This window comes from Haematobia irritans, chromosome 3 (assembly GCF_050003625.1).
Source record: "Haematobia irritans isolate KBUSLIRL chromosome 3, ASM5000362v1, whole genome shotgun sequence".
NCBI lineage: Eukaryota > Metazoa > Arthropoda > Insecta > Diptera > Muscidae > Haematobia > Haematobia irritans.
Window position 1 is genome coordinate 162033788 of NC_134399.1, and position 72089 is coordinate 162105876.

General features: G+C 33.5%; 1 protein-coding gene across 1 annotated transcript; it reads left to right on the forward strand.

Moving 5' to 3' along the window:
* Positions 1-39358: 39358 nt before the first annotated feature.
* On the forward strand, positions 39359-44584 carry LOC142231257 (uncharacterized). The gene has a single exon (XM_075301874.1). It carries the CDS (start codon positions 39359-39361, stop codon positions 44582-44584), a length of 5226 nt encoding a protein of 1741 aa, XP_075157989.1.
* The last annotated feature ends 27505 nt before the right edge of the window (positions 44585-72089 follow it).

Below are 72089 nucleotides of genomic sequence, written 5' to 3' on the forward strand. Positions count from 1 at the left end.
TGTATAATACATACATATCAAATCCATACCGATAAAAACTATCAGCCCAAGAATTCATATCGGGAGATCGGTCTATATGGGGGCAACACCAAAACATACACACCATATTCGGCCCACAATTTTTTTATCATAAAATATCTCTAGATTTGCAATTTCAGACAAATCGAATAAAACGATGGTTTCTAGAAGCCCAAGACTCCAAATCGTGAGATTCCATGGTGTTTATAGGCCATACACCAAAAAAACGTACAAAATTCCTCCTTGTCCCGCACTCACGGTTGCCATTCGTGATAAATATACTCTACCAAATTTGAAGAAAATTTTACCAAAATTCTACCAAATATAAAAAATCAATTTTTTTAAATTCATCATATTCAGTTCGTCCTCAAGTTCTTGCATATTTCGTTTTATTAACTTGTTTTAAAAAATAATACAGTTATACTGACATGTCGTTCGTAACCTTCGTAAATATTAGTAATTTCTTGTACCCATAAGATGAAATGGAACGACCGAAAAAGGGACATCAATAAACTAATAGCATCTCCATCATCCATATTATTTATTGTTTCAGTTACTGGGGTGGAACACAAAGAGACTGTATACCAAATCGGTATCCATAATAGTGGTTTGCTTAAATATCTGTTCCGGCACACTTTTTTTTTCACTCATATGTTCCGATTTGGCAAATAATGCAATGAGTTCTTGGGGGCTTTTTGGAGCGTTTGGCACTATTTTCTCCTTAACTGTCTTAGCATTTTCTTATAGACCACGAGATCTGCACTGTCTTTCTAGTTACGGCATTTTGAATTAAATACCGTACGTATTTAGTTAACCAAAATTGGGGATCAAACTACTTCATTTAGAACAGTTTTTGATTTGTATTCCGACATTCATTTTCCCCATATAATATTGGGCATTTTGCCTATTTTTTGGGACATATGACCGCGATGAGGGAGACATAAAGCCTAAACTGAAATTGGGCTATGTGACCGCACCAATGGAGGTCATAATGCTCAAAAACCATTTTGGGCGATATGTCCGTTGGGGGAAATGTCCCGTCGCCGTATTAATATCCCTTGAATTGTAGATGTGTCGAATTTTAAAAGTTTTAATGATTAAGCTTCTTCCAACAAGTGAAAGTTACTACTTCTTTAAAAAGGGATAACATAACTTACAACACGAAAATATTGGATTTATTGAAATTTTTGTCAAAATTTTATTACTGTTGAAAATTTTTTCAAAATTTTTTCGTTCATTTAAATCCTGAAAATCACGTTAAAATCTAAAAATAATGAGCAGAAGTCTACATTAGCGGATATTCAGCATCCGATACAAAGGCAAAACAGCTAAAATAACTGACGACGATATTCTAGGTATTATGATGAAGATATGATTCTAGATAAATGTTGTGATAGGATTTGTGTTATGTTTGTGTGAGAGTATGTGGAGTATTCGAAGGATGTTGGGATTAGTCTCACTAAGTTTTTAGCTCTTCAAAAAGACAATTACCAATGGAGAAGGATTTTTATGCAGAAGGATTTCTATAGGCTTAAAATATCATGTAATGAAACTCTTATAATGCAGAGCTATCACATTGATGTTCTTCTACTTCTATTAGGATAAACTTTTTTTACAGGTTGTATCATGAAATGTCAAAAATAAAATTGTAACAAACATACTTGAATGTCTAGAGTTAAAATATAAAGCGTATATATTTCACAACAAGGGAAGGGAAGAACTGTGTTTATCGATGGTATGATGAATTCAATCGTAGTTGTAGTTCACTCCAAGACGAATATTGTTAAGGTCGCCCAAACTGATATTGCAAGATCGTCATGTGACCTATAGTGAGATTGAGAGAACATTCTGCATTAGTTCGACCATCATCGGCTCAACCAACAGTAATCAAAACATCGATTTGATGGGTTCTCCGCCATACAGTCCTCATTTGACATCAAATGACTTTTTTATTTCTGTAGGATAACATTTTTCGACACTTGAAGAAGCCGTTGCTATGTTCATATGGCATATATTGGGGACACGTTAAGTAGAGTGGCAAAATTGTTCCAGCACGTTTTTAACGGGATATACATGGGTATACATTCCGGATCGTTGGGAAATTCTGGATCGATCTAGCGATGGCGGAACGTCTGAGGGGCAAATTTCATCCGATCGGGTTGAAATTTGTTACTTGGTGTAAGTATGGCCTCTAACAACCATACAAACATTGGTCGATATCAGTCAATAATTATATATAGCTCCCATATAAACCGATCCGATGCAAATTTCATACGATACGGTTGAAATCTGGTACGTGTTAAAGTGATAAATATCGGTCCTTAATTACCCAGCAAAAAAATTTGGAAGTTGTTCTAAACGCATAACTTTAAAAGCACTTCCAGAAATGTCCTCCCAAAGATGTTCTTTATTTTAACTATGCAGGAAGTTCTTTAAATTCAAACTTTCTTAAATTCGCTTTTTTCATATTTTAATGGGTAATTTTAACTTTTTATACCCTCCACCATAGGATGGGGGTATATTAACTTTGTCATTCCGTTTGTAACACATCGAAATATTGCTCTAAGACCCCATAAAGTATATATATTCTGGGTCGTGGTGAAATTCTGAGTCGATCTAAGCATGTCCGTCCGTCCGTCCGTCTGTCCGTCTGTCCGGCTGTCCGTCCGTCTGTGGAAATCACGCTAACTTCCGAACGAAACTAGCTATCGACTTGAAACTTGGCACAAGTAGTTGTTATTGATGTAGGTCGGATGGTATTGAAAATGGGCCATATCGGCCCACGTTTACGTATAGCCCCCATATAAACCGATCCCCAAATTTGGCTTGGGGAGCCTTCCGGAGCAGCAAAATTAATCCGATCCGGTTGAAATTTGGTACGTGGTCTAAGTATACGGTCTCTAACAACCATGCAAAAATTGGTCCATATCGGTCCATAATTATATATAGCCCCCATATAAACCGATCCCCAGATTTGACCTCCGGAGCCTCTTGGAGGGGCAAAACTCATCCGATCCGGTTGAAATTTGGTACCTGATGTTAGTATACGGTCTCTAACAACCATGCAAAAATTGGTCCATATCGGTCCATAAATATATATAGCTCCCATATAAACCGATCCCCAGATTTGACCTCCGGAGCCTCTTAGAGGAGCAAACTTCATCCTACCCGATTGAAATTTGGTACGTGGTGTTAGTATATGGTCTCTAACAACCATGCAAAAACTGGTCCATATCGGTCCATAATTATATATAGCTCCCATATAAACCGATCCCCAGATTTGACCTCCGGAGCCTCTTGGAGGGGCAAAATTCATCCGATCCGTTTGAAATTGGGTACCTGATGTTAGTATACGGCCTCTAACAAGCATGCAAAAATTGGTCCATATCGGTCCATAATTATATATAGCTCCCATATAAACCGATCCCCAGATTTGAACTCTGGAGCCTCTTGGATGAGCAAAATTCATCCGATCCAATTGAAATTTAGTGCGTGGTGTTAGTATATAGTCTCTAACAACCATGCAAAAATTGGTCCATATCGGTCCATAATTATATATAGCTCCCATATAAACCGATCCCCAGATTTGACCTCCGGAGCCTCTTGGAGGAGCAAAAGTCATCCGATGCGGTTGAAATTTGGTACATTTCGTTAGTATATGGCCTCTAACAGCCATGTAAAAATTGTCAAATTTTATTACTATAGAAAGTTTTGTCAAAATTTCATTTCTATAGAAAGTTTTGTAAAAAGTTTATTTCTATAGCAATGTTTGTCAACATTTTATTTCCATAGAAAATTTTGTCAAAATTTTATTTCTATAGAAAATTTTGTAAAAAATTTATTTCTATCGAAAATTTTGTCAACATTTTATTTCTATAGACAATTTTGTCAACATTTTTTTCTATAGAACATTTTGTCAACATTTTATTTCTATAGAAAATTTTGTCAACATTTTATTTCTATAGAAAATTTTGTCAAAATTTTATTTCTATAGAAAATTTTGTCAAACTGAATTATATACGTATTTAATCGTCCTTTTTTGTTTGTTTAATATATACCCCTTATGGACTAACTTACAATTTAGAAGACAGTGTTAAAAAGTTTTACGATACCTTGCCATCGGCAAGTGTTATCGCAACCCAAGTAATTCGATTGTGGATGACAGCCTTTAGTAGAAGTTCCTACGCAATCCATGGTGGAGGGTACATAAGATTCGGCCTGGCCGAACTTACGGCCGTATATACTTGTTTTTGTTTCACATAGGTTAAAAACAGAGCAAGAATTAATAAAGTGGTACGAATTACTAAAATTTTGTCGACAAAAATGCTAAATCCATTCCAAAAAAAAATGCGAATTTTTTAAAATTTTTTAGTTCAAACGTTTCAGACAAGCGTTAGAAATCATTAAAAGTCACAAAAAAGTATAAAAATTGTATATTTGGAAACATTTTAGAAAATTTTTCAAGTCACATCGAAAACACTGAATTCGGATCGCACCTTAAGAAGTGATGCAAATTAAGTGAAACGGCTACTGAAATTGTGGACATCCGTCCTATGACAAGCCCATGTTAAATTCATCGCTTCTGGGCCAATATTGCACCACTTCCGGATCCAAAGAGAACATTTTCACTACTTTTTCGGCGACGCTTTTTATACCCTGCTCCACACTGTGGAACAGGGTATTATAAGTTAGTGCATATGTTTGCTACACCCAGAAGGAGACGAGATAGACACATGGTGTCTTTGGCAAAAATGCTCAGGGTGGGCTCTTGAGTCGATATAGTGATGTCCGTCTGTCAGTCTGTCCGTGAACACATTTTTGTAATCAAAGTATAGGACGCAGTTTTAGTCCAATCGACTTCAAATTTGCCACAAGTATGTGTTTTGGCTCAGAATAGATCCCTATTGATTTTGGAAGAAATCGGTTCAGATTTGGATATAGCTCCCACATATATATTTCGCCCTATATGAACTTATATGGTCCCAGAAGCCAGAGTTTTACCCTAATTTACTTAAAGTTTTGCACAAGAAGAACAATTAGTACTATAGTCAAGTGTGCCTAATTTTATTGAAATCGGTTCAGATTTAGATATAGCTCCCATATATATCTTTCGCCCGATATGGACTAATACGGTCCCAGAAGCCAGAGTTTAACTCCAATTTGGTTGAAATTTTGCACAGGGAGTAGAATTAGCACTCTAGCTATGCGTGCCAAATTTGGTTGAAAGCGGTTCAGATTTAGATATAGCTCCCATATATAGCTTTCGCCCGATTTACACTCATACGACCACAGAGGCAAATTTTTTGCTCCGATTTAGTTGAAAGTTTGCACAGGGAGTGGAATTAGCATTGTAGCTATGCGTGCAAAATTTGGTTGAACTCGGTTCAGATTTAGATATAGCTCCAATATATAGCTTTCGGCCGATTTACACTCATATGACCACAAAGGCCAATTTTTTGGTCCGATTTAGTTGAAATTTTGCACAGGGAGTAGAATTAGCATTGTTGCTATGAGTGCCAAATTTGGTTGAAATCGGTGCAGATTTAGATATAGCTCCCATATATATGTTTTTCTGATTTCGACAAAAATGGTCAAAATACCAACATTTTCCTTGTAAACTCGCCACTGCTTAGTCGAAAAGTTGTAAAAATGACTAATTTTCCTGAATTTCTAATACATATATATCGAGCGATAAATCATAAAAAAACCTTTGCGAAGTTTCCTTAAAATTGCTTCAGATTTAAATGTTTCCCATATTTTTTTAAACTAAAATTGTGTTCCACCCTAGTGCATTAGCTAAAAAAAAAACTGTAAAAGTCTATCAAATTCTGTCCAAATCGAGTGAATTTTAAATGTATGTATTTGGGACAAACCTTTATATATAGCCCCCCAACACATTTGACGGATGTGATATGGTATCGAAATTTTAGATCTACAAAGTGGTGCAGGGTATAATATAGTCGGCCCCGCCCGAATTTAGACTTTCCTAACTTGTTTTAATTGGTATATGTAGTCCCCATATAAAAAGGTCTCTTTCGAAGATTGGCTATATCGGTGTTTCGATGTAGCTCATTATAGATCGATTTGAGGGCATGGAAGCCGCAATTTTCATTCATATACGTATCGTTGCATGTTTTGATATGAACTGATTTCTTGAAAGCATGGAAGCCAAAATTTTCATACGATTTTATAGAAATTTGAAATCAATTGTTATATTAGGCCTTTTGTTATGAAACCTATTTGTTTGTATCGGCCCACGTTTTTATATGACCCCCATAACGACGTTTCTTCCGATTTGACTTTTTGATTCCCTTCTTCTTGGAGTTCCGAACACGGTTGCCACAGTTGGTAGAATTCTTCCAAAAATAGTAGATTATTTACTGTTAGGTAGATTGGTAGAATTCTTGATGTTTGGTTGATTTTGCAAAATATTCCTATCTAACTAAGAATTACACACAAAGAAAATTTCATTAAAATTGAGCCAATGAAAATTTTTCATTGATATAACGAAACATTTTCATTAATACAATGAAAATATTCGTTAATAGTACGAAACGTTACGTTGAGTAACAGAAAATTCGTCATAATAACGAAACATTTAATTGTATTAACGAATTTGTTTCGTTGGCTCACTTTTAATGACACATTTCGTTAATATAACGAAACTTTTTCTATCAGTGTACTTCACAAAATGTATATAGAACTAAATACTTGGACAAAATTTTCAATAGAAATAGAATTTTAACAAAAATTTCTATGAAAATAAAATATTATATAAAACTAACATTTTGACAATTATTTCTATAAAAAAATTGACAAGATATTCTATAAAAATCAAATTACAAAAAAATGCTATAAAAATAAAATCTTGACAAAAATTTCTATAAAAATAAAATGTTGACAAAGATTTCTATAAAAATAAAATTTTGACAAAATTTCGTACATAAATACAATTTTGACAAAATTTTCCATAGAACCAAAAATTTGGACAAAAATTTCTACTAAATAAAATTTAGAAAAAAATTTTCTATATAAATATATTATCTATACAGAAAATTTTTGAATAAATTGTCTATAGAAATAAAATGTAATGTAGGAATAAAATGTTGACACAATTTTCTATAGGAATAGAAGTCTGACAAAATTTTTCTATAGGAACAAAATGTTAACATTTTCGATAGAAATACAATTTTGACAAAATTTCTTACAGAAAAAAATACAAAATTTTCAATAGAAACAAAATTCTGACAAAATTTTCTATAGAAATAAAATTTTACTATATTTTTGTATAAAGTTTTTAGAAATAAAATATTTGTAGAAATAAAATATTTACAGACATATAATGTTGACAAAATTTTCCATGAAATAAAGTTTTAACAAGATTTTTCTATAGAAATAGAATTTTCACAACATTTTCTATAGAAATAAAATTTTGATAAAATTTTCTAAAGAAATGAAATTTTGATAAAATTTACTACAGGAATAAAATTTTTACAAAATTTTCCATAGAAATAAAATTTTTGACAAAATTTGTTATAGAAATAAAATTTAGACAAAATTTTCTATAGTAGTAAAATTTTTACAAAATTTTCGGCAGAAAAAAATGTTAACATTTTCGATAGAAATATAAATTTGACAAAATTTCTTACAGAAAAAAAATTACAAAATTTTCAATAGAAACAAAATTGTGAAAAAATTTTCTATAGAAATAATTTTTTTCTGTATTTTTGTATAAAGTTTTTAGGAATAAAATGTTTGTAGAAATAAAATGTTTATAGAAATAAAATGTTAACAAAATATTCTATAGAAATACAATTTTAACAAGATTTTTCTATAGAAATATAATTTTGTCAACATTTTCTATAGAAATAAAATTTTGCTAAAATTTTCTACAGAAATAAAATTTTGATAAAATTTACTACAGGAATAAAATTTTTACAAAATTTTCCATAGAAATAAAATTTTTGACAAAATTTGTTATAGAAATAAAATTTTGACAACATTTTCTATAGAAATAAAATTTTGATAAAATTTTCTACAGAAATAAAATTTTGATTATATTTACTACAAGAACAAAATTTTTGCAAAATTTTCCATAGAAATAAAATTTTTGACAAAACTTGTTATAGATATAAAATTTTGACAACATTTTCCATAGAAATAAAATTTTGATAAAATTTTCTACAGAAATAAAATTTTGATAAAATTTACTACAGGAATAAAATTTTTACAAAATTTTCCATAGAAATAAAATTTTTGACAAAACTTGTTATAGAAATAAAATTTTGACAACATTTTCTATAGAAATAAAATTTTGATAAAATTTTCTACAGAAATAAAATTTTGATTATATTTACTACAAGAATAAAATTTTTACAAAATTTTCCATTGAAATAAAATTTTTCACAAAATTTGTTATAGAAAAAACATTTTGACAAAATTTTCTATAGGAGTAAAATTTTGACAAAATTTTTTATAGAACTAAAAATTTGCACAAAATTTTCCATAGAACCAAAAATTTGGACAAAATTTTCTATATTAATAAAATTTAGTCAAATTTTCTATATAAATACAATGTTGAAAAAATTGTCTACAAAAATAAAATGTAATGTAGGAATAAAATTTTTACAAAATTTTCCATAGAAATAAAATTTTGACAAAATTTGTTAAAGAAATAAAATTTTGACAAAATTTTCTACATAAGTAAAGTTTTGACAACATTTTCTATAGAAATACAATTTTGACAAAATTTTCTGTAGAAATAATTTTTTTTTTTCAGAAATAAAATTTTATAAAATATTTTTTTACAACTAAATTTTTGTAAAATAAGATTTTTATTGTTTAGTAGTTTTTTGATCAAAATTTTTCCAAATTTTGGTAGATAATTTTAGGCTCGGGTGGCAACCGTGGTTCCAAAAGGATAGTCCATCCAAAAATATTGCATTCTAAAGGGCTTTGCTTCAATAAATTTAACAAACATACCTTTCCTCTTTTGGTTAAGCTACTCTTGTAGTTTAGACAACGTATGATATTTAAACTGAAATCAAAACATTAATAAGGAAATTATTATATTTGATTATTGATGGTGGGAATGTAAAAAATTAGTCCGATATGAACTTATTGAACGATATGTGGTTTCAGCAGGACGGTGCCACTTGCCACACAGCTAACGAAACAATGGCTTTTTTGCGCAACAAATTCAATGGCCGTGTTATCTCACGTAATGGCGATGTAAATTGGCCGCCAAGATAATGTGATTTGACATCGTTGGACCTTTTTCTTTGGCGTTATTTGAAAGAAAAGGTGTATAATTCAAGGTGTATAATTCAAGAGCTGAAGGATGAGATAATTCGGCACATTAATGGCATAGAACCTCCATTATGCCTCAGCGTCATCGAAAATTTGGACCATCGGTGTGCCACCGAGGTCGCGGCGCCCATTTGGCCGATATTTTGTTCCATACATAATTGAGTAATAGCAATATATCATAATAGAATAAAATTACAATAATTTCCTAAATAGTTTGTGTTTTATTCAAAATCAACATGGGCCCTTGAAATTTTAACCACCCTTTACTTATTTAATTTATAAATACATATACTAACAAGTAAATACGGCCGTAAGTTCGGCCAAGCCGAAGCTTATGTACCCTCCACCATGGATTGCGTAGAAACTTCTACGAAAGACTGTCATCCACAAATTTCAACTCACATGGTTGTTAAATATCATATACTACCACCACGTACCAAATTTCAACCAGATCGGATGAATTTTGCTTCTCCAAAAGGCACCGGAGGTCAAATCTGGGGATCGGTTTATATGGGAGTTATATATTATAATGGACTGATAGGAATCAATTCCTACATGATTGTTGGATACCCTATACTAATATCACGTACCAAATTTCAACCGAATGGGAAGAATTTTGCTCTTCCAAGGTGCTCCGGTGGTCAAATCTGGGGTTCGGTTTATATGGGGCTTATATATAATTATGGACCCATATCGACCAATTTTTGCATGGGTGTTTGAGGCCATATATTAACATCACGTACCAATTTTCAACTGAATCAGATGAATTTTGGTCTTCCAAGAGGCTCCGGATGTCAAATCTGGTGATCGGTTTATTTGGGGGCTATATATAATTATGGACCGATATGGACCAATTTTTGCATGGTTGTTAGAGACCATATACTAACACCATGTACAAAATTTCAGCCAGATCGGAAGAAATTTGCTTCTCTTAGAGACTCCACAAGCCAAATCGGGGGATCGGTTTATATGGGGGCTATATATAATTATGGACCGATATGGACCGATTTTTGCATGGTTGTTAGAGACTATATACTAACACCATATACCAAATTTCAGCCAGATCGGATGAAAATTGTTTCTCTTAGAGGCTCCGCAAGCTACATCGGGGGATCGGTTTATATGGGGGCTATATATAATTATAGACCGATATGGACCAATTTTTGCATGGTTGTTAGAGTCCATATACTAACACCATGTACCAAATTTCAGCCGGATCGGATGAAATTTGCTTTTCTTAGAGTAATCGCAAGCCAAATTTGGGAGTCCGTTTATATGGGGGCTATACGTAAAAGTGGACCGATATGAACCAATTTTTGCATGGTTGTTAGAGACCATATACTAACACCATGTACCAAATTTCAGTCGGATCGGATGAAATTTGCTTCTCTTAGAGGCCTCGCAAGCCAAATTTGGGGGTCCGTTTATATGGGGGCTATACGTAAAAGTGGACCGATATGGCCCATTTGCAATACCATCCGACCTACATCAATAACAACTACTTGTGCCAAGTTTCAAGTCGATAGCTTGTTTCGTTCGGAAGTTAACGTGATTTCAACAGACGGACGGACGGACGGACATGCTCAGATCGACTCAGAATTTCACCACGACCCAGAATATATATACTTTATGGGATCTTAGAGCAATATTTCGATGTGTTACAAACGGAATGACAAAGTTAATATACCCCCCATCCTATGGTGGAGGGTATAAAAAATGTTGGTATCAGTCCAAATTGTGGGTTTGTCATGTGGCATGTTACGTTAATCGCATTGGAAATTGAGCTTGATTAAAAATAAGCATAATTCAAGTAAATTTGTCTCGTCTCGAGAGCCTTCGGAGTAATCATAGATGTTATTAAAACAATCGTTATGACACTTTGATCTTTGATAAATTTTGTAATATGTTACATAAAAAACACACCGAAATGAAAACTCTGAAAAAAAAATCAAGCACTTGTTGCACTGCATAAACAAATAGGTGTACCGTACGTGCAAATACCCCACCATTAATTCACCCGTGCATGGACAGATGTTCCCATCATCAAATCCACACGTACTCGCAGAAGTCCTCCAAATTGTATTTGTCCCTCGCACAAAAAAAAAAAACAGAAACGAACCAACACAGCAGAGTGAAATGGCTTAGCGCGTAATGGTGAATAACAAAACTCATGGTATTTTAGGTACACGCAAAAAATTATTATTAAAGAATAATTCTTGTTCTAGTATAAAGGCAAATACCACCGTATATTTTCCAAATTGTTTGTGGTCTTTCAAACTCTTCTCAACTTATTGAAGTCAATTTAATTTTTTCTCTCTGTATATTGTCAGCACCATGTACGATTAATTCGCGCAACACATTCAAATAAAAGGATTTTATTTGAGAAGAGCACCATAAATGTGTGTGGGTGAGGCAAAGAGCAGGCCACGATGGTGTGTTTGTGTGTGAGAGTGTTTTGTATGCGTAAATGTGCCACCGAATAGCTGAAAATTGTGTTGTTGTTGTAAACAAATAGCGGAAAGTAAGAAAATATGCGAATAATTTGTTTATTTTGTAATGATTCCCCCCTTGTGACTGCTTGCAAAAGCGCACATTTGTTTGTGTCTGCTTTAAAGATGGATAATTTTGTTGTTGTTTTGTGTTAACCTTAAGGAATTACGTGATATAATCTCAGTTTTTTTTTTTCGTTCTATGAGGTAGGATTGCATTTTGAAAGACAGACAGTATAGTTTAACCATAGTAAATGAGCGAGACAAATGTGTTATAGAGATTCTGGAATTCCAAAGCCGCTTCAAAATCAAACTAAAAAAAAAAAAAAAACAAGTAAGTAAAATAGAAAGTCGGGCGGGGCCGACTATATCATACCCTAAACCACCCTTACTGAATTAGTAAACATAAGCATTTGTGAGGTAACATTGATATAGGTCTGGGAGATAAACCGCGATTGCATATTTAAGAAAATTTATGTGTGCTTTGTCTCAATCTGACTATAGCCCATAGTCAGTGTTGCCAGGGAAAATATTCGGTTTACCCTACAAGCATAAAAATGTTCCCTCTACATTCCCAAGCATACAAACAATTTTCCCTTTAATATTTTTCGTTGAATTTAAACAAATTTTACAAAACAAAAATGGTTCTAAGTACTTTATTATCTTAAAATATGAAAATGCAACGTATATAACCTAGAAAACCTAGAATAAAATTTTGATAATAAATTCTATAGAAATAAAATTTTGAGAACAATATTCCATAGAAATAACATTTTGAAAATTTTTTTTATAGAAATACAATTTTGACAAAATTTTGTATAGAAATAACATAAAATGTAGACAAAATTTTCTACAGGAATAAAATTTTGACAAAAATTTCAATACAGACATTTGTTTGGTAGATTTGTGGTAATTTGTGGTAATCTTCAAATATTGTTCGATTTTTTTTTGCACGAGTGGTAACTGTTGTTACCACACATTGTTAAAGATCAAGCCTTTCCGGCTTCTAATTTCCTCCTCTAGAGCCACCAAAATGTAAAAATTATTACAAAATGTCCCTACATTGTGGCCCGTCCCTACAAGACGCTAAATATTAGAAAAAACCGGAGTTAGTATGCCACTAATATTGAGCCTGGGAGCTACCGTGGTGCAATGGTTAGCATGCCCGCCTTGCATACACAAGGTCATGGGTTCGATTCCTGCTTCGACCGAGCACCAAAAAGTTTTTCGGCGGTGGATTAACCCACCTCAGTAATGCTGGTGACATTTCTGAGGGTTTCAAAACTTCTCTAAGTGGATTCACTGCAATATGGAATGCCGTTCGCACTCGGCTATAAAAAGGAGGTCCCTTTTCATTGAGCTTAACATGGAATCGGGCAGCACTCAGTGATAAGAGAGAAGTTCACCAATGTGGTATCACAATGGACTGAATAGTCTAAGTGAGCCTGATACATCGGGCTGCCACCTAACCTAACCTAACCTAATATTGAGCCCATTATTAAACAAGTACATATAAATACGATCGGCTAGTACATCAAAATTTGAAATTTGAGTAACAGTGGTTAATAAATAAGAGTATTATGGCCAAATTTGGGAAAATCGAGCGATACATATATATGGAAGCTATATGTAAATCTGAACCAATTTGCATAATATTTTGCGGGTTTGATTAATACCACAAAAGGTTACCTTGTTCAAAATTTGAGTAAGGTCAATTAAGAAATTAGGCCTCTATGGTCAAACAAGGTTATTAGGGGCAAATTTTTCAAAATCGGGCGGTACATATATGGGAGCTATGTTTACATCTGAACCGATTTCGATGAAATTTCGCACATACCGTTAGTACTATAGAGGACTGGATCTAGCCAACTTTGAGTAAGATCGGATAATAAATAAGGGTTCTATTGCCAAATTTGGGAAAATCGGGCGGTACATACATATGGGAGCTATATCTCAATCTGAACCGATTTCGATGATTTTTTGCACATATAGTTAGAGCTATAGAATATTACATTTAAGTAAGATCGGTTGATAAATAGGGGTTTTATAGCCAAATTTAGAAAAATCGGGCGGTACCTATGTATGGGAGCTATAGCTAAATCTGAACCGATTTCGACCATTTTTTTCACATATAGTTAGTGCTATAGAGTATTAGATTTAGCCAACTTTGAGTAAGATCGGTTGATAAATAAGGGTTTTATGGCCAAATTTAGAAAAATCGGGCGGTAAATACATATAGGAGCTATATCTCAATCTGAACCGTTTTCGATGATTTGTTGCACATATAGTTAGTGCTATACAAATTACATTTAGACAACTTTGAGTAAGATCGGTTGCTAAATAAGAGTTTTATGACCTAATTTGGCAAAATCGGGCGATACATATATATGGGAGCTCTATCTAACTCTGATCCGATTTCGATGAAATTTTGCAGACATAAAGGGTGATGCAGAAGATTATTTTGTGCTAAATTTGACGACGATCAGTTAGTAAAAAGTGCAACGTGACCCCATTCGTCGAAATCGAGCGATACATATATATGGGAGTTATATCTAAATTTGATCCAAATTTCATCAAAATCGGTTAATAATTACGACCGGAATCCTGTGAACAACAAATACATGGACAGACGGACGGACGGACACCAAGCGCTAGATCGACTCAGGAGGTGATTCTGAGTCGATCGGTATATATTTTATGGGGTCTAAAATCAATATTTCTGGTAGGCACATATTTTGGCCGATCAAAGTTATTATACCCTAACTACTATGTGGTTTAGGGTATAAAAGTACGCATTGATCGTCTATGATGCGCATTCGAGACTGTTTTTGTACGAAGTACATTATTGTACTCTAGTATATGTAATTATATCTGTGGACTTATAACAAAAACCCATAAGTCGAGATATATAAATAGTTTTATGTTGTGTGTAGTTTTTGAAGGCGATTTTCAATAGCCGCCCTAGATCGGGAGATATAGAATGGTGAAAACAACATAAGTGGCGAATTTTTTAAACCCCCATAGAAAATCTGTGGGGCATAGTAGATCTCAAAATTAGGACCCGAATTATTCCAAAAAATCAGATCTAATATGAGTGGGAAAAGGTTTCTAAGGATATAATCGACAGACAGCATGTCTCTGCGATGTGATGCTATGTGATGCTATGTGATGCTATGATCAAAAATATGGGAAACCAAACAAAGTATTAAAACTTAATACAAGATTTGTTTGTTTTGCTTATTTATTACAAAAGTTTCCATTGTTTTGCCAATAACATACAAATGAATAGCATAACGTTTTTGTTTTTTTTTTTTCAATTCTTTTTGATTTTGTATTAATATTTTATTTCTGTTTAATAAATCAACAACCAACAACATATGTATTTTTTTAGTTGTTTCCTCCTTTTCAATTCCAAATTGTGGTTATTTTGCATAACAGTCACAAAAAATTAAAATATAGTTTAAAGTTTCCATTGTATTCTCACTCACTTTATAAAGGTTTATTTTCCCGTATACATATATATATATATATTTAAATATGACCCGATCTGGACTGAGTTCTACAATATTTATAGACTTTAAATTTAAGTCGGCTAATGCCCTGGGGTGGAACACAATGTTAGTAAAAACAAATATATAAAGCAGTAAGTTCGGCCGGGCCGAATCTTAAATACCAACCACCATGAATCAAATATAATAGTTTCCTTTGAAAACTCTTAGTCGTAGCGAGTTGATAATATATAGAATTTCAAATTGTAGATTGTTATTCCCATTAATTCAGTTTCATGCAATTTTCATGATCGTCGCGCCTTCCATACCCCACAGAAGTGAAATCGGTCTATATGGAGGCCTTACCAAATGGGCCGATAAAAACTAAATCCACAATATTGGTTGTGAATAAGGGTTTTATGGCCAAATTTGTGAAAATCGGGTGATACATATATATGGGAGCTATAGCTAAATCTGAACCGATTTCGATAATTTTTTGCACACTTAAAGGATGGCCAATTAGATTACTTTGTGGCAAATTTGACGACGATCGGTTAATAAATGAACACAATCTAACCTCATTTATCGAAATCGTGCGATACATATATATGGGAGCTATATCTAAATTTGATCCGTTTTTTCCAAATTCAATAGCCTTCGTCATTGTGCAAAAAAAACGAAATTTGGTATATTTCATCAAAATTGGTTAATAATTGCGACCGGAATCCTACGAGCAACAAATACATGAATCGACTCAGGAGGTGCTTTTGTGACGATCGGGATATATATTTAATGGGATCTAAAATCAATATTTCTGGTAGGCAAATTTTTTGGCATATCAACCTTATTATACCATGACCAAGAAAAAATATAGCATTTACATTGTTCCATTACATATCATTCACCATGTACTATAAGGTAATTATATATGGTATTCGCCAACATTTTCATGGCAAATTTTGCATTTTGTTTTTATATCACTCTTTTCTTCCAATTATGTATCCCAAAAAGTTTGTACGTACATATATGATGTGAATATGTCTTCTAATACTGAATTTTATGCAAATTTAGCATCCTTCGCTATATGCCCCTTACAAATATTTATTTATAATCCCATTTTTTTCCTGCCGGTTAACATGAAATTTCAATAAGACAATCAACATTATGTCTCACATCAGACTTACAAAAGTTTGGTCTATGTCATCATATGTCATCCCTCTACCTCAATTTTTTTTAATAAAGAGAAAAGTTTCAGGAAGTTTTTGTTTTTTTTTTTTTATTTCAATTAAATTTTCATCAGGCACAATAGACGACATTGTCGCTTGGTATACTGACATCCTGACATACTGTATGCTATAGTAAGATATTGCTGGCATGCCATACACTCGTTTGCATAATAAAACCTGACTGTGGTTGACATTTTCTATTGGCGGCGGTTTTGGTGTTGCTGCTATGAATTTCCTATGAATTTATTTTAGGCATTATATTGTTGGAGCATTGTTTTGAATGGAATGACAACCGCACCAGCCCATCGTTACCAACTTCGAGTGGCTTCTGGAAAGCGGCAGCAACACAACAATTGTCATCACAGGAAAACAATAAATTTCCATATGAAAAACTTTCGGGTTTACTTTATATAAATTATTTTGGTAAATATAAGAAACACATAGTACATAGATATTCGTCGATAACGAAATATTCGTACTGAAGATTTGTCAGAATACATTTGTAACACTCGCATACACTTAGTACCATTGACAGGTGAAAGGACCTTTATTAAGTTATTTCATGGTAATAAAATTAACAAAGCTTATTTATTTCTATATAAATCACTCCACTGATTGAATTCGAAAATGGCCCACATTCAGTTTAATGGTAGGTCTCTGTTAACTGTGCCCTTGAAAAAAAAAATCATCTAAAAATTAGGATTCTCAACTTGTGACACGGAAGTACTTCAAATTAATATATTTTAAAATGTTTGTAATAACCCAGAACATACTCATTATGACAGAGTTGCTTCGAACATGTATGAGTCTTGTGAGTCATATCCCACAAAGGTCCAAAAAACGCTTCTGGTTTACCATCAAACTGTAGTTACAAAGAAACATGATTTCATACGAATAATATTGGAAAAAAACTATTTTTTTTCTATTATCGTTTGTAAGTTGTAACCAACCTATGGCAAATTCCTATCCTATCACTGAACTGGTACCTGTGCTCCAGTTAGTTGCAATTTTTAAATAGTCATAATTTATTTATTTCCGTACTCGCTTCATATTAAAATCTTAGATCCATTAAGATTTTAAGATCAACCATTTTCACATTTACGGCCATTTTCATGTAGCTCCGTTAGGCTTTAACTGCCAGTTAACAGAAAGTAAATTACAAAATATCGTCTCTCCGGTTAACTTTAACTGAAAAATTTTCGTCAGTTAAGTTCATAGCTGGCCTATGGAATATAAAGACAAGATGACAGCTTCGTCTATAGTACGGTTTAAAAGTTAGTTAACGGAACACTAACGGAGCTTTATGAAAATGGGGGTTAGTGAAATAAAATTATCAGAATAACCTTTTGTTCGACATATTTCAAAAGTTTTTTTTTTTATTTCGGGGTCGATTGGGATGCCCAAATTGAAACAGATTTCTAAGAGTTTGCCCGAGACTTGTTCCTGAGAACCTGTATATGGGAAGCTCCTGCTAAATTGTCGCAGGACGTGTCCTTTGGGATGAGTTCAAGACGCATCCTAAAATGTAAATTGACCCCGTCAATGACAAACCCATGTTAAAGTGACCGGTTCCTTACATACGTTTTGACCAGAACTGGAACACCAGGGATTAGTCCTGTACCGGTTCTGTGGTTGATCCATTTCCCGTAAGGCACGTTAAAGCCTTCAACCATGGGACATTTTGCAGTGATTCGATATATGATGACCAATTTTGATTATAGATCCAAATACCGATGTGGCATTCTCTAAAACACGTGAGTTAAGATTGCGTGGTTAAACCTTTCGAAAAATAACCAAGATTTTGCACAACACTTAGCATAACGAGATAAAATCAGCATTAATGTACACAAGAGTTAAAAGTTAAAATTTTTTCATAAAACTTCCTATTGAAATAAAATTTTGACAATATTTTCTGTAGCAATAAAATTTAGAGATAATCTTCTATAGAAATAATTTTGACAAAATTTTCTATAGAAATAAAATTTTGGCAAAATTTTATATAGAAATAAAATTTTGACAAAATTTCCTATAGCAATAAAATTTTCACACAATTTTCTATAGAAATAAAATGTTGACAAAATTTTCTATAGAAATGAAATGTTGACAACATTTTCTATAGAACAAATTTTGACAATTTTTTTTAATTAAATTTTTAATAAAATTTTTTATAGAAAAAACATTTTGGCAAAGTTTTCTATAGAAATAAAATTTTGGTAAAATTTTCAATAAAAATACAGGTTTTACAAAATTTTTCTATAGACAAAATATTCTATAGAAATAAAATTTTACAAAATTTTCTATAGAAATAACATTTTGATAAAACCTTCTAAATAAATAACATTTGGGCACAATTTTCTATAAAAATAAAATTTTGAAAAAAATTTTCTATAGAAACAAAATCTTGAAAAAAAATTTCTATAGAAATAAAGTTTTTACAAAATATTCTATAGAAATAAATTTTTTACAAAATTTTCTATTGAAATAAAATGCTGGCAAAAATTTCTATAGAACTAAAATGTTTAAAAAATTTTCTATAGAAATAAAATTTTATATAGAATTAAAATTTGTACAAAATACAACAAAGTAATGATTTTGACAAAATTGTCTATAGAAATAAAATTTTGAAAAACTTTTCTATAGAAATAAAATGTCAAAATTATCCACAGAAATAAATTTTTCACAAATATTTCTATAGATAGTGTGACGCCGAAAGTCACGACGATCGTTTTCGACCCCACATGGTTATCATATTAATTTGAATTTACTACCATTTTCTTTGGTTATATGTATTATATAGTATGAATTTGAATTCTTTTGTTTAATGAATTAAAGTTTTGTTAAATTAAAAACTTATGGATTAAATTTTAAGTTAGAACCCTACAATCTAGAGTAAGTAAGTAAAGTAGACTAATATAATATAAAAGGTGGCCATCACCTATTACGCCTGCTGGTGAAACGTATAAAAGGACAGGGAGTGTGTGACATGGGGTTCAGTTGGGCGACAGCAACCAAGGAGGCAACATCGGAACGGTGAGTAAAGTGTGGCATATTAGTAATTATTGTAGACCGTATTGAGTAGTGTGCTAGAGGAGAGTTGTCTCTCTAGTCCCTCTTTCCCTTCTTACACTAGAGGAGAGTTGTCTCTCTAGCCATAAGCCCTTCTTTTCCTTTCTTTTCCCCCTTCTTACACTAGAGAAGAGTTGTCTCTCTAGTCGTAAGTCCTCCTTTCCCCTCTTTTCACCTTCTTACGCTAGAGGAGAGTTGTCTCTCTAGCCATAAGCCCTCCTTTTCCTTTCTTTTCCCCCCTCTTACACTAGAGGAGAGTTTTCTCTCTAGTCGTAAGTCCTCCTTTCCCCTCTTTTCATTTTCTTACACTAGAGGAGAATTGTCTCTCTAGCCATAAGCCATCCTTTCCCTTCGTTTTCCCCCTTCTTACACTAGAGGAGAGTTGTCTCTCTAGTCGTAAGTCCTCCCTACCCTTCTTTTTCCCCCTCCTTACACTAGAGGAGAGTGGTCTCTCTAGTCGTAAGTCCTCCTTTCCTTTCTTTTCCCCACTTCCACTGGAGGAGAGTTGTCTCTCTAGTCGGGAGCCTTCCTTTCCCTTCTTATCCTCCTTCTTACACTAGGGGAGAGTTGTCTCTCTAGCCGTAAGTTCCCCTTACCTATCCCCCCCCCCCTAGCCGTTAGTCCTTGTTACCATTCTTTGTTTTCCCTCTTGCACTGGAGGAGAGTTATCTCTCCAGTCGTAAGTTTTTTTTTCCTTCCCCTTCTCACACTAGTGCCAAGTTCCTGCCGAATCCCTTAACCTTACGTTCCCGTTCCTATACTGGAGGAGAGTTATCTCTCCAGTGGTGATCCCATGCCTGCCGCGATTTCCCTTGGGGAGACTAGCCGCTCTGGATACGAACCATAATACCTGCAGGCAATACACCGCCGAAACATCTGTCGACCATCAAGTTTGAGGACCGCTGGGTCTCATTACGCCTTTGACCCAATAAACGCCATTGTTTCCTTTTAAACCATAAAACATCTGCCTTCTCGCTCTTCACTGTCCACGAAATCGAATCTTTCTGTGACGTCACCTGGCCCCGTGAGTTGTCTCTCTGACAATTATTTCTATAGATAGAAAATTTTGACAATAATTTCTATAGAAATAAAATTTTGACAAATATTTCCATAGAAATAAAATTTTGTGAAAATTTTCTATAGAAATAAAATCTTTGCAAAATATTCTATAGAAATAAAACTTTGACAAAATTTTCCAAACAAATAAAATTTTGACAAATATTTCTATAGATAGAAAATTTTGACAATATTTTCTATAGAAATAAAATTTTGACAAACATTTCTATAAAAATAAAATTTAGACAAAATTTTCTATAGGAATAAAATTTTGACAAAATTGTCAATAAAAATAAAAAAAAAATTGACAAAATTATCTATCGAAATAAAATTTTGAGAAAATTTTCTACGGAAATACAATTTTGACAAAATTTTCTATAGAAATAATTGTTTTAAAAACTTTTTTATTAAAATAAAATGTCAAAACTGCCTACAGAAATAAATTTTTGACAAATATTTCTATAGATAGAAAATTTTGACAATAATTTCTATAGAAATAAAATTTTGACAAATTTTTCCATAGAAAAAAAAAATTGACAACATTTTCTATATAAATAAATTTTTTACAAGTTTTTCAATAGAAATAAAATTTTGACAAAATATTCTATAGAACTTTTTTTCCAAACAAATAAAATTTTGAGAAATATTTCTATGGATAGAAAATTTTTTTTCTATAGAAAAAAATTTTGACAAAAATTTCTATTAAAATAAAATTTATACAAAATTGTCTATAGGAATAAAATTTTGACAAAATTGTCAATGAAAATAAAATAAACTTTGACAAAATTTCCTATAGAAATAAAATGTTGACAAAATTATCTATCGAAATTAAATTTTGAGAGAATTTTCTACGGAAATAAAATGTTGACATAATTTGCTATAGAAATAAAATTTTGACACAATTTTCTAAAGAAATAAAATTTGACAAAATTTTCTATAGGAATAAAATTTTGAAAAACTTTTCTATAGAATTAAAATGTCAAAATTATCTACAGAAATAAATTGTTGACAATAATTTCTATAGAAATAAAATTTTGACAAATATTTCCATAGAAATAAAATTTTGACAAAATTTTCTATATAAATAAAATTTTTACAAACTTTTCTATAGAAATAAAATTTTGACAAAATTTTCTATAGAAACAAAATTTTTACAAAATTTTCTATAGAAATAAAATTTTGACAAAATATTCCATAGAAATAAAACTTTGACAAAATTTTCCAAAGAAATAAAATTTTGGAAACATTTTTTCGGAAGGTTCTAGTGTGGTTTACTGTTGGGTTTAGTGAACTGCCTGAATTTATTCTGATAATTGGTTGATAGTTTTGCTGCAAGTAGAGTATGCTGATGAGGAATGTGGTAATACCGAAACGTGCGTCCATCCAACCATCTTGCAGTCTATAGGGCTTTTCTCAAATAAATTTGACAAACATTATTTTCCTCTGTTGGTTAAGCTACACTTGTAGTTTAGTCAATGCATGGTTTTAAGCTGAAATCAAAAACAACAACGAAATAAAATTTTGACAAAATTTTCTATTGAAATAAAATTTGGACCAAATTTTCTACAGGGTTAAAATTTTGACAAAATTGTCTATAAAAATAAAGTTTTGGCAAATGTTTTATTGAAATAAAATTTAGACAAATATTTTTTAAAACTAAAATTTAGACAAATATTTCTATAGAAATAAAATTTTGACAAATGTCTCTATAGCAGTAAAATTTAGACAAATATTTTTATTGAAATAAAATATAGACAACTATTTCTATAGAAATAAAATTTAGACAAATATTCTATAGAAATAAAATCTGTCATCGCTTTATATGCGGACTATATAACATTATGAACCATATGGACCAATTTCTTATGACGGTTGAAGGCCATATATTAACAACACGTATCAAATTGCAACCGGATCGGATGAAATTTGCATATCGAGGATGCTCTGGAAGTTAAATATGAGGTCGGTTTAAATGGGGGCATAGCAAACCTTGGTCCGATGTAGCTGTCTAATAGCCATTTCCATTCATAATTATTTATATAAAACAAACAAAGGAAGCGTATATAGGTATTTATTCTGACATTTTGAATATCAGCAATAAACGCTGATTGACTTTGACTTCCCTTACAAAGCTGCTGAAAAATGTGCAGGTTTTTTACTGGGATATAGAATTTTGAACTTTTTTGTTCGAATATATAAAACAAGAATTGAAAATAACGTATTTGTGCTTTGTCAAAAGTTCGCAAATATAAATGAAATCTACCGCAAAAAAAAAAAAAAAACATTAATTAGAAAAATCTAACTACTGGTCGAATATAAGGGACTTATTTTTTTAGCATTTTTGGAAAGTCATTCCTTTAAGATAAAGAAGTAATTGATATTTTGGATGGTCAAGAAGTTGCACACTGGAATAAATTAGCTCTTTATCTTAAATGCACTCTAAGATACAGAAAATTTTTGATATCAGAATATAACTAAGATATATTATATATTAAATTTAAAGACAGACGTTACCCTGTCACATTGTCGTTACAAACAATATGGTTTGCACTTATTTATACAAATTTTTAAAATTTTCAAATTGTAACCAGTAAGGAAAGTCTAAAGTCGGGCGGGGCCGACTATATTATACCCTGCACCACTTTGTAGATCTAAATTTTCGATACCATATCACATCCGTCAAATGTGTTGGCGGCTATATATAAAGGTTTGTCCCAAATACATACATTTAAATACCACTCGATCTGGACAGAATTTGATAGACTTGTACAAAATCTATAGACTCAAAATTTAAGTCGGCTAATGCACTAGGGTGGAACACAATGTTAGTAAAAAAATATGGGAAACGTTTAAATCTGAAGCAATTTTAAGGAAACTTCGAAAAAGTTTATTTATGATTTATCGCTCGATATATATGTATTAGAAGTTTAGGAAAATTAGAGTCATTTCTACAACTTTTCGACTAAGCAGTGGCGATTTTACAAGGAAAATGTTGGTATTTTGACCATTTTTGTCGAAATCAGAAAAACATATATGGGAGCTATATCTAAATCTGAACCGATTTCAACCAAATTTGGCACGCATAGCTACAATGCTAATTCTACACTCTGTGCAAAATTTCAACTAAATCGGAGTTAAAAATTGGCCTCTGTGGTCATATGAGTGTAAATCGGGCGAAAGCTTTATATGGGAGATATATCCAAATCTGAACCGATTTCAAGCAAATTTGGCACGCATAGTTACAACGCTAATTCTACTCCCTATGCAAAATTTCAACTAAATCGGAGCAAAAAATTGGCCTCTGTGGGCAAATGAGTGAAAATCGGGCGAAAGCTATATACGGGAGCTATATCTAAATCTGAACCGATTTTGCTGATATTTTGCAAGTTTTTCGAGACTCATAAAATATTCGGATGTACGGAATTTGAGGAAGATCGGTTGATATACACGCCAATTATGACCAGATCGGTGAAAAATATATATGGCAGCTATATCTAAATCTGAACCGATTTTTTCCAAAATCAATGGGGATCGTCTTTGAGCCGAAACAGGACCCTATACCAAATTTTAGGACAATCGGACTAAAACTGCGAGCTGTACTTTGCACACAAAAATACATCAACAGACAGACAGACAGACAGACAGACGGACAGACAGACGGACATCGCTAAATCGACTCAGAATTTAATTCTAAGCCGATCCGTATACTAAAAGGTTGGTATATGATTACTCCTTCTTGGCGTTACATACAAATGCACAAACTTATTATACCCTGTACCACAGTAGTGGTGAAGGGTATAAAAAACACTTTGCAATGAATTCAATAAAGTAAAACTACTACTAAAGAACTTATTTCATGCTGAGACTATTAATTCTATTTTACATCCTTTTATTTTTACCTTGTCTTATCCTGTTTCGGAATTATGAAAATTTTTTACTAGCGTCCATTAGGTAGTTGAAGCAGATATTACAAATCCCATATCATTTGTTAACCACATTATTAGACATACCATTAAATGTAATTTTCTAAAGACATTTGTTGGCTTAATTATACAATAGCCTAAAGCCAGCAGGACATAATCTTAAATGGATTAATTGAGAGAAACCATATCATGTGCCAAGAAACAATTCCCCCAAAAATATATTTCACACACAAGTTAATATCCTTGTTCAGACCACAAGTTGGTCAATTACTATCCTCTCATGATGATGGTAACGATGATGTAGTGTTGTCCATGGCTTTTTTTTTTTTTTTTTTTTTTTTTTGGTAAAAGCCTTAATCAACTTTTGACAATTTTATAGTTGTGATGCTGAAACTGATATGTTTCATAATTATAAAGTTTTCGTTCATGAGAGTTGTTTCCTGAGTTGCTGCGGTGGGTGTCCTAGTTTGACCGACCTACCGACGACCGGCCGGCTGGTCGAACTGTTGCTGTTGTATTGTGTTGTTCTCTCAACATGACAATGTCAGAGATCCATGGAAGTTTTGCAATTTGCTTATTGCTAACAGAGACGTAGCCATTTTACAGATTTTCCTGTTATATATGAGAGTTGTCAATATTGTTCGCATAAACCTTTCTGTGTATATAGCAACCAATCCTTATTTTTGACTTTGTTATAATTTGCAAAAGTGGACATTTCGAATATCAGACCTTTTATAATTTTTAAGCTACGGTTAAATGCTGACCTTTTTAGACCCTTTATAATTTTTAAGATACGGTTAAATGCTGAGGGTATAATAAGTATGTCATTCCGTTTGTAACACACACTCAAAAAAAATGTGAACTCTATATTTCACTAAAGCCAATTTAACTTTATTTTAGTTCATGGAAATATTATGTTTGGAGAAAGTTTCCTTTACCCTAATAATTGTTTGAGTACGTTAGATAAATTAACTAAAGCCGAGGGCAAAAATATACACAAATAAAGCACAAAGATTAACTAAATACGTGTCTTTCACAAAATAAGTCATTATTTCTTTAAATTTGCAAATTTTACTACAAATGCGTTCATCATGAACTTCGTATGTCACTAAAGACAGTCTTGCCATTTTGAACTCCAATTTTTTTCTTGAAACTATAAATTTTTCGTTAACAAGTGAAAAAACTTAATTATTCCTAATAAATTTTCTAGAATTTGTCGAAAATATTTACTTATTTTAATTACATCGGCGTGATGCCAGCTTTTTTAATATTGTTTACTTAAAATTTTCTAAATATGTTCAAAATTTTCTAACATTTCTAAAATGCAGAAATTTGGCTTCTATAAACCACCATTTTTATTCGATTTTCCTGAAAATGGATGTCTAGAGGTATTTTAGATCCGAAAGCAGTTGTATCGAATATATTGCGTATCAGTCCATGGTCTCGTATAGACCCTTAATAGCCCAATCTCCCCATTTGACTTCTTTGGCTTGGGCTAGAAACTTCCATTTTCAACTGATTTGCTTAATTTATCTAAAGGTATTGTAGGACCGCAAATAGATGTACCGAATATTGTGTGTATTATTCCATAGTTTGGTAGAGGCCCCATATAGACCGATCTCCGAATATGACTTATGAGGCTTCTATAAGCAGTAATTTTTATACGATTTTCCTGAATTTTCATATTGTTTTTATTTTTTTTTTTACTTTTTTATTGATTTTCTATTTTTTTTTTTTTGTAAAATTTAATAATCCAAAACTAAAATTTTCATTTAAAATATTCTAATTGCGAAAAGCACTGCATTGGAAGTGAAAAAGAAATCTTTGTGAAACATCTTCCAATTTGTTATTGTTGGGTATGAGTGCAGGATTAGGTCGTGCTAAACAAGAGTGGAATGGCAAATGGAATGCTAAAATATTATGGTAGTTTAATGCGACATTTTTGGAGTCACGTTCACGAGAAGCAGTAACCACGGTTCCCACTCAAGCCAAAAACAATTTACCTAAATTTGGAGAGCCCACAAACTACAAAACATAAAAAAAACTATTTTGCAAAATTTTATTTCTATAGAACATTTTGTCAAAATATTATTTCTATAGAAAATTATGTCAAAATTTAATTTCTATAGAAAATTTTGTCAAAATTTTAGTTTTATAGAAAACTTTGTCAAACTTTTATTTCTATAGAAAATTTTGTCAAAATTTTATTTCTATAGAAAATTTTGACAAAATTTTATTCCTATAGAAAATTTTGTCAAAATTATTGTTCTATAGAAAATTTTGTCAAAATTTTATTTCTATAGAAAATTTTGTCAAAATTTTATTTTTGTAGAAAATTTTGTCAAAATTTTAGTTCTCTAGAAAAATTTTTAAAAAAATTTATTTCTATGGAAAATTGTTTTAAACTGTTATTTCTATCGGAAATTTCGTCAAAATTTTATTTTTATAGACAATTCTGTCAAAATTTTATTTTTATAAAACATTTTGTAAAAATTTTATTTCTATAGAATATTTTGTCAAAACTTTATTTCTTTATTTATTTTGCGTTCAAAAGATTACTACAGAAGCAGTGACAATGATTCCCACTCAAACAAAAAGAATTTACCAAAATTTGGAGAACCAATAAACTACAAAACATAAAAAAAACTATTTTGCAAAATTTTATTTCTATAGAAAATTTTGTCAATTTTTTTTTTATAGAATAATTCGTCAACATTTGATTTCTATAGAAAATATTTTCAAAATTTTATTCCAATAGAAAATTTTGTCAAAATTTTATACCTATAGTAAATTTTGTCAAAATTTTATTTCTATAGAAAAATTTGTCGAAATTTTATTTCGATAGAAAATTTTTTCAAATTTTATTTCTTTAGAAAATTTTGTCAAAATTTTATTTCTATAGAAAATTTTGTCAAATTTTATTTCTTTAGAAAACTTTGTCAAAATTTTATTTCTGCAGAAAATTTTGTTAAAATTTTATTTTTATAGAAAATTTTGTCAACATTTTATTTCTATAGAAAATTGTTTTAAAATTTTATTTCTATCGGAAATTTCGTCACAATTTTATTTATAACAGAAAATTCTGTCAAAATTTTAGTTATAAAAACATTTTGTAAAAATTTTATTTCTATAGAAAATTTTTTCAAAACTTTATTTCTTTGTTTATTTCGCTTTCAAAAGATCACTACAGAAGTAGTGTCAAAATTTTATATATGTAGGAAATTTTGTCAAAATTTTATTTCTATAGAAAATTTTGTCAAAATTTTATTTCTATAGAAAATTTTGTCAAATTTTATTTCTTTTTATTTCAAATTTTCTATAAAAATAAAATTTTATTTCTATAGAAAATTTTGTCAACATTTTATTTCTATAGAAAATTGTTTTAAAATTTTATTTCTATCGGAAATTTCGTCAAAATTTTATTTTTACAGAAAATTCTGTCAAAATTTTAGTTATAAAATTTGTAAAAATTTTTATTTCTATAGAAAATTTTTTCAAAACTTTATTTCTTTATTTATTTCGCTTTCAAAAGATCACTACATAAGCAGTGACCATGGTTCCCACTCAAACAAAAAGAATTTACCTAAATTGTGCAAAATTTTATTTTCATAGAAAATTTTGTCAAAATTTTATTTCTATAGAAAATATTGTCAAAATTTTATTTCTATGGAATATTTCGTCAAAATTTTATTTCTATAGAAAATTTTGTTAAAATTTTATTTCTATAAAAATGTTTGTCAAAATTTTAGTTCTATAGAAGATTTTTTCAAAATTGTATTTTTATAGAAAATTGTTTTAAAATTTTATTTCTATCGGAAATTTCGTCAAAACTTTATTTTTATAGACAATTCTGCCAAAATTTTAGTTAACGCCAAGAAAGAGTAATCATAGACTAACCTTTTAGTATACGGATCGGCTTAGAATTAAATTCTGAGTCGATTTAGCGATGTCCGTCTGTCTGTCTGTCTGTTGATGTATTTTTGTGTGCAAAGTACAGCTCGCAGTTTTAGTCCGATTGTCCTAAAATTTGGTATAGTGTCCTGTTTCGGCTCAAAGACGATCCCTTTTGATTTTGGAAAAAAATGGTTCAGATTTAGATATAGCTGCCATATATATTTTTCACCGATCTGGTCATAATTGGCGTGTATATCAACCGATCTTCCTCAAATTCCGTACATCCGAATATTTTATGAGTCTCGAAAAACTTGCAAAATATCAGCCAAATCGGTTCAGTATAAATATAGCTCTCATATATAGCTTTCGCCCGATTTACACTCATTTGCCCACGGAGGCCAATTTTTTGCTCCGATTTAATTGAAATTTTGCACAGGGAGTAGAATGAGCATTGTAGCTATGCGTGCCAAATTTGGTTGAAATCGGTTCAGATTTGGATATATCTCCCTTATATAGCTTTCGCCCGATTTACACTCATATGACCACAGAGGCCAATTTTTAACTCCGATTTAGTTGAAATTTTTCACAGGGAGAAGAATTAGCATTGTAGCTATGCGTGCCAAATTTGGTTGACATCGGTTCAGATTTAGATATAGCTCCCATATATATGTTTTTCTGATTTCGGCAAAAATGGTCAAAATACCAACATTTTCCATGTTAATCGCCACCGCTTAGTCGAAAAGTTGTAAAAATTACTCTAATTTTCCTAAACTTCTAATACATATATTTCGAGTGATAAATCATAAATAAACTTTTGCGAAGTTTCCTTAAAATTGCTTCAGATTTAAATGTTTCCCATATTTATACCCTTCACCACTACTGTGGTACAGGGTATAATAAGTTTGTGCATTTGTATGTAACGCCAAGAAGGAAAAGTCTGAGACCCATCGTTTAGTATACCGATCGTCTTAGAATTAAATTCTGAGTCGATTTAGCGATGTCCGTCTGTCTGTCTGTCTGTCTGTCTGTCTGTCTGTCTGTCTGTCCGTCTGTCTGTCTGTCTGTTGATGTATTTTTGTGTGCAAAGTACAGCTCGCAGTTTTAGTCCGATTGTCCTAAAATTTGGTATAGGGTCCTGTTTCGGCTCAAAGACGATCCCTATTGATTTTGGAAAAAATCGGTTCAGATTTAGATATAGCTGCCATATATATTTTTCACCGATCTGGTCATAATTGGCGTGTATATCAACCGATCTTCCTCAAATTCCGTACATCCGAATATTTTATGAGTCTCGAAAAACTTGCAAAATATCAGCCAAATCGGTTCAGATTTAGATATAGCTCCCATATATAGTTTTCGCCCGATTTACACTCATTTGCCCACAGAGGCCAATTTTTTGCTCCGATTTAGTTGAAATTTTGCACAGGGAGTAGAATTAGCATTGTAGCTATGCGTGTCAAATTTGGTTGAAATCGGTTCAGATTTAGATATAGCTCCCACCTATAGCTTTCGCCCGATTTACACTCAAATGACCACAGAGGCCAATTTTTAGCTCCGATTTAGTTGAAACTTTGCACAGGGAGTATAATTAGCATTGTAGCTATGCGTGCCAAATTTGGTTGAAATCGGTTCAGATTTAGATATATCTCCCATATATAGCTTTCGCCCGATTTACACTCATATGACCGTAGAGGCCAATTTTTAACTCCGATTTAGTTGAAATTTTACACAGGGAGTAGAATTAGCATTGTAGCTATGCATGCCAAATTTGGTTGAAATCGGTTCAGATTTAGGTATAGCTCCCATATATATGTTTTTCTGATTTCGACAAAAATTGTCAAAATACCAACATTTTCCTTGTAAAATTACCACTGCTTAGTCGAAAAGTTGTAAAAATGACTCTAATTTTCCTAAACTTCTAATGCATATATATCGAGCGATAAATCATAAATAAACTTTTGCGAAGTTTTCTTAAAATTGCTTCATATTTAAATCTTTCCCATATTTTTTACTATCATTGTTTTTCACCATAGTACATTAGCCGACTAAAATTTTGAGTCTATAGAATTTGTAGAAGTCTATCAAATTCTGTCCAGATCGAGTGATATTTAAATGTATGTATTTGGGACAAACCTCTATATATTCAGCACCCAACACATTTGACGGATGTGATATGGTATCGAAAATTTAGATCTACAAAGTGGTGCAGGGTATAGTATAGTCGGCCCCGCCCGACTTTAGACTTTCCTTACTGGTTTTTTACTAACATTGTGTTCCACCCTAGTGCATTAGTCGACTTAAATTTCGAGTCTATAGATTTTGTAGAAGTCTATCAGATTCTGTCCAGATCGAGTGATATTTAAATGTATGTTTTTGGGACCAACCTTTATATATAGCCCCCACCACATTTGACGGATGTGATATGGTATCGAAAATTTAGATCTACAAAGTGGTGCAGGGTATAAAATAGTCGGCCCCGCCCGACTTTAGACTTTCCTTACTTGTTTTTATAGAAAATTTTGTCAAAATTTTATTTCCATTACTCAAATCTTCTAGTTTCCGCTTGAAGCTTACAAACCGTGTCTTGGATGCATACAGTACAACAGTTTTGACGTAGACAATATATATGTTTATTTTGCGTTTTGGTGAAAGGTTATTTGACTTTCAGATGTTTCGCTAGCTAGAGTTTACATCGTATTACGCCGCTTATGTTAAGTAACTGAAGCAGAAGGAAATTTGAACATTTGATGTTCATTTACTTGCGTTAATCTTTTGACTATTGTCCTACTCATTTTCCGCAAGATCTGACCCTGGACAGAATAATGTCCAAAATACGTGTCTTCTTTACTTAAAAATTGGTATGATAGATATTTTGTCGTCTCAAATATCTATAACTGAAATAATCCAAAAATCTACAATATAAAACTGAGTTTTTTCATGGTGTCTACAGAAAAATCATATTTCCTCTATTCGTACGTTCCTGACTTTTGTTATATTTAGCTTTGCCATAAATACCAAAGAGGAGATAACGTGGCCATTTTTCGGGGCTATAAAACCACCGAAACATCAATTGACTTTTTTCAAAAATGTTAAAAAAAAAGTTGGACATAAAGTTAATCTGATATTGTCCTATGGATAAAAGCCCGAGGTGTAAACAAACAAAAAATGAAAAAAAACCAACTTTGTCTTTTTTTCATGCATGCAAATGAAGTGGAAGCTTCATGTTGGAGGAGAGTTAGATGAACTTAGTTTGCTACAGGACTGACTAAAGTTTTTCCATAACGAACTCTGTGCGACACTGCCAGTGGCCCGTTTAGGAGCAAAATCATGCCATCAAACAACAAATACAATTGCAAAACAAAAACAACAAAAAATATTGAAAAGTTGAACAAAATGAAAATCCATCTCCCTTGTGCCTGGTTTAGCCACGAAAACTTTGTTTTATTGTAAATATTAAAATATTCTAAACAGGCAAATATATGGCTCTTGTCAATTTCTCCTTTAACATTCATTTCCATTTTGTTGTTCAATATTTTCTGATGAATATCTTATACAATGAATAATAACAAATTTCTCATTGCATTTCAAGGTAGAACAAGGAAGGAAAGACTAAAGTCGGGCGTTGTCGACTACATTATACCATGCACCACTTTGTGGATCGACATTTTCAAAATTATGGATTTGACCCCTGTTGTCATATCTTAATCTGAACCGATTTCATCCAAAATTGGCATGTATATCACTAACGTTAATTCTACCCCCTGCACAAATCTGGTTCCTAGGACCATATAAGTGCATATCGGGCGAAGCATATATATGGGAACTATATTTAAATCTGAACCGATTTCAACCAAATTCGGCATACGTTGCTACAATGTTAGTTCTGCTACATGCGCAAAATTTTAAATAAATCGGATTACAAATTTGGCCTCTGTGGCATGTGTGTAAATCGGACGAAAGATATATATGAGGGCTATATATAAATCTAAACCGATTTCAACAAAAATTCAACAGTTTCAAGTAAATCAGAGTTGGCCCCTGTGGCTACATGAGTGTAAATCGGGCGAAGGATATCTTTGGGAGCTACATCTAAATCTTAACCGAGTTCAACCAACTTCCGCACACTTTACGATACTATTGCTTGCATTCCTTGTGCAGAATTTAAAACAAAACAAGCTTAAATTATGGGGCCATATTAGGCGAAAATTTATATGGGAGCTATATCTAAAACTGAACTGAATTCTTCGCATACTTGTGCAAATTGGGAGCCACCGTGGTGCAATGGTTAGCATGTCCGCTTTGCATACACAAGGTCGTGGGTTCGATTCATGCTTCGAGCGAACACCAAAAAGTTTTTCATCGTTGGATTATCCCACCTCAGTAATGCTGGTGATATTTCTGAGGGTTTCAAAGCTTCTCTAAGTGGTTTCACTGCAATGTGGAATGCCGTTCGGACTCGGCTATAAAAAGGAGGTCCCTTGTCATTGAGCTTAACATGGAATCGGGCAGCACTCAGTAATAAGAGAGAAGTTCACAATGTGGTATCACAATGGACTGAATAGTCTATGTGGGCCCGATACATCGGTCTGCCACCTAACCTAACCTGTGCCAATTGATGTCGATTGGACTAAAACTGCGACAGATGGACATGGCTAGATCGACTCAGGGGCTCTGAGTAATATTGTTAATGACACCATACGTCTATCTCGTCTCCTTCTGGGTGATGCTAACATATGCACTAACTTATAATACCCTGTTCCACAGTATGGTGCAGGGTATAATTAACATATTCTATGTTTCAAGTAAACAACGTCTTTAAAATATTTTTAAACGTTTTTATACCCTCCACCATATGATGGGGGTATATTAACTTTGTCATTCCGTTTGTAACACATCGAAATATTGCTCTAAGACCCCATAAAGTATCTATATTCTGGGTCGTGGTGAAATTCTGAGTCGATCTGAGCATGTCCGTCCGTCTGTTGAAATCACGCTAACTTCCGAACGAGACAAGCTATCGACTTGAAACTTGGCACAAGTAGTTATTATTGATGTAGGTCAGATTGGAAATGGGCCATATCGGTCCACTTTTACGTATAGCCCCCATATAAACGAACCCCCAAATTTGGCTTGCGAGGCCTCTAAGAGAATCAAATTTCACCCTATCCGGCTGAAATTTGGTACATGGTGTTAGTATATGGTCTCTAACAACCATGCAAAAATTGGTCTACATCGGTCCATAATTATATGCCGCCCCCATATAAACCGATCCCCAGATTTAGCTTGCAGATCCTCTAAGAGAAGCAAATTTCATCCGATCCAGCTGAAATTTTGTACACGGTGTTAGTATATGGTCTCGAACAACCATGCAAAAATTGGTCCACATCGGTCCATAATTATATATAGCCCCCATATAAACCGATCCCCAGATTTGGCTTGCGGAGCCCCTAAGAGAAGAAAATTTCATCCGATCCGGCTGAAATTTAGTACATGGTGTAAGTATATAGTCTCTAATGACCATGCAAAAATTGGTCCACATCGGTCCATAATTATAAGGTGGTTAAATTGTAAGGGCCGATGTTGAATGTGGACCACACCTAAACGCCAAGTTTTTTTTCCGAATTTTTTATGACATTTCTCTATTTCAGACTTACTCAATTTGAACCATGGACGTCGTGAATGGGCAGAATGGTTCGAAGAAATGGCAACAGTGGATTATCAATTTTCGAAGAAAATCATCTTCAGTGATGAGGCACATTTTCACCTCAGTGGATTCGTCAATAAACCGAATTGCCGCATTTGGGCGAATCAGAATCCAAGAGTGATTGTCGAAAAACCAATGCACCCACAAAGAGTGACTGTTTGGTGCGGTTTATGGGCTGGCGGCATCATCGGGCCGTATTTTTTCCAAAATGAGGCCGGTCAGGCAGTTACTGTGAATGGTGTTCGCTATCGTGAGATGATAACGAACTTTTTATGGCCCGAATTGGAAGATATGGATGTGGACGATATGTGGTTTTAGCAGGACGGTGCCACTTGCCACACAGCTAACGAAACAATGGCTCTTTTGCGCAACAAATTCAATGGCCGTGTTATCTCAAGTAATGGCGATGTCGCCAAGATCATGTGATTGGCCGCCAAGATCATGTGATTTGACACCGTTGGACTTTTTTCTTTGGGGTTATTTGAAAGAAAAGGTGTACGTCGATAAGCCAGCACCAATTCAAGAGCTAAAGGATGAGATAATTCGGCACATTAACGGCATATAACCTCCATTATGCCTCAGCGTCATCGAAAATTTGGACCATCGGATGAAGGTGTGTCACCGAGGTCGCGGCGCCCATTTGACCGATAATTTGACATAAAATAATTGAGTAATACCAATATATCATAATAAAATAAAATTACAATAATTTCCTAAATAGTTTGTATTTTATTCAAAATCAACATCGGCCCTTGAAATTTTAACCACCCTTTATATATAGCCCTCATATAAACCGATTACCAGATTTGACATTCGAAGTCTCTTTGAAGACCAAAATTCATCTGATTAAGTTGAAATTTGGTACGTGGTGTTAATATATGGCCTCAAACACCCATGCAACAATTGGTCGAAATCGGTCCATAATTAAATATAGCCCCCTGTTGAAGTCAGTTCAACAATTACTATAACAAGACCGAGTGATCTGAACTCGCTCCAAACAAAACTTATTTTCATTATTTACATATCTCTCAATTTCTCTTAATTCTAGAAAATGAAATGTTCTCTTTAGTTTGATTTATTCACTTCCTTTTTTTCTATTATCATTTTGTTTCTTTTTGTGCCTTATTCTTCGTTAAAGTTGAATTTACTGTTTGTTCTAACGGCCCAGGTGGCATACATATTTTAGATTTAAATTTAGTATCGTTTTGAAACTCATCAGAAAGGTCACGGAGACCAAATAAATGAATTATTAAAAACTGAACTCTAACTCTTTAATTACGAAAGGGGTGAGGCCGCGCGCACAAAAACGACGCACGCGAGAATAGAATCGACTTCTGGTTCATCGACTTCTGGTTCATCCACGAGTGGACAGAAGTATTTGAAATACGATTAAAGGAATCCAAGCCCTTTCAATTCATAGCCCTTGGATTGAGAGGCAATTATACATGGTCCATTCGAGCCTCCTAATTCGATATTGGGAGAAGGGAAAAGCAACACACAATCGGAGCTCAACAAATTGAACGGCGGTATTATATGTTATACATCTCCGCGATAAAATCCAACAGTGGTCAACGACCATCACACCAGGAAACAACAACGACTCCCACACGGAGGTTATAACAAGCTGAACAACAAACAAGTATATACAGCAGTAAGTTCGGCCGGGCCGAATCTTAAATACCCACCACCATGAACCAAATATTAGGGGTTCCTTTGAAATTTCAGGAGGGCTTGAGGACTTGAGGACACTTCCCGAAGATAAATTTAAAGATTTCACCTATGAGGACTATATCAGATTCTGGATTTATAAGAACCATTTTTGTTTGAGTTTTAGAGGAATCATTAACATCTCTTTTAAGTGTGCAAGAAAATTATAAAATAACGTTTTGATTTGAAATCTTAAATCTGTGGAAGTAAAATCTGGAAATTTTACATTGAGTTTCAAGCAATTTTCATGATAAGTGCGCTTTCTACACCCTCAAGAAGTGAAGTCGGTCTATATGGAGGCATTACCAAATGGACCGATAAAAACTTAATCCGATACACGTTTTTGTGAGCCTAAAATACCAGAATACTTACAATTTAAGGCAAATCAGATAAAAACTACGGTTTCTAGAAACCCAAGGTGTTAAATCGGGAGATCGTTCTTATGGGGGCTATACTAAAATATGGACCGATACTCACCGTTTTCGGCATACCTCTTTATGACCCGAAAATACCTCTAGATTTCCAATTTCAGGCAAATAGGATAAAAACTTCGGATTCTAGAAGCCCAAGAAGTAAAATCGGGAAATCGGTCTATATGGAGGCTATACGAAAATATAGACCGATACTCACCATTTTCGGCACACCTCTTTATGGTCCTAAAATACCTCTAGATATCCAATTTCAGACAAATTGAATAAAAACTACGGTTTCTATAAACCCAAGACCCCAAATCGGGAGGTCGTTTTATATGGGGACCATACCAAAACATGGACCGATACTCACAATTTTTGACGCACGTATTTGTGGTCCTACAATACCTCTAGATTTCCAATTTCAGGTAAATTGAATAAAAACTGCGGTTTCTATAAGCCCAAGAGTAAAATCGGGAGATCGGTCTATATGGGGGCTATACCAAAATATGGACCGATACTCACCATTTTCGGCACACCTCTTTATGGTCCTAAAATACCTCTAGATTTCCAATTTCAGACAAATTGGATAAAAACTACGGTTTCTATAAGCCCAAACCCCAAATCGGGAGGTCGTTTTATATGGGGACCATACCAAAACATGGACCGATACTCACAATTTTTGGCACACGTATTTGTGGTCCTACAATACCTCTAGATTTCCAATTTCAGGTAAATTGAATAAAAACTGCGGTTTCTATAAGGCCAAGAAGTAAAATCGGGAGATCGGTCTATATGGGGGCTATACCAAAACATGGACCGATACTCACTATTTTTGGCACACCTCTTTATGGTCATAAAATACCTCTAGATTTCAAATTTCAGGCAAATAGGATAAAAACTACGATTTCTATAAGCCCAAGACCCCAAATCAGGAGGTCGGTTTATATGGGGACTATATCAAAACCTGGACCGATATAGCCCATCTTCGAACTTGACCTGCCTGGAGACAAAAGACGAGTTTGTGCAAAATTTCAGCACGATTGCTTCATTATTGAAGACTGTAGCGTGATTACAACAGACAGACAGACAGACAGACAGACAGACGGACATCGTTATATCGTCTTAGAATTTCTCCCTGATCAAGAACATATATACTTTATATAGTCGGAAATCGATATTTCGATGTGTTACAAACGGAATGACAAACTTATTATACCCCCGTCACCATTCTATGGTGGTGGGTATAAAAAGAAGTAAAAGATAGATTGGGTAAGTACAAATGTGCTAGTGGTATATGGTGTGATCAGCGAAAAGAAATTAAGAGTGCTACCAAAACATAGTGCTGTCGATTTCAGGTGGTTAAGAAAAATACAGTTTGCATCAACAGCTATAACAACGAGTTATAGTTCAAAATATCAAGAATATTCATTCGAGCTTTAGAAAAAACAAAAAAAACAACAAAAACAAAACAGGCACAACAAAACAACAAACGGGCAAGTGAAGTTCTGGTAAAACGATAAGTTCGAGAACTTTCCCCGCGGACAAAATCACCAAAACCATTCGAACAAAATAACAAAAACAAATGTGCAGTATGTGACTGATGTGAAAAGGAAGATGAAATAACGAAGAAGTGCATATGTAAATGTAGGCGTCATTCTACAGTGCAAAACGGAATAATTGTTATTTTTCTCGCAAAAACGAAAATTAATAATAAAAGAACAAACAAGCAACAAAGTGCAATCACCAAAAAGGAACTCGCAAAACTGGATTTAAATACACCAACAATAGTCACAGACTTTAAATCTGCCAGATTGACAAATTCAATGATTTGAAAATTTAACGGTTGTTATACAGTGGCAACGTACTTTAATTTGCCCTAAGCACCGGTGCCTACTGGGTCATTCAACGAATGACAGCTAACTACAAACACACACACACAAAGAGAAGCCATCAAAAGCATTGACACAAAGAAGACAATTAAAAGTGTAATAAGCAATCGGCCGGCAACAAATTAAAATTTCTTCGCGAAAAGGAAAATATCTTTTGTAATATTTAAAACAATATATATAAAAAAAGAAGAAAAGTGAGTGTGAATATAGGAAAGGTAAGCAACTATAAGTGGAAAAATAATGTATTAAAGGCAAATGAAAACGAGCAAGATAAATTAAAGAAAAATAATTATGCCGTTAACAAAGTGGTAGTGCTGTGTGGTGACTATTGTGTGGAAAATATATCTAAAACTAAAAGGCAAAACACAAAAGAAAAAACAATAAGTAATTAAATTATATGTAAGCGGAGATATTGAAAGGGATTCATAAAAAAAAGCGAAAAGAAATCGAAATTTATTTAGTTTAAAATACCGCTATGATAGTGTAGCCATTTTGGTGAAAAAATTTTACCTGGAAAAAAGTGCCAACTTGAGAGGGTTACCGTGCCGTGAGGGAATTTTCCTACGCGGACAGGAAAAAATTCCCACGAAAAAAAAAACCAAACAAATTATAAATAAATTGAATACATAAAACAAAAAGTGGAAAACATAAAAATAGTGATGCCAAAGTATATATTGTGTAAAAAGAAAAGTACTTGAGAAAACGATTTGAACGCGACAATTGAATTGAAATTTAAATCCACCAAAGCAAATCTGTGATGGAGTGTAAAATGTTTCGGAAATTGGAAAATAAACAATTTGCAATAAACGGATAATTTTTTATGATTGCAGACATAATACATCTCACAAAACTATTCAACAGAGCCTAGTTGGTAAGTCGTTCCAATATATATTTGCTGTAGAATTGTTCACATATCCACCGTAAACGACTGTTTGAAAAATCTTCACGATCGAAATATATTGCGGAAAACTTTCAATACATCATAGAGGAAATTTTTGAAAAAATAAAGAACCGCGTGGGACGCAACGAAGTCTAGAAAATCATTAATTTTTTGAGAGAGGAAAATTGTCAGTCGTCTTCGTAGGCTATCAAATCTTTAAAATACCAATCAGACGAAAAAAAATTCTTTGCGAACTAGTAAAGTTTGAATTTGTTAAAACTGGTAGTAAGTGAGCGATGGCTATGCGCCGAAAATTTCTGTTTGACTACAATCAAATTGTAACCTTTTGTAAACAGCTCCAGCAGCAAAATACAGACACGTTGACAGTTCAACGTCTAGAGATTAAGGATCTAGAACTAGAGCGGAGATGGCAGTCGTTAGTGACGAGTTATGAGGCACTTATGTTAGAGGAGGATAAAGAGGACCGCGATTATAATCAGAAATTCGAAGAGGCAGTCTCTAAATATGAGCAATGTAAGGAAAGCATTCTGGTAGCCATCGCCTCTGCAACTCAACAGGAGCCTAGCGTCGATCAGCCGCCCCCGCCTCAAGTAAATGTGCCTACTTTGAAATTGCCACCCTGTGACACACTACCCTTCGAGGGAGGATACTCTAAATGGCCGGCATTTAGAGACATTTTCTCCGCGGTTTTCGGGAATCATCCGCATTTATCCCCAGCTCAAAAGTTGTATCACCTTCGCGGTAAAACTCGAGGGGAGGCAAACGATATAGTGAAAAAGTTCGAACTAACCGATGCTAACTTTAGTTTAGCATGGGAGGCATTGAGAAATCGCTACGAGAATAAGCGAATTTTGGTGAATCAGCAAATGAAGAAGCTTTTTTCGGTTCAAACAGTTTCGAGCGAGTCGCCAAAATCAATTCGATTGATTCAAAGTGCCATAAACGACAGTCTGGCAATTTTTAAATCTTACGACATATCCGTCGAGAACTGGGATCCAGTCCTGATCCACATTGTCTCCTCAAAAATTCCCGACGATACTTTACGGGCCTGGGAAGATTCCTTGGCAAATCACAAGGAATTGCCTTCGTGGCAGCAAATGGATTCGTTCCTTTCAAATCGAATCGAAAAATTAGAGACAGTTTTAGACTTTCGAAAACCCAATACAAAAGATAATCATCACCCGAAGTCTCAATCATTCCATGTATCCGAGACACAACAAAACCGTGATCCTAATTGCAAAAAGTGCAAGCAGAATCACTGGTTAATGTCCTGCAAACATTTCAAAGCATTATCCCCGCAAGAACGTACCAAATATGCCTTGGAGAACAAATATTGTCTAAACTCTTTGTCCCCCAATCATTTTAAATCTAATTGCACTAGCAAGAAATTATGCGCAAAATGTAAAGGGAAACACCACACAATGTTGCACTCAGAAACGAAGTATACTTATACACAAAATTATCATCAAGGCTATGGTCCCCGCGATCCAACATTGGATGGGCCGTCAACTTCAAGCGGAAGTCAAGAAAACACGTTCCTAAATACCACAGAAAGGGTCGAAGAAATTAACACACTTTTTTCGCAAAATGAGAGTACTACGATTTTACCCACAGCACGAATTTTTTTGGAACATTGCGGTGAGCTTTTCGCAATCAGGGCGCTTTTAGACGCAGGTTCAGAACGAAGTTTCGTGTCCAAACGCATTCAACAAAAGCTGTCCATCCCGATTGAAGCCCACAACGCTCAAATTTCGGGATTAGGGGGTACAGTCGTAAGCAGTTGCAAGGGGAAATGTGTCCTTACGTTAAAGGCCCCGAAATCCGATTTCACCATTGTAGTCAAGGCGTTGGTCGTATCAAGTTTAGTCCATTTCTTGCCTTCGCGGCCAATTAGGACGACACTTCTCAAGCAAGTGAGGAATTTGGACCTCGCGGACCCATTTTTCCATAAACCAGCTCCAATCGATATGATCATTGGTAGTGATTATCTTCCCTTTATCAATAGAACGGGAACAATACTTCAGATTTGTGGTGGTTTAGAGGCACGGGAGTCTCAGTTCGGTTGGTACCTGTCGGGTCCAGCAGATTCCGAAAATATCAACACATTTTCAACGATGGTGTCCGTATCCGACGCTTCAGCTCTACACGAACAGCTAAAGAAATTCTGGGAGCTCGAGGAGGTAGCGAAACCTCCATCCAAATCCGATACTGACATATGGTGTGAGAATTTTTACAAATCAACGACTTATCGACAAACTGACGGTCGATATGTAGTCCGACTGCCATTCAAACCGGAATACCCAAACGACATATCCCTGGGGTCCTCGCGGCACATGGCGTTCGCTCAATACGTGCGAATGGAAAAGAATTTAAGCAAGACACCAGACCTAAAACAAGAATACGATAAAGTTCTCCGCGAATACGACGAGTTAGGCCACATGGAACTCGTCCAGTCGAATGAAGAAAACGGCGATCACGCACCAAACTATTTTCTTCCACATCACGCCGTCGTTCGCCCAGATAGTAAGTCCACGAAAGTACGCGTAGTATTCAACGCGTCGAAAAAGACGACTAGTGGACACTCTTTAAACGACGTGCTCCACTCCGGACCGATTTTGCAGCAAGACCTGGTTAAGGTTCTACGAAACTGGCGGTATTATCAATTTGTGTTCAATGGGGACATCCAGAAGATGTACCGCCAGATATGGGTCCATGAAGGCGACCAGAAATTTCAGCAAATTTTATTTCGTCCCGCACCGAACAAGCCAGTACAAACTTTTCGATTAAAGACAGTAACCTTTGGCGTCAACGCCGCCCCATTCCTCGCGATTAGAACTTTGATGGAACTAAGTAAAGATTGTCAAACATTGTACCCTAAAGCTTCGTGCATCTTACGACAGGAGGTGTATGTCGACGACGTCTTATCAGGCGCCCACTCTGTCGCGGAAGCACAAGACAAGCAGTACCAGCTTGTAAAAGCGCTTTCATCCGCAGGATTTCCTCTCAAAAAATTAACGTCCAATAGTACAACTCTCCTACAATGCTGGCCCCGGGAAGATCTTCTTGACGAAGAATTTTTAAAAATCGAAGATCACAGCGCTATGAAAACACTCGGCATACGATGGAATGCCATGACAGATTCTTTTTATTATAACGTCGATTCCATAGAAGTTACGCCACAAACAACGAAAAGGAAAATACTGTCTGTCATTGCAAGGCTTTTCGATCCGCTCGGTTGGCTGGGGCCCACGATAGTAATCGCGAAGATTTTGATGCAAGACTTATGGAGTGAAAAGTTAGGGTGGGATGATGATGTGCCTCCACCGATTCTAAAAAGATGGTGTTCGTTTGCAGAAAATCTACAAAAGGTATCAGAGGTCAAAATTCAACGATGGATTCGATATTCGCCTCGCGCGTCTGTGCAAATTCATGGCTTCAGCGATGCCTCAGAGAGGGCTTACTGCGCTGCAGTGTACCTACGGGTTCTTGACAATGATGAAAAAACTCATGTCAATCTGCTTGTTGCGAAAACAAAGGTAGCCCACTTAAAAAAGACTACGATTCCCAAATTAGAGCTGTGTGGCGCCGAATTGCTCGCACGGCTTATTCAGCAAGTTGTAAAAGATGTCGACTTCCAATACGAGCTATTCCTTTGGACGGATTCGTCGATTGTCCTCGGATGGCTACAAAAATCGCCTCAGACGCTCAAGACATTTGTGGCCAATCGCGTCAGCGACATCCTCAATATTGTTAATGTAAGTCAGTGGAGCTATGTGAAGACAGACGAAAATCCAGCCGATCTTGGCTCACGAGGATGCGCTCCTCAAGAGTTATCTTCTAGTCAACTCTGGTGGCATGGGCCTTCATGGCTATCCCAACCACGCGTAAACTGGCCAAAACCACGCAATTTTGAGCCAACAGATTTGGAAGTAAAACGAGTGGCCACTTATCACATCACAATCGACGGGGAAGAAATAATTTCAAGATTTTCGTCGCTCAATCGCTGCCTACGAGTAAAAAGCTATATATTTAGATTTTACAACGCCTGCAAAAGAAAACTAATCTGCGACAACACAGTCTTACGTCATGAGGAAATAGAATTCGCGAAGCATCGTGTCATACTCCTATCGCAACAAACTGCATTTCCAAAGGAAATGGAGAATCTACGAGATAAGCGACCAGTACATAAAAAAAGCAGACTTCTGACCGTTAATCCGTTCATCGACGACAAAGGCTTATTACGAGTGGGAGGCAGAATTACAAACTCCGGGTTACGATACGAAGAAATACACCCAATCATACTGTCAGAGAAATCAAAATTTGCGGACCTTCTCATCGATTTCACGCACCAAATTTTATTACATTCGGAGCATCATATCATGCTTCGCGCAATCCGACAAGGGTACTACATACCCCGCGTAAAGAATTTGATTCGAATATGTATTCGAAATTGCAAATCGTGCACAATCTTCAAGCACCAGTTCCAAAACCAACTGATGGCGTCTCTTCCAGCAGAGCGGGTCCAATTTTCTCTACCTTTCACTTACACAGGAGTGGACTTCGCTGGGCCATTCAATCTGCGGACCTCATCTATACGAAATTCGAAGACAATAAAAGGCTACGCCGCCGTTTTTGTATGCTTCTCCACGAAAGCCGTCCATTTGGAAGCTTGCTCGCAGCTATCGACCGATTCATTTCTAGCAACATTTGCGCGATTTACCGGCAGGCGAGGTCTCCCGAAGACAATTTTTTCTGACAACGGTCGAAACTTTGTTGGCGCTAGTCATAAACTTCTGAAAGAACATCAAGATTTTATAAAAGCAGCTGGAAGGACTATCGTGGAGAAATACGCAGCTCATGGGTTCAACTGGTCGTTCATCCCACCTTATGCTCCCCACATGGGAGGATTGTGGGAAGCCGCGGTTAAATCTATGAAGACTATTCTTAAGAAAGTAGCGGACAATCACAACTTCACCTTCGAGGAATTTGCCACAATACTAGTTAATATTGAAGCAATATTAAACTCCAGGCCTCTCTCGCCCATCTCCGAAAATCCCAACGAATTAAGTCCTCTAACTCCAGGCCACTTTCTACGCGGAGCCCCAATCATCGCCACACCTGAAACTGCTCACAACATTCCAGAAACTAGGATATCCCTGTTGAATCGCTGGGAACGAGTAAAGGCTCTCCACCGAATCTTCGCGCAACGATGGAAATCGGAATACATCACTGAGCTTCAGCGCAGAGCCAAATGGAAATCCAGTAAAAATAATGTACAACCGAACGATTTTGTCATCATCAAGGACGACTTGTTACCACCCACCGAATGGCGACTCGGCAGAGTTGTCAAAGTTCACTATGGCAACGACCAAAATGTTCGGGTTGCAGAAATTCTAACAAAAGGCGGCACTATAACTCGACCAATCGTTAAATTGTGCATATTACCTTCGAAGTCCACGCAAAATACATACAGTCCACAAAACCTTACCGACACACAGTAATTGCCTCTACCTCGCGTTATAATAGCCCCACCTTGTACTATGATCACCCACCATCTACCTCTTAATCATTTGTACGCACTCCTTTCTATTTTTTACTTTCAGATCATCATGCCCAGATGTCACTTGTGTAACACCTCCCACCAGCTCAAATACTGCTCATTTTTTCTCTCACTGCACGTTGCACTACGCCATCGCACTCTGGTGAAAGCGAATATGTGCTTAAATTGCTTGGCACATACACACACAGTTGATGAGTGTGACAGCCCCATCCGGTGCCGTTATTGCGGCTCAAAACACCACTCTTTACTTCACGTCCACCCATCAGGCCAGGCAGAAGAACAGGCTCAAGCACTTGAACCCAAAAACGAACGATGCCCCAAAGCCAAGAACCAATATCGCTTGTTGACGCCACAACCAGCAATTAAGGTCACACCGCTCATCCGCACTGAAGTTACTTGGGGTGAATTCGAGGCAACTTTGACCATAATGATCAGACCGGAGTCTAAGCATTCAATGATGTTACGCAGTGCCACTTCAAAATTCCCAGGATTTACGCCAACATATAGACCAGATGGAACCCCTTATGGCCGGTTCACCGCTCAAAGCATGCGTTTCCCATTTGAAATGATTCTACCACTGGTAGAAACCCCAGACTTCGAGTTGTCAGAGCCCATTGGCGACACACGGCTTCGCGCCCACTTCAATTTTTTGGTACCCCTTGCCCATGATAATTTTCATGACGAAAGCGACATCCACATCATCATTGGAGGGAAATCATGGGAGCACATCAAGAAGACGGCCGTAATAAAGCAAGATATCTCTCTACCTGTCGCCCAAGCGACCGACTTCGGATGGGTGATACTAGGAACCTGGGTAGGCTGTGCTTGCTCCCGTCACGAAGGACAAAACCCCATTCCTCTCCCACGCTGAGGCGGGAGTATGTTGAAGTTAGTTCAACAATTACTATAACAAGACCGAGTGATCTGAACTCGCTCCAAACAAAACTTATTTTCATTATTTACATATCTCTCAATTTCTCTTAATTCTAGAAAATGAAATGTTCTCTTTAGTTTGATTTATTCACTTCCTTTTTTTTCTATTATCATTTTGTTTCTTTTTGTGCCTTATTCTTCGTTAAAGTTGAATTTACTGTTTGTTCTAACGGCCCAGGTGGCATACATATTTTAGATTTAAATTTAGTATCGTTTTGAAACTCATCAGAAAGGTCACGGAGACCAAATAAATGAATTATTAAAAACTGAACTCTAACTCTTTAATTACGAAAGGGGTGAGGCCGCGCGCACAAAAACGACGCACGCGAGAATAGAATCAAATCGACTTCTGGTTCATCCACGAGTGGACAGAAGTATTTGAAATACGATTAAAGGAATCCAAGCCCTTTCAATTCATAGCCCTTGGATTGAGAGGCAATTATACACCCCCATATAAACTGATCCCCAGATTTGACCTCCGGTGCCTTTTGGAGAAGCAAAATTCATCCGATCTGGTTGAAATTTGGTACGTGGTGGTAGTATATGATATTTAACAACCATGCCAAAAGAGGTCCATATAAGTCCATAATAATATATAGCCCCCATATAAACCGATCCCGAGATTTGGTTTTGGAGCCTCTTGGAGGAGCAAATTTCATCCGAGTCAGTTGAAATTTTGGTACATTGTGCTAGTATATGGCTGTTAAAAACCATGCCTAACTAGGTCCATATCAGTCTATAGTTAACATATATATAACCCTCAGATAAATCGATGCCCAATCACACAAAAATTGGTCCATATCAAGTTCATAATTGTATATAGCCCCCATATAAGCGACCCCCATATTTCAATTCTGGCTCTCTACGTACCGTACATACCTTTTTTGTTGTCTAATATATACCACGTATGGGCTAACTCACAATTTAGAAAACGATGTTAAGAAATTTTAAGATACCACAACCCACGTAATTCGATTGTGGATGACAGTCGTTCGTAGAAGTTTCTACACAATCCATGGTGGAGGGTACATAAGATTCGGCCTGGCCGAACCTACGGCCGTATATACTTGTTTAGCTTTATAGCCAAGATGCAAAAAGCCAACAAATTTGAAGACGATTTCATTATTTTGAAGAGTTTTTGTTCAGAAGTATTAATGCCAAGGACAAAACGGCTTCATTGAAAAGTTTACTTTTGGACAAAGAATAAAAACTTTATATCAAAGAAATGCGTCTTGTGTACTAAGAAAATCACTGAATGATCAAACTCTTTCTAAAAAACGTAAAAAGTGTTAAGAAAAATTATAAATTATCAATTTTATTTGTTAGGGTGTTTCGTCATCTTTCATACCTACAATTTTTTTTAGCTTTTCTTCATTTTCCTGTAGCAAATTCTCAAATTCGTTTCAATCGTTTTTATTATTAAATGGGTTTCTGAAAATATTTCTGACAATATTATAGAGAATGGCCCATTAAAATTGTGATTTAAATAAAAAAAAACACTAGCAATAACTCTGTAAGATCATTATTTGATCACCAAAAGTACTCGAAGATGACTCCTTTAGACGATTTAAATCGAACACATTTTATGCCCATTAGCGCGAGTCATTTTCGTGCCATTTTTTGGTCCCGTAACTGTTTAAGCAGTTTTTGATCACCAAAAGTACTCGAAGATGACTTCTCTAGATGGTTTTTTGTTAGATTTTTGTTATTTTTTGTTGTATTTTATAACGAACTCATTTTACGCCCATTAGCGCGAGTCATTTTCGTATCGTATTATAATCACATACTGACATAGCAGTTTTTGATCTCCTAAAGTACTCGAATATGACTCATTTACATGATTTTTGTTAAAACAATCACCCAAATGCTAGCTGGGAAGAATTTATTTCCTGTTGTTGTATTGGTATAAAACTAATTAATAAGATTTTAGACTTTTTGTATTTTTTTTTTTGCAAAATTGTACTTTAATTTTTATATATTTTATGTTGTACTTAAAGCATCTTTCCTAACACTGAAAAATAGCATATCTGGTTCCAAAGATTTTGTCTTTACTTTAAAAATGTTGGTATTGATTCCGAGCCAAAGAAGCGGAGAATACAAGTAAGGATACTTTTAAGACACAATTCCCTTTTAAATTTTAGTTTTGTGTACTTGCTTCTATGAAGCAAATTTTAATTTTTCGCTTTTTCAGCTTTTTTTCTTCATATGCTATCAAAGTCCTTTAAAAACGAGTTAACGATAACCTTATTTTCCAAATTAAGACTCGACATCCTGTAGAAATTATGCTATGTTTCAAGTAAAAAACGTCTTTATAAAAAGTGTTGAAAAACATGTCCTATATTTGAATGATTTTTTGCTTTGTAGTCAAGATGCAAAAAGACAACAAGAAAGAAAATTTCATTCAATTTAAAGAATTTTTCTGAGTTATTAAAGTCAAATCACTTAATTATAAGGACAATACGACTTCATTGTAAAGTTTATAGACTTTTGGGCAGAGAAATGCGTCCTCTATGCTAAGCAAAATTTACATTCGTATTTTAAGGACATGAAATCTCACTCCTTAAACGTATTAAAGTTAACCAGTTGCGATTCAGCTAATTGAATTAATAAGATCTGAGCAAATTTAGAAAAATCAAAAATGTTAAATTCATGAAACTGCCAAACAATTGCAATAGTAAGATCAAAAACAAAAAAAAATTTACCCCTAAATGGAAAATCTTGCAAACACTCTGCCTAACTAACGTATGATAACATTATCTTAACATCCCTATGAAGCTTTGAGTATTAAATTGATTGTAGCAATGAGAAAGGATGAGAGCCTGATAGAATTACGCTTTGCTTTTGATGACTTCATTAAGAATTAGTCCTTTTCGCCTTAGAGTGAGTTTGCCTGTTAGTTGCTTTCTTCGAGAAGACCTATTAAACCAACTTCCTAATATGCCAAGTCTAAGGAAAGGCCATTTCCTTAGACTTTCAGGCACGAGGCATGTGATAAAATCCTTCAAAAGATATCCACATCATCATCACCAGCACCGTCTCCATCTTAACTGTTGCTCGTTTTATGGTGTATGTACGTATGCAGGCAGTCAACTCCAACTGTAGCGTACGTCTAGTAAATGATGACACGCGGAGGTGGTGAAATATTATGGTGACAGGCAGTATATACCAATAATGGTGATTACTTTGTCTCTTCTCTCTGGGTTTTTTTTGTATCCAAATATCAATTTTTTATATGGATGATGATAGTAGTTATAATGGAGCAGTGATATTATTCAGCGTGATAGAATTGGAAATTGAAAACAAATGAGGCATTTTTATGTTGGCATTTATTATGGACATGGCATCCAAATAAAGGACACTGTTGCTCAATGTGGCCACTCATATCTTGATGACCTTGAAGTACATCTCATCCCTTTATTGGTAAATTAACATAACCATATTTTACAACTTTTTGTAGCGATACTCAGTGTGGATGATATGATATGGTGGTGCCAGTAATTGGGCCTTTAGTTTCCTATACCCACCACCATAGAATGGTGATGAGGCTATATTAAATTTGTCATTCCGTTTGTAACACATCAAAATATCGATTTCCGACTACATAAAAAATATATATCCTTGATCAGGGAGAAATTCTAAGACCATGTAATTATGTCCGTCTGTCTGTTGTAATCACGCTACAACTTTCAATAATGGCGCTATCGTCATGAAATGTGGCACAGATTCGTAATGGTGAGTATCGGTCCATGTTTGGTATAACCCTCATATAGACCGATCTCCAGATTCTACTTCTTGGGCTTGGAGGAACCGTAGTTTTTATCCATTTTTCTCTGCAAAAAAAAAAAGCGTCGACAAAAAAGTAATGAAAATGTTCTTGTTGGATCCGGAAGTGGTGCAAAATCGATGCAGAAGCGATGAATTTAACATGGGCTTGTCATAGGACGGAAGTCCTCCATTTCAATAGCCGTTGCACTGAACTTGCTTCACTTCTTTAGGTGTGATCTGAATTTAATGTTTTGGATGTAAATTAAAACATTCTGTGATATTTTGACAAATAAATAATTTTTAATTTTTTATGATTTTGAATGCATTATAACGCTTCTCTGGAATGTTTGTCATCAAATATTTTCAAAAATTCACAATTTTTCTAGAAAGGGTTTAACATTTACATAATCTGTACCATTTTATTAATTCTTAATATGTTTTTAACCTATTTGAAATAAATAAAAATATATTTCCCATTAGAAATATGAGAAAATCGGGATATTAAAAAATTTACTCAAATAAACTTCCTCTGTAGTTAAAATAAAAAACAAACCCTCCAAAAGGGTATTTTTGGAAGTTCTTTTAAAGTTGTGCCTTTAGAAGAACTTCCAAATTTTTTTGCTGGGATGTAATTGGAAATCTAGATGGTTTTAGGACCACAAATATATGTGCCGAATATATTGCGTATCGGTACAGGTTTTGATAAAGGGTGATACGGTCAAAATTTGGTCAACATAAACTTGACGTATTTCTTTCAATTTTGCGTTTAAAAAACCTGCGTGTGTGTGTAGAATGCTGCTCCTATTTTGATTTTTGAATTCACTCTTCAGTTGTCAAAATGCCGTCCAAGCAAGAAGAGCAGCGTATCAATATTTTGCTCACGCATCGCGAAATTCCGAGCAACTCGCACGCAAAGCTGGCAAAATCGCTAAAAGTTGCCAAATCAACCGTTACAAATGTAATTAAAGTGTTTGGGGAACGTTTGTCGACAGCCAGGAAGTCTGAATCGGGGAAATCGAAAACCGGAAGCCGCTGAGACGACAAAGAGTGTTGCCGTTAATTTCAAGCGAAACCCTAACCTCTCTCTCCGAGATGCCGCAAATAAGCTGGGTGTATCGTCTACAACCGTGCATCGAGCCAAAAAACGAGCCGGACTATCGACTTACAAGAAGGTAGTGACTCCAAATCGCGATGATAAACAAAATACGACGGCCAAAGCGCGATCCCGGAGGCTGTACACGACGATGCTGACGAAGTTTGACTGCGTGGTAATGGACGACGAAACCTACGTCAAAGCCGACTACAAGCAGCTTCCGGGACTGGAGTTTTATACGGCAAAAGGAAGGGGAAAGGTAGCAGATATTTTCAAACACATAAAACTGTCAAAGTTCGCAAAGAAATATCTGGTTTGGCAAGCCATCTGTACCTGTGGCTTGAAAAGCAGCATTTTCATAGCTTCTGGGACTGTCAACCAAGAAATTTACGTGAAAGAGTGTTTGAATAAACGTCTGCTGCCTTTCCTGAAGAGACACGGTTGTTCCGTACTGTTTTGGCCGGATTTGGCATCTTGCCAATACGGTACAAAGGCCATGGAGTGGTACGCCGCCAACAACGTGCAGGTGGTTCCCAAGGACAAAAAGCCTCCCAACACGCCAGAGCCCATCCCAATTGAGAAATACTGCGCTGTTGTCAAGCGGAACCTCAAGAAGACCAAAAAAATGCTAAGGACGAGCAGCAGTTCAAGGCAAACTGGCTTTCTGCGGCGAAGAAGGTGGACAAGGTGGCTGTACAAAATCTGATGGCAGGTGTTAAGCGTGAGGCTCGGCAATTCGGATTTGGAAAAGCGAAATCCTAACTGAATATTTTTCCTGAATTTTATACTAATTGAACTTGAAAAAGAAATTTAATTTGATTTTTTAAATAAACGATTTCACCGATTTACACGCGTTTTCCCTTGACCAAATTTTGACAGTATCACCCTTTATTGAAGGCTGTAGCGTGATTACAACAGAAAGATAGACGGACATGCTTATATCGTCTTAGAATTTCTCCCTGATCAAGAATATATATACTTTGTATAGTCGGAAATCGACATTTCGATGTGTTACAAACGGAATGACAAACTTATTATACGCCAGTCACCATTCTATGGTGGTGGGTATAATTATGGGCTGTGTTGACGACTTCTTTTCTGATTTCTCTCAAATATTTGTCTAGTGTGACCGTACCGTAAGGCCTCTTCTCCCCGGTTTAGGTATATCGGCTTACAATTCACGAAAATGAATTTCCTCGTTGAATTTCTTATCTCTAAAAAAAACATACAAACCCTTTTGCTCCACAGCCATTTTGCTAAGAAAGCAAATATCCTTCTTATAAGCCTTGTTAAGAGACAACTCTTAAAAGAATGCCTCATGGAATTCAACTAACAAGCCTCTTTAAAGCAACAATATCTTAAGACTCAACCGTACACTGCAATACTGTCATAGCTTAAGGACATTTTTCATTGTGTCCCTAATGCCATTCCTTGTCCAGCACATCATGGATTCGTTTTGTGATTCTAGTCATTGTGTGCAGTTCTAAGTAACACAATGTTGTTGACTATATCAACTGTGATGTTGTTTTTTTTTTTTCTTTTTCAACTTTAGAGCCAAGACAATGTATGGCAATAGGACACAAGCATTTTAAATAGACTGGCCACTGCAGCAGAGGCCATCAAATGAGATCTAAACTAAAGCACACATATCCACTTTCGCTTCCATCTTTCATCGTCCATTTTCATATCATTTACGCCATTGCTTTATTTGTTGTGCACTAAACATGTTTTAAATAAAAACTAAATAATCTCGTTGGAAGAGGAGTGAGCATGAAGGGTAGAACATTGTGTGAAATGTTTTTTTCTTTTCTTTTGGGAGAACTGCATTACAGTGGTGCGACTTAAAGAGAGAAAGGAAAATAGGATACACAAAAATTTTACAATTATGAAAGGTTATGCAAACATACATTTTAGGACAGAAAAAATTATTAAGATCGAAACATTTGTATACCCTTCACCACTACTGTGGTACAGGGAATAATAAGTTTGTGCATATGTATGTAACGCCAAGATATACCAGTCTGAGACCCATCGTTTAGTATACTGATCGACTTAGAACTCAATTCTGAGTGGATTTATCGATGTCCGTCTGTCTGTCCATCTATCTGTTTATGTATTTTTGTGTGCAAAGTATAGCTCGCAGTTTAGATGCGATTGTCCTCAAATCTGGCACAGGATCATATTTCGGCTCAAAGAAAAAAAATTGGTTCAGATTTAGATATAGTTGCCATACACAGTTATCACCGATCTGGTCATAATAGGCGTGCTTATCAACCGATCTTCTTCAAATTCGGTATATTTTTTGAGTCTCGAAAAACATGCAAAATATCAGCCACATCTATATGTATTTCGGCCAATATGCGTTTATATGGCCCTAGAGGCCAGAGTTCATATTGATTTGCTTCAAATTTTGCACAATTTATAGTGTTGTCAATTGTGACAAATTTTGTTGAAATCGGTTCAGATTTAGATATAGCTGCCATTTACACTCATATGACCGCAGAGGCCACAGGGAGTAGAATTGACATTCTAGATATGCGTGCCAAACTTTGTTGAAATTTGTTCAGATTTAGATATGGCTCCCCTATATATCTTTCGCCCTATTTAGACTTATGTGTTGTCAATGTTTTATTTCTAAAGAAAATTTTATCAAAATTTTACTTCTAGAGAAAATGTTGTCAAAATTTTATTTCTATAGAAAATTTTGTCGAAATTTTGCTTCTATGGAAAACTGTGTTAAAATTTTATTTCTATAGAAAATTTTGTCAACATTTTATGATTAAAGAACAAAAACAAAACGAAAATTTTATTTTTATAGAAAATGTTGTCAAAATTTTATTTGTATAGTAATTTTCGTTAAAATTTTATTTCTATAGAAATTTTAGTCAAAATTTTATTTCTTTAGAAAATTTTATCAAAATTTTATTCTATAGTAATTTTCGTCAAAATTTTATTTCTATGGAAAATTTTGTCAAAATTTTATTTCTATAGAAAATTTTGTAAAAATTTTATTTCTATAGAAAATTTTGTCGAGATTTTATTTCTATGGAAAATTTTGTCAAAATTTTATTTCTATAGAAAATTTTGTCAAAATTTTATTTCTATAGAACATTTTGTCAAAAATTTATTTCTATGGAAAATTTTGTCAAAACTTTATTTCAATAGAAAATTTTGTCAAAATTTTATTTCTATAGAAAATTTTGTCCAAATTTTATTTCTATAGAAAATTTTGTCCAAATTTTATTTCCATAGAAATTTTAGTCAAAATGTTATTTCTATGGAAAATTTTATCAAGTTTTTATTTCTATAGAAATTTTTGTCAAAATTTTATTTCTATAGAAAATTTTCAAAATTTCATTTCTATAGAAATTTTAGTCAAATTTTTATTTCTACAGAAGATTTTGTAATTATTTCTATAGAAAATTTTGTCACAAAAGTTTATTTCTGTAGAGAATTTTTTAAAAATTTTATTTCTATAGAAAATTTTGTCAAAATTTTATTTCTGTAGAAATTTTAGTCATTTCTATAGAAAATTTTGTCCAAATTTTATTTCTATAGAAAATTATTTTAAAATTTTAGTTCTATAGAAAATTTTGTCAAAACTCTATTTCTACCGAAAATTTTGTCAAAATCTTATTTCTATGGAAAATTTTGTTAAAATTTTATGTCTATAGAAAATTTTGTCAAAATTTAAAATCTGTAGAAAATTTTGTCAATATTTTAAGTCTATAGAAAATTTTGTCAAAATTTTATTTCTATAGAAAATTTTGTCAAAATCTTACTTCTATAGAATTTTGTCAAAATTTGATTTCAATAGAAAATTTTGTCGAAATTTTGTTTCTATGGAAAATTTTGTCAAAATTTTAATTCTATAGAAAATGTGTCAAAATTTTATTTCTATGGTAATTTTCGTCAAAATTTTATTTCTATAGAAATTTTAGTCAAAATTTTATTTTTATAGAAATTTAATTCAAAACATTATTTCTATAGAAAATTTTGTCAAAATTTTATTTCTTAGTAGTTTTAGTCAAAATTTTACTCCTGTGGAAATATTAGTCAAAATTTTATTTCTATAGAAATCTTGTCAAAATTTTATTCCTATTGAAAATTTTGTCAAAATTTTATTTCTATACAAAATTTTGTCGAAATTTTATTTCTATGGAAAATTTTGTCAAAATTTTATTTCTGTTGGTTAAGCTACACTTGTAGTTTAGTCAATGTATGGTTTTAAGCTGAAATCAAAAAAACAACAACAATGATTAAAGAACAAAAACCAACAATAACAAAACAAAACGAATGAAAGAAAGAAGAGGAAGCACGCTCAAAATAAAACCCAGCCAACTTCACTCAAATCGATGATTTGACGGTGGCAAAGGAAAAGAGAGATGTTTGTACGAATTTATTTCGGCATAAGCCCCGGCTATCAATGTAAAACCTTTTTTCGGAAGGTTCAAGTGTGGTTTATTGTTGGGTTTAATGAACTGCCTGAATTTATTCTGATAATTGGTTGATAGTTTTGCTGCAAGTGGAGGATGCTGATGAGGAATGTGGTAATTCCGAATTCCGTCCATCCAACCATCTTGCAGTGTACAGGGCTTTGCCCAAATAAGTTTGACAAACATTATTTTCCTCTGTTGGTTAAGCTACACTTGTAGTTTAGTCAATGTATAGTTTTAAGCTGAAATCAAAAAAACAACAACAATGATTAAAGAACAAAAACCAACAATAACAAAACAAAACGAAAATTTTATTTTTATAGAAAATTTTGTCAAAATTTTATTTGTATAGTAATTTTCGTTAAAATTTTATTTCTATAGAAATTTTAGTCAAAATTTTATTTCTTTAGAAAATTTTATCAAAATTTTATTCTATAGTAATTTTCGTCAAAATTTTATTTCTATGAAAAATTTTGTCAAAATTTCATTTCTATAGAAAATTTTGTCAAAATTTTATTTCTATAGAAAATTTTGTCAAAATTTTATTTCTATAGAAAATTTTGTCAAAATTTTATTTGTATAGTAATTTTCGTCAAAATTTTATTTCTATAGAAAATTTTGTCAAGATTTTATTTCTATAGAAAATTTTGTCAAAATTTTATTTCTATAGAAAATTTTGTCAAGATTTTATTTCTATAGAAAATTTTGTCAAAATTTTATTTCTATAGAAAATTTTTGTCAAAATTTTATTTCTATAGAAAATGTTGTCAAAAGTTTTTTCTATAGAAAATTTTGTCAAAAATTTGTTTCTATAGAAAATTTTGTCAAAATTTTATTTCTACAGAAAATTTTGTCAAAATTTTATTTCTATTGAAAATTTTGTCAAAATTTTATTTCTTCAGAAAATTTTGTCAAGATTTTATTTCTATAGAAAATTTTGTCAATATTTTATTTCTATAGAAAATTTTGCCAAAATTTCATTTCTATAGAAAATTTTGTCAAAATTTTATTTCTATAGAAAATTTTGTCAAAATTTTATTTCTATAGAAAATTTTGTCAAAATTTTATTTCTATAGAAAATTTTGTCAAAATTTTATTTCTATAGAAAATTTTGTCAAGATTTCATTTCTATAGAAAATTTTGTCAAAATTGTATTTCTATAGAAATTTTTGTCAGAATTGCATTTCTATAGAAAATTTTGTAAAAATTTTATTTCTATAGAAAATTTTGTCAAAATTGTATTTCTATAAAAATTCTTGTCAAAATTGTATTTCTATAGAAATTTTTGTCAGAATTGCATTTCTATAGAAAATTTTGTAAAAATTTTATTTCTATAGAAAATTTTGTCAAAATTGTATTTCTATAAAAAATTTTGTCGAAATTGTATTTCTATAAAAAATTTTGTCAAAATTGTATTTCTATAGAAATTTTAGTCAAATTTTTAGTTCTATAGAAATTTTAGTCAAAATTTAATTCCTATAGAAAATTTTGTCAAAATTTCATTTCTATAGAAATTTTAGTCAAATTTTTAGTTCTATAGAAATTTTAGTCAAAATTTAATTTCTATAGAAATTTTAGTCAAAATTTTGTTTCTATAGAAAATTTTGTCAAAATTTTATTTCTATAAAAAATTTTGTCAAAATTTTATTTCTATACAAAGTTTTGTCAAAATTTTATTTTTATACAAAGTTTTGTCAAAATTTTATTTCTATAGAAAATCGTGTCAAAATTTTATCAAAATTTTGTTTCTATAGAGAATTTTGTCGAAATTCTATTTCTACAGAAAATATTGTCAACATTTTTATAAAGACCCGTTTTACGTGGCAGAAATGTAAATATTGCATTGATTCAAACTGATCCTCTGAATATTTACGATTTATGTAAATTAGTCATCCCTTCATCGAAATGTTCTATTTTTTCACACCACGATCTTTGTTAGAATATTTCAGTATAACCTAACAAAGTATGTTCTACTAAATGTTTACCACAAATATTCATGACATTTGTTTATTTTCCCTTGACATATTTATTTTACTTAATTAAAACTAAATAATAATATTTACCATATCCCTATCTTATTGGCAAACCAATGGAGACATTTTATGATTATATTTGACACTTGATTAGAATCACTGTGGTCGATGGGCTAAATTCTTGCAATTGCCACAAAAAAACTAAACAAAAAAAAACCAAATCGAGTTTCTTTGTAATAGAAAGGAACACAACGGTTGACAGGACAAACAATCGGACACTTGTTTGTGAATGTTGGACGAGGGAATGGATATATCACAGCAGCAGCACAGCAGTCTCCTATTCTCATACATATGGTGGTAATTTGAAGAATTTCACATTTGCCCGTTGGGGTACACAATGACTCGAGTAAGAAAAATCAAAGAAAACGAATCCATGAACTCTGGAGTACACCATATCGTCCATATTCTATTCCATTGTCATTGGTGTTGTTTTTTTTTTTCTTTTCTCAGAAGCTAGAGAAACAAGAGCAAATGTGACTCCTCTTATGGATATTTGTTGATGTTGTTTGATTACGTTTCTGTTTTCTTTCTCCAAAGAAAATTTCTTTGTTCCCATTCTTTCTCTCTAAGATTGTGCGATTTCAAGATGCTACCACACATGTGTGTATGGGTTAGTGAAACTTTGCTTTGGACTGTTGCTATTTGGCCTTATGTGACCCTTGGATTGTTCGATTATTATATATTTTTGTTGTCGCTGGTTTCTTCCATTTCCACCTCGAATGCCAAGAAATACGAAACAATGTTTCATCTAATTGATTTGACAAAGATGACTCCTTATGAAAAGAGGTTTCTTGGAAATTGACCAACAAATAATGACCCTCCAAATTTGTGTGTGTTTTGTTTTCTCGAGATATTTGATCTAAAAGATCTACAGAGAATTAATTAGGTTTCATTTATATAAGAGAAACTGACTAAGGGACTTATAAATTTACCCTATAAATTTTAATATTTCAAAGATTTACGTTTGACTTTGATTACAAAGTGCAACACAAAAACTCCAAACAAAAAATCTTTTATCCCAACCGAAAGTACTCGATGAGGGGAGAAAGTTAATTTCTGCATTTTGCGAGATTGGTTGCCGTTCGTCTTTTATGAGGCATTAAAATTGTCTCGCCAAAATTTTGTCGCCAGTGTTATAGTTGGTTTGTAGCCCTTAGTTTAAGCAGTGAAATCACGACATAGTTTATACTACAACATAGCGGTCTGTACACACCATATTCGGCACACATACTCCTAAAAGAAACTTCAGATTTCGAATTTAAGCCAAATTGCGGCATCTGATTTATATTCGACATTCATATTTGTGAACACACAATTTCTCTAGATTTCTAATTTGAGACAAACCACCCCTATTGACTTATTAAACCTAAGCATTTAGAGAGTATTATTAAAATAACCCAGCAAAAAAATTGGAAGTTGTTATTGAGGCACACCTTAAAACACTTCCAAAAATGGCCTCTCAAACATGTTCTTTATTTTAACTACATAGGAATTTTTTAACTCGCTTGGTGGATCTAATTAGATATAATCAGATCTCAAAAACGTTAAAAACAGAGTAGGAATTAATAAAATGGTAAAAATTATTTAATTTTTGTCAAAAAAAACTGCTAAATCCATTACACTATTAGGTTAGGTTAGGTTAGGTGGCAGCCCGATGTATCAGGCTCACTTAGACTATTCAGTCCATTGTGATACCACATTGGTGAACTTCTCTCTTATCACTGAGTGCTGCCCGATTCCATGTTAAGCTCAATGACAAGGGAACTCCTTTTTATAGCCGAGTCCGAACGGCGTTCCACATTGCAGTGAAACCACTTAGAGAAGCTTTGAAACCCTCAGAAATGTCACCAGCATTACTGAGGTGGGATAATCCACCGCTGAAAATCTTTTTGGTGTTCGGTCGAAGCAGGAATCGAACCCACGACCTTGTTGATTACACTATTAAAAATTATTTGTTCAACAAAATATCACAGAATTTTTTAATTCACATCCAAAACACTGAATTCGGATCATACCTGAAGAAATGATGTGAATTCAGGGCAACTGTAGCAATAAAAGCATCGCCAAAAAGTAGTGAATATGTTCTTTTTGGACCCGAAAGTGGTGAAAAATTGAAACGATGAATTTAACATGGGTTTGTCATCGCGCGGACAAGAGTCGTTGCACTGAATTTGCATCACTTCTTAATGCATTCTAACACTTTTCAGGCATGTGTTAGAATGCATTAAGAAGTGATGTAAATTCAGTGCAACGACTCTTGAAATGGTGGATATCCGCGGATATTGATCTCAAATATTTAAAAACAAGTATATACACACGGACGAAAAAGACTGTTTTTCATATACGTGGGCGGTTCGGAAACTTCTTAGCCTATCAATGAAAGAGAATAGTTAGTTTTTTAAAAATATTTTTATTTTTCCATATAATCTCCTGAAACTTCAATACACTTAGTCCAACGTTTTTCTAGCAATTCTATCCCTTGATTAAAATAGTTTTCCTCAATGTCTTCAAAATAGTGGTTTACAACTGTAATTACAAATCCATTTGAGGTAAAACGCTTGCCAGCAAGGAATTTTTTTTAGATTTGGGAACAACACGCATTTCTAATTTTTCCATTGTAAAAAAATTGGGGATGCATCTTTTTGAACACCTGTTTCTATATGAAGGAGTTGCCAGATCGAAACAAAATTTAACATGTGTTCATAACAGAGATGGAAGTTTCCAAAACACTTAATTTTTTCTGTTTATACCGCGCTTTTTGTGCTAAGCTAAGAAGTTTCCGAAGTGCCCTCGTATTTGGTTGTAAACATTATATGTTTGGAACTCAAACTTTTTAACACAATATTTTTAAGTGCAAGCATATAATGTTCATAAACTAGCATAACATGTTTGCGACATATATGTTAATATGTTAGAACATATTATGTTTGGCACATAAAATGTTTGTAAATATAATATGCTTGGATGCAAACATATATTAACTTAGAAATAGCTTATAAACATATATGTGTTTAGAAAGAGAGACCTAGAGAATATGCTGCAAGTAAAATAATGGAAGTAACCAATTGGCGCCTTAAAAATATATCCACACAAAGAAAATTTCATTGAAATTTTTTACTAACAGTATACGTCCTAAGGTGAAACATAATATGTTTGAACAATACAAACAATATTTTGTTTACTAATCTTGAAAATACATACGCTTGAAGCAAAATGTGTTTTGGGGTATATGTTACAGAAGCGATTTTTTTTTATTGAGGGTTCAGCAGTAAGTTCGGCCGGGTCGAATCTTAAATACCCACCACTATGAATCAAACATTATACTTTCCTTTGAAATTTCAGGAGGGTTTTAATGACAGATATGACAGTTCAACCAGTTAACTTCCCGAAGATAAATTTAAAGATTCTACCTATGAAGACTATATCAGATTCTGGATTTATAAGAACCAATTTTGTTTGAGTTTTAGAGATATCATAAACATGTCGTGTAAGCGTGCAAGAAGATGATGAAATAACTCCTTGATTTGAAATCTAAAATATGTAGATTTTTACCGCCATTATTTAAATGATTACGAGAAGTAAAATCTGCAAATTCTACATTCAGTTTCAAACAATTTTAATGATCAGTGCGCCTTGTATACCCTCAAGAAGAGAAATAGGTCTTTATGGAGGCCTTACCAAATGGGCCGATAAAAACTAAATCCAATACACGGACCGTAGAAGCTTAAGAAGTAAAATCGGGAGATCGGTCTATATGGGCGCTATATCAAAACATGGACCGATACCAACCATTTTTGGCACACCCCTTTATGGTCCCAAAATACCTCTTGATTTCCAATTTCAGTCAAATTGGATAAAACCTACGGATTCTAAAAGCCCAAGAAATTAAATCGTGAGATCGGTCTCTATGGGGGCTATAGCAAAACATGGACCGATACTCACCATTTTTTGCACACCTCTTTATGGTCCCAAAATACCTCAAGATTTCAAATTTCAGGCAAATTGGATAAAAACTACTGTTTCTATAAGCCCAAGACCCCAAATCGAATCGAATCGTAACTATATCAAAACCTTGACCGATATAGCCCATCTTCGATCTTGACCTGCCTGATGACAAAAGACGAGCTTGTGCAAAATTTCAGCACTATTGCTTGATTACAACAGAGAGACAGACAGCCAGAGAGACAGGCAGACAGATAGATGGACGGACAGACGGCCATGGTTATATCGTCTTAAAATTTCTCCCTGATCAAGAATATATATACTTTATATAGTCAGAAATCGATATTTCGATGTGTTACAAACGGAATGGCAAACTTATTATACCTCCGTCACCATTCTATGGTGGTGGGTATAAAACCAGGTGTACGGAAAATGGTGTATATCGGTCCATGCTTTTTTATATCCCCAATATAGATCTATCTCCCGATTTTACATTTTGGGGAATATGGAAACCATATTTGATCATCCGATCCGGCTGAAATTTGGTACATGGTGTTGGTATATGGTCTCTAACAACCATGCCAAAATTGGTCCACATCGGTCCATAATTATATATAGCCCCCATATAAACCGTTCTCCTGATTTCAACTCCGGAGCCTCTTGGATCCCCAATCACACAAAAAATGGTCCATATCGATTCATAATCATGGTTGCCACCCGAACCTAAAATAATCTATCAAAATTTTATTTCTATAGAAAAATTTGTCAAAATTTTATTTCTATAGCAAAACTTTATTTCTATAGAAAAATTTGTCAAAATTTTATTTCTATAGAAAATTTTGTCAAAATTTTATTTCTATAGAAAATTTTGTCAAAATTTCATTTCTATAGCAAAGTTTGTCAAAACTTTATTTCTATAGAAAAATTTGTCAAAATTTTATTTTTATAGAAAAATCTGTCAAAATTTTATTTTTATAGAAAATGTTGTCAAAATTTTATTTCTATAGAAAATTTTGTCAAAATTTTATTTCTATAGAAACTTATGTCAAAATTTTATTTCTATAAACAAGTAAGGAAAGTCTAAATTCGGGCGGGGCCGACTATATTATACCCTGCACCACTTTGTAGGTCAAAATTTTCGATACCATATCACATCGGTTGGGTGCCATATATAAAGGTTTGTCCCAAATACATACATTTAAATATCACTCGATCTGGACAGAATTTGATAGACTTCTACAAAATCTATATACTCAAAATTTAAATCGGCTAATGCACTAGGTTGGAACACAATGTTAGTAAAAAATAAATATGGGAAACATTTAAATCTGAAGCAATTTTAAGGAAACTTCGCAAAAGTTTATTTATGATTTATCGCTCGATATATATGTATTAGAAATTTAGGAAAATTAGAGTCATTTTTACAACTTTTCGACTGAGCAGTGGCGATTTAACAAGGAAAATGTTGGTATTTTGACCATTTTTGTCGAAATCAGAAAAACATATATATGGGAGCTATATCTAAAACTAAACCGATTTCAATCAAATTTGGCACACATGACTATATTACTAATTGTACTGCTAGTGCAAAATTTCAACTAAATTGGGCTAAAACTCTGTCTTCTGGCGCCATATAATTGCATATCGGGCGAAAGATATATATGGAAGCTATATCTAAATCTGAACCGATTTCAATCAAATTTGGCACACATGACTATACTACCAAGTGTACACCTTGTGCAAAATTTCAAGCTAATCGGGATAAAACTCTGGCTTCTGGGTCCATATAATTGCATATCGGGCGAAAGATATATATGGGAGCTATATCTAAATCTGAATCGATTTCAACCAAATTTGGCACACATAGCTACAATGCTAAATCTACACCCTGTGCAAAATTTCAACCAAATTGAGCCAAAACTCGGGCTTTTAGGACCATATTAGTCCATATCGGGCGAAAGATATATATGGGAGCTATATCTAAATCTGAACCGATTTCAATCAAATTTGCACACTTGACTATACTACTAATTGTACTCCTAGTGCAAAATTTCAACCAAATTCGGCAAAAAATCTGGCTTCTGGGGCCATATAAGTCCATATCGGGCGAAAGATATATATGGGAACTTTATCTAAATCTGAACCGATTTCAATCAAATTTTGCACACTTGACTATACGACTAAGTGTTATGTTTGTACAAAATTTCAAGCAAATCCGTATAAAACTCTGGCTGCTGGGTCCATATGAGTGCATATCGGGCTAAAGATATTTATGGGAGCTATATCAAAATCTGAACCGATTTCTTCCAAAATCAATAGGGTTCTATTCTGACCCAAATTAGGAACATGTGCCAAATTTGAAGGCGATTGGACTTAAATTGCGACCTAGACTTTGATCACAAAAATGTGTTCACAGACAGACGGACGGACGGACAGACGGACATGGTTATATCGACTCAGGGACCCACCCTGAGCAATATTGCCAAAGACACCATGTGTCTATCTCGTCTCCTTCTGGGTGTTACAAACATATGCACTAACTTATAATACTCTGTTCCACAGTGTGGCGCAGGGTATAAAAATTTTGTCAAAATTTTATTTCTATAGCAAATTTTGTCAAAACTTTATTTCTATAGAAAAATTTGTCAACATTTTATTTTTATAGAAAATTTTGTCAAAATTTTATTTCTATAGAAAATTTTGTCAAAATTTTATTTCTATAGAAAATTTTGTCAAAATTTTATTTTTATAGAAAATGTTATTTTTATAGAAAATGTTATTTTTATAGAAAATGTTGTTAACATTTCATTTCTATAGAAAATTTTATCAAAACTTTATTTGTATAGAAAATGTTGTCAAAATTTTATTTCTATAGAAAATTTTGTCAGAGTTTTATTTCTATAGAAAATTTTGTTAAAATTTTATTTCTATAGAAAATTTTGTCAAACTGAATCATATCATATACGTATTTAATCGCTCTTTTTTAATTTAATATATACCACGTTACTTATAATTTAGAAGGCGGTGTTAGGAGGTTTTAAGATACCTTGCCATCGGCAAGCGTTACCGCAACCCAAGTAATTCGATTATGGATGACAGTGTTTAGAAGAAGTTTCCACTCAATCCATGGTGGAGGGTACATAAGCTTCGGCCTGGCCGAACTTACGGCCGTATATACGTGTTTATTTTTGTTGACTCTTTAAGGAAAGAATTAGTTTTTTCTGTGTATGATGAAAATCCATGGTTAACTTTCTAATGAACAAAATCAGTGTATTCAAAATTGTTGTCAAAATTAAAATCTTTTCAACTAATAGTTTTTCTTTTCTGCCAGAGTAATACATATGCATTGCTTTGTTGGAAGACAAACAGTCCTCTTTGGTAATTTTTTATTCTCCTTTTTTTTTGCCATTGGCACTTAACAATGTCACGTTATGTCCACAAACAGACGTGATTGTGAAGAATATTATTATTTATGTCAAGTATTGGAGTACACAAGAAGTTATTGTTTGATAGGAGTATGATGCCAATTTATATGTCTCAATGAACAAAACGTGTTGTACGTTATTCATATAAGTCTTCTTCATTCGTTTGTCCTTTCGACTGAGAGTTTGTGTCATGAACCACTATAACTTCAAGCTAAAACGTGAGTGTGTATGTGGGGAAAGATATACATATATGTAATTGATTTATTCAAATTATATTATGCTGTAATATACTGGCGTATGTAATACGAGTGATCGAAAATCATTGTTAGGAGGAGTTAAGCTAGCTACATCAAAATCTAAATCAGAATAGTCCATCGAATGAGACTAAATTCGTTTTACTAAATGATCTATACTGAAAAAAAAAACATGCCCGGTTCCAAAGTGTTGGTCTTTACACTAATGATTTTGGTATTGGGTTCAAGCCAAAGAAGCGGAGAATTGAAGGAGGGATACTTTTAAGACACAATTCTCTTTTAAATTAGGAACAAAAATAGAATTTTTTCTTCATTTACAATCAAAGTCCTTTACAAACATTCTAGCGAGAACTCTAATTTCTGAATTCCGACTCGTCTTCAAGCAGAAATTATGCTATGTTTTAAGTAAAAATATATTTAAAATAAACTAATGAAAAACATCTCCCATTTGTGAACGCTTTTTTTGCTTTGTTATCAAGAAGTTACCAAATGTAAAGACGATTTTAATAATTTTGAAAATTTTTTCCGAAGGATTAAGTTGACTTTAGTGTAACCACTCAATTGTAAGGACCAGACGACTTCGTTGAAAAGTTTATCGACTTCTGGGCAAGGAAAAAACATTATACCAGAGAAATTCGTCTCAGAAAAATTCGCATTCGTATTTGAGGAACGTTAAATCTTTGTCCCCACGAGAATATTTTTTTCAGTGTATGAAATAGTGATGGGAGAGTAACGAGTATGTACTGTTACTAGTATTCGTTACTGACTAATTTCTTGAGTTCTCGTTCTTAGTAAATGAGTACTCAATACGTATACTTTGGTGGTAAGCACACGCAAAGAAAAAAATGTTTGGAACCGAAAGCGATTCGGTTCCAAAGCTTTTTTTGAATTTCTTCGAAAATTTTAAACTTTTATCACAAAAAAAAATCTTTTGTTACAACATTTTTATTTTTTTAATACAAAAAAAACTTTTTTGAACTAAAAACACAGTCCATTTCGTTTATAACATATCAGGCACTGTTCTTTCAGACTTTAAGTTTTTAATAAGACACATTTTACAGTTTCATAGTAAAAATTTAATATAGTAGTATAAAATGTTGAACATCGGAATCTTCCGAACATATCAGGAATATATGTAAAAAAATAAAAAAAATACACTTTTTGGTGTTCGGTCGAAGCAGAGATGGAACTAACGACCCTTAGTATGCAAGGCGGACGTACTACCCTTTGCTCCACGGTGCCCAACTAAATATATATTTCAGTTAAATAAAGTTTGTTTATTCAGCTCGTGGGCACCGTAAATTATGCTATATAAATATAACTTTATATAAATTGATGGCAATAAGAGCTACGTTGCCCAGTGAATAGTGTGTTGGCTTACAAACTGTATGGTCCGCAATTCGATTCTCCGTCCAGACAAAAGGTAAAATAAAACAAGTATATACGGCCGTAAGTTCGACCAGGCCGAATCTTATGTACCCTCCACCATGGATTGCGTAGAAACTTCTACGAAAGAATGTCATCCATAATCGAATTACTTGGGTTGTGGAGTCTTAAAACTTCTTAACATCGTTTTCTAAATTGTGAGTTAGTCCATATGTGGTATATATTAGACAAAAAAGTTATGTATAGGTAAGTCTACAAATAATTATTATATGGGAGCTATATACAATTATGCACTGATATGAACCAATTCCTGCATGGTTGTTGGATATAATATACTAACATCACGTACCAAATTTCAAACGAATCGGATGAATTTTGCTCTTCCTAGGGGCTCCGGAGGTCTAATCTGGGGATCGGTTTGTATGGGGCCTATATATAATTATGGACCGATTTCGACCAATTTTTGCATGGGTGTGTGAGGCCACATATTAACACCACGTACCAAATTTGAACTGAATAAGATGAATTTTGGTCTTCCAAGAGGCTTCGGAGGTCAAATCTGGTGATTTATATGGCGGCTATATATAATTATGGACCGATGTTGACCAATTTTTGCATGGTCATTAGAGACCAAATACTTACACCATGTACAAAATTTCAGCCGGATCTGATAAAATTGGCTTCTCTTAGAGGCTCCGCAAGCCAAATCGGGGGATCGGTTTATATGGGGGCTATATATAATTATTGACCGTTGTGGACCAATTTTTGCATGGCTGTTAGAGACCATATACTAACACCATGTTCCGAATTTCAGCCGGATCGGATGAAATGAAATATATATATGAAATATATATATGAATTTCAGGCAAATTGGGTAAAAATTAGGATATCTACACAATCAAGACCATATCCAAATATTAACCGAATCACACCATATTCGCCACACCGGATCGAATTGAATTTGCTCCTCCAAGAGGCGGACGTCAAATTTGGGGATCGCATGCATGGTTGTGAGAAGGCATATATTTACATCATGTACCGAATTTCATCCGGTTTGGATAAAACTTTTTCTTACAAGAGTCCCTGGAAGTCAAATCTTTGAAGTCATATGGGGGCTATACCGATTTGGCCCATTTGTAATGCCAATCGACCTACATCAAGTTTCACGGGGATAGGCATAGTAGCAGACAAATATTTCAGGCTAATTTCGACTATTCAGTCCGTTGTGAACTTCTCTCTTATCTCGGTGTGCTGCCCGATTCCATGAGAAGGGACCTCCATTTAATAGCCGAGTCAGAACGGCGTTTCACATTACGATGAAACCACATAGAGAAGCTTTGAAACACTCAGAAATGTCACCAGCATTACAAAGAAGGTATAATCCAACGCTGAAAAAAAATTGTTGGTCTTCGGACGAAACTATGGTTGAACCCATGACCACGGTGGATAGCTTTCAATAGAAATGCGGACGGATGTACATCGCTAGATCAACTGAAACTTCACCACGATCTAGAATCTAGATCTATACATTATGAGGTCTGAGACCAATATTTCGATGTGTTAGCAACGAAATGACAAAGTTAGTATACCCCCCAAAAAAAAAAAATCTGCGCTTTGCTTTGTTGCATTAAATATGAGCAACTCTGTAATTGCCCAATCTTATTTGCCAGGATTTTACAACCGACTAATTTTCATAAACTCCTCCTCCTTGCCTTTACTCCTTTTGAACTGCCCCACCCTAATTTCCTCAGAGGAAAAATGTTTTGAATGAATCTACTGCAATTCTCCAACTTTAAAACTATTAAACGTTTAAACCCAACCATGCGATGCTACTTCATAAAAATGTTTATTACTTCCGCACTGTTCAACAACAAATATTACAAAAAAATACTCCATTGCTAATTCCTTTCACACTCACAACCATATCCGGTATTCACAGAGGTATTGAATTAAAATTCAATTCCCATGCAACATTATTTCATTACAGTTTCATTGTAACTCAATTGGATTATAAAACTTGATACAATTAAAACTGTCTCTCTTTCTTTCCCGGCAGCGAAGTTCTGGTTGTAAAGTTTATTTTTTTTTTCTGTCTCGTTTCACTTCGCTGTTTGTTATTCATATCTTTTGTGTTAATTTATTGCAGACAAAATCGGAATTGTGATTTTTTTATACCCTACAACATAGAGTCAAGTGTATTATGAGTGTCACAAAACGTTTGTAAGACATCGAAATATTGAGTAATGGAAAAACGCCCTCTCCTATTTTGTCAATAGATTTTGTTGAAGTCATCTTTTTCCAGAGTTAATGATGTCATTGTGTCATACTATATGGTTTGGGAGAGATGGCATTTTAAAATTCATTTAAATAAAATACAAGTTTAAGCTGTGTACTATGTCCAGTTTTCAAGTTGAAAACCATTTTGTTTTCATGGTTACTTTATTTTAATTAATTAATTGAGAAATATAACATTATTTGCAAGCAATTCCTTGGATCTTATTATTTGGCAAGACTTGATCAAAATATAATCGTCTTCATAAATATAATTGTACTTTTAATTTTGTGTTTTGGTGAAAAAACCGAACAAAGTACTCACCTTTATACAATGACTCACAGTGAAAATGGGCCAGCTATGTAAAATGAATTTTTTTAAATCAATTTTGTTTAAAATTCAATTCGATTATTCGTTTTATTATGAGATTTACAAAAAATACTTTCTTTTATCCCATGGAAAATTAATTTAAAAGTCTAATTAATTTGTCTTATGGTCAATACGTTGTTTTATTTGCCTTTTACGTTTCGGGATTGGGTAAACCTAGTGTTGCACTCTGCCACCTGATAGCTCTATCGTTAAGCTTGACATTTTTCAGATTATACGTAGTCAGAACGTTTTTGCATACAAGCGCAGTTTTACTTGTCTACATCAAAAATTTCATCTCGCCAAGAAAATTGAACCAAATCGTACAAATTTTCGTACAATTATTTTTTTTTAAATTTTCGACATGCGTCGATGACCTTAATTCAACAGCAGCGCATCCAACAAAAGTTGCTCACGCACGAAGCACTTCCAAGAATTTCGGAAAAACTGGTAAAAAATCGGAAAACTTAAGGAGGATGTGCCCCTCTCTATCGCTCCCAATAAATTTCAAGTAAAACAGAGAAGTTAAAACAAAAAAATAAATAAATAAAAAATGTTCAATATTCAAATAATTGGTCAAGGAATGATATCGAAATCTCACGTACCCTCTACTAATTTACTCAACTCCACCATGGTTCCCTGTGAATTTTAACCATATCGCAGAAGTTTAGATTTTGCTCTATTGTTTAAAAAGAAAGTTGTCTATCCATGAGATAACCTTCCCGAAATGAAAAAACAAAAAGTACAAGTACATACGGCCGTAAGTTCGGCTAGGCCGAATCTTATGTACCCTCCACCATGGATTGCGTAGAAACTTCTACGAAAGACTATCATCCACAATCGAATTACTTGGGTTGTGGAAATACTTACCGATAGCAAGGTATCTTAAAACTTCTTAACATCGTCTTATAAATTGTAAGTTAGTCAATACGTGGTATATATTAGACAAAAAAGGTATATATACACTCAGAGAGAGAATATAATCACGTCAAACATGTTTGTTGCAACCATGTTATTTTCTCGAACAATATGTATCTGATTTCGGAAACCATGTATATGTTAGCCTAGAAAACAAAATTTTTGCGAAAATGTTCCATGTTCACCTTCACAAATAACATTTTGCTTTCGAAACATGCTTAGGGTGATTATATTCCACCTCTGGGTGTAGGTACCCAGTCAGAAAAAAACCATCGGAAAAGCGTTGTGAACGGTTGATACACGGTGGGAAAAAGCGTTGTTACAACTCCAAAATGATAACATCATTCCACGGTGTATCGATTGTATTTAACAAGCGTCATGAAAACAATATTTTATACGCTTTTCCGATGGTTTAACGAACGCTTTGACAACCCCAAAATGATAACATCGTTATACGGTGTATCGATGGTTTTTACAACCATTAAAAAGCACTGAAAAACAACATTTCATACGTCTTTCCAATTGTTTTTAGAATGCTTTAGGAGGGTTAGAATTATAATTTTACAGTACACAGAAAAAAATATCACCAAAATATTTCCAATTAAAAAGTTAATTGAAGTTGAAAATTTTTTCAATTAATAAATTAATTGATACAATTAACTTTTTAATCATGATAGAAACATTGAGTTAATTAAGTCAATGATTGCAATTTTTAAAATGTTTAATTGATAATAATTGATACAATTAACTTTTTAATCAAATTCGGAAGACTAATTCAGTTAAAAAAAGTGCTGATTTTTTTTACTTTTTTAATTAAAAATGTATTTCAAACAATCATTTGTTAATCCAAATAAAAACTCTAAGCCAATCTAACTAAGTAATTAAAAATAGTTACCTTTTTTAATTAATAAATTAATTGCGTTTTGCAATGAACATCAATTAAATTTTTAATTGAATCAATTAAAAAATTAATTGAATTTTTTCTATGCCCAATTAAAACTGTGATTGATACTATCATTTTCGTGATTGAAGACATTTCAATTAAAAAATTAATTGGATCAATTAATTTGGTGATTGAATCAGAGAAAAATTTTTTTTGTGTACCTTAAAACCGCTATTAAAACAAAACAAAATTAGTGTTTTACACTTTACAAAGGAACATCAGAAAACTTAACAATTAACAATTACCCCCATTTTCATAAAGCTCCGTTAGTGTTCCGTTAACTAACCAACTTTTGAACCGTATTATGGACGAAATTGTCATCTTGCATATATATTCCATAGCCAGTTAAGATATTTGCAATTTACTTTCTGTTAATTGGCAGTTAAAGCCTAACGCAGCTACATGAAAATGGCCGTTAATAGGAAAAATGCATAACTAAGATTAAGATTGACATTTATAATTGGTAAAAAAATTATTTTAATATGGTCAAAAATCGCTAAAGTGAAAACTAAATCAGTAAAAAAGGCATAAAAGTATACATATTTGTCGCAGATTTCTTTATACCTTGATGGGGAATAGCCCAAAGCAAATTTTCATAAAGTTTGTATTCCTTAAAATTAATTATTAAAGAAAAGTAATCGTGAAAAATTTGTGATTTTAGGGGCTAGTCATATGTCTTTATTATTTCCTATAGGTAATAGTTCAAAATTCACTCTTGGAAAAGTTTTAAGGTACATTAAAAAGAGAATCCTCTGCGACACTAAAATGAACTTAACAAAGGGAAAAAGCTATACACAAATGTGCGTATTTTACACAAAACAGATTTGAACTCCGGAGCCTCTTGGACGAGCAAAATTAATCCGAACCGGTTGAAATTTGCAACGTGGTGTTAGTATATGGTCTCTAACAACCATGCAAAAATTGGTCCATATCGGTCCATAATTATATATAGCCCCCATATAAACCGATTCCCAGATTTGAACTCCGGAGCCTCTTGGACGAGCAAAATTCGTCCTAACCGGTTGAAATTTGCAACGTGGTGTTAATATGTGGTCTCTTACAACCATGCCAAAATTGGTCCATATTGGTCTATAGTTATATATAGCCGATCCCCAATCAAACAAAAATTGGTTCATATCGGTTCATAATCATGGTTGCCACTCGAGCCAAAAATAATCTAGCAAAATGTTAATTCTATAGAAAATTTCGTCAAAATTTTATTTCTATAGAAAATTTTGTCAAAATTTTATTCCTATATAAAGACTTGTCAAATTTTATTTCTATAGAAATTTTTGGCCAAATTTTTTTGTCTAAAGAAAATTTTGTCAAAATGTTATTTCTATAGAAAATTTTGTTCAAATCTTATTTCTATAGAAAATTTTGTCCAAATTTTACATCTATAGAAAATGTTGTCAAAATTATATTTTGTCGAAATTTTATTTCTATAGAAACTTTTGTTAAAATTTTATTTCTATAGAAAATTTTGTGAAACTTAATTATATACGTATTTAATCGGCCTTTTTTTATACCCACCACCATAGAATGGTGACGGGGGTATAATAAGTTTGTCATTCCGTTTGTAACACATCGAAATATCGATTTCCGACTATATAAAGTATATATATTCTTGATCAGGGAGAAATTCTAAGACGATATAACGATGTCCGTCTGTCCGTCTGT

Bases quoted from the DNA above. Each gene is read 5' to 3' on its own strand.
- LOC142231257 (XM_075301874.1), top strand. From the start codon at position 39,359: ATGGCTATGCGCCGAAAATTTCTGTTTGACTACAATCAAATTGTAACC.